The 72089-nt window shown below is 38.9% G+C and overlaps 3 protein-coding genes across 3 annotated transcripts; 1 reads left to right on the forward strand and 2 right to left on the reverse strand.

The window, feature by feature from the left end:
• The first annotated feature begins 14376 nt into the window (after positions 1–14376).
• Positions 14377–27179, forward strand: LOC104118412 (heptahelical transmembrane protein 2-like). Its single transcript, XM_009629641.4, has 7 exons — positions 14377–14640; positions 14748–14856; positions 14955–15107; positions 23850–24246; positions 24335–24427; positions 24512–24572; positions 26229–27179. Exons 1-7 carry the CDS (start codon positions 14377–14379, stop codon positions 26910–26912), a joined length of 1761 nt encoding a protein of 586 aa, XP_009627936.2. The 3' UTR covers positions 26913–27179.
• A 454-nt stretch (positions 27180–27633) lies between these two features.
• On the reverse strand, positions 27634–28059 carry LOC138893470 (probable E3 ubiquitin-protein ligase RHA4A). Its single transcript, XM_070178084.1, has one exon. The coding sequence runs from the start codon at positions 28057–28059 to the stop codon at positions 27634–27636; it is 426 nt and encodes a 141-aa protein (XP_070034185.1).
• A 12066-nt stretch (positions 28060–40125) lies between these two features.
• Positions 40126–42402, reverse strand: LOC104118411 (protein RGF1 INDUCIBLE TRANSCRIPTION FACTOR 1). The gene is made up of 4 exons (XM_009629640.2): positions 42261–42402; positions 41877–42122; positions 41256–41393; positions 40126–40565 (listed from the first exon to the last, which is right to left on the reverse strand). The coding sequence occupies exons 1-4, from the start codon at positions 42261–42263 to the stop codon at positions 40215–40217; spliced, it is 738 nt and encodes a 245-aa protein (XP_009627935.1). The 5' UTR covers positions 42264–42402; the 3' UTR covers positions 40126–40214.
• Between the last annotated feature and the right edge of the window lie 29687 nt (positions 42403–72089).

Here is a 72089-nt window from a genome sequence, read left to right on the forward strand (position 1 = left end):
TTGGGGGCGATTTTCACCATAAGTATTGGGGTAAGTATTCTCTACTCGGTTTTGGTTATATTTCATGAATCCATCTTCGTGTTTGGGATTTGATTGATGATTTCAAAGTGAAATTGAGGTAGTTAGGGTTTGAGTTTTGGGGAGTTTTAGGTAGGGATTTGAGGGACCAAACGGAGTCCGATTTTGATAAATTTTATATGGTTAGATTCGGGAGAGGACGTGGGTTTCAATTCTACCATTGTTGATTGGTTCCGAGATATGGGCCCGGGGGCCGGGTTTTGGCCGATTTCAGAGTTTTGGCATATTTATATAGTTTTTATTGTGAAATTCGATTCTTTAGACTATGTTGATAGTAGTATTCTGATTTTTGGTTAGTTTGGAGCTTTTGGAGACTGAGTCCATAGACGAGGGCATCCCGGAGTAGAATTTTACGCTGTTAAGATAAATAATAGTTTTAACTCTGGCTTTGAGGGTATAAACCCGGAGAATTTGATATCGTGTGACTGTTTGGAGGTGATACCCACGCTAGGTGATGGGCGTGTGGATGTATACCTCGAGGGATTGAGACTTGGTCCATCCCGTGAGGCCTCATGGCCATCATATGTGTTTACGTAGTTACTTGTTATTGAACTTGTCTACCTTCATGTTAGAGATCATGCTTAGGCTTTATTCATGCTCACATTATTTGTACTCAGTCATATAAATTATTGTACATGCTTACCTCAGTCTATAATATTTGCTAATATGTTGTGATACTTGATGTGGGTTGTGTTCCCTTATTTGTTAATGATGGTGAGGCTAGTGAGGTACATGATTGAGTGAGGCCGAGGGCCCGGTTGTTAGGATATTAATGCCATAGCGCGTGAGTTGTCCGCGTAGCACGTGAGTTGACCGTGCGAGTCCAGGTATTGATACCATAGTGCGTGAGATGTCCGCGTAGCACGTGAGTTGACCGTGCGGATCCAGGTATTGATATGATGGCACGTGAGTTGTCCGTGCTTAGCGCTTGGGATTTGGGAGCCCTTCTGGAGTCTGTACACACCCCCAGTAAGCGCAGAGTGTTGAGCGTTGAGTGCTGAATGAGTGACATTGTTGTGAGGTTGCATTTACTTTTGCTGTTGCTGCATTTACCTGTTAATTTTCCTTGTAGTCTTACTGATTTATGAAATTACCTGTCTACTCCTGTTTGTACTTAATTGTGAAAATAATAATTGGATTATTCTACTTAGCTCATCACTACTGCTTAGTTCCTTAGTTATTTCTGTTACTACTGAGTCGGCTGTACTCATGCTACACCCTGCACTTTATGTGCGGATCCAGGTGAGTTAGAAGACGGCGATCGTTGAGTTCAGGTCGACTATCTTTGGAGACTGCAAGGTAGATGTTTGCGTCCGCAGGACCTTGTTACTCCTCTTGTCATTTATTCTTTTGGACAGTTAGACAGCTTATATATCTTAGTTCATAGTCTTAGATGCTCATGACTTAGTGACACCCGATGTTTGGGGCTCGTTTCCGTATTTTCTATAATTATATTTAGAGTTGATTTAGTTTATGAAAAACAAATATTCAAATATTTTATTAAATTATTATAATCGATTTAGTAGTAACATTTTGGGAAATAGGCTTGCCTTGTAACACGATAGGCGCCACCATGGTTAGATTTTAGGTCGTGATATTTAAAAGGTTCTCACTGTTACTATATATGTTTTATTGTCACTTGAGATATGATTACCATTACCGGAATTTGAATTACATGATTTGATAAGAATTGAAATGTCCTGTACTATTTTGAAAATGCTTCCACGTGAATATTTACTATTTACAAAGAAAATTATAAATGAGAGGAGACTTTGAACGTTCTCGTAGCTAACGGCAGGTTCGTTAGACCTGGTGCACCTTGTATTTACCGATTACTGAGTATAGTTTTAGCTCTCGCTAGTAGAAAGGTAGAACTAGCATACATTTACAGTTTTTCCTCGAGTAGGGACCTACAATTATATTTGACTCCTTTTACGAAGGGGTCCACACAGTGATACAGATTACATGATCCTTTCTTGGAATCCTCCCAAACATAAAGATTTTCTATGAGAAAGTGTTTACTGAGTTTATTACCAATTTATTAAATTAATTTCTATTACAGGAAACACATGAAAAGACTGATTATATTTACCGTTTTAGAAAGGGCATTCTTATGATATTTTCTGTTTGATATACTAGCATGATTTCTGACTTGTCCTCAATTAAAAATAGTTGTTGTTAAGTATTATTACTCACTGAGCTAGCGACTTACTCCCCACTATTATTTTTACAGAGACAACAGTAGACGCAGACGAGGATTCCGTTAGTTAGAGTACACGAGTTGACAATTTCTGGTGAGCCCCGCATTTATTCGCGTGGGCAAAGATTGTTATTTATTTGTTATAGTCTCTTTCTTAAAACTCCTAGAGTCGCTCCATAGTCATTTTTATGAGTCATAAATATTCTTTTATTAATATAGACTTGTGACTTGTATTAGACTTTCCTATCGTATACTTGGAGATGAAGTTAGTATTATTGTGTTGGAAATACTTCGCGAATAAGGATTATAACTTGTTTGGTCGATATAGGTTGGTTGTGTTGTTGATTTCTGAGACAAGTTTATTTTTGGATAGTCCTAAAATAGGGAAAACTTTATCCGATTTTCTGTAAATTACCGATGAGACTTATTTGGGAGAACTTGCTCCTAAGCATTGGTCATGATCCTAAATTGGGTCATGACAAAGTTGGTATAAGAGCCTAGGTTATTCTTGTGACTAATGGAACACACGTCGGTAGTAGAATCTCAATTATGGTTATGTAGTCGGCCATTCCCATAATCGTGATTCTGCGAGGATGTGATAGGATTTGTCTTGTCTTGTTTCTTGTTCCTCCGTACGTGTGTGGTGATTAGGGTCAAATAACTGAACATCACCTTTTATCTTGTTTATGTATGACGCGGACTAGTCATTCAATAATAGAGTTTGACTAGAGGTTTAAGGACATTAAATTACTGCCACTGGATAACAATTATCTCCCACCAAAGGAAAGCAATAGAAAAGTAAGCAAGGCCAATGAAAATATTGTTGTGCCACAATGAGGGAATTTCATACCGCTAAAATATGTAATAATATCCACTCTTGAATTAAGCACTAGACCACAACCATGGCTAGGAGATTAGTATCATTGAGGTTCGTACCTCTATGTAGAGAATAATTAAGAGCTTGATAGATATAATTAGTAGACAAGACAATAAAGGGGTAATAATGAAAAGGGATATAAAAGCTTTAGGCATTCAGTACTAAGATCGTACGGAGCAGAGATGTATTCTTAATATAGTTACTAAAAAATTGGAACACAAAGTTTACCTTTTCTAACACTTTAATCATCTTTAAAGGTTTTGGCGAAACACTTAAAGCATTATGAGCTCTAAAATATTCCCGCGATAAGCCTGTGGAGCTAGCAACTTATCGCATGGAGTATATGACGAATATATGGAATGGAACCATATTATTAGGGATGCGGTTAGGAGTGACACAACTGACTTAGTAATAAGTTTAGTAAACTTTTTATGAATCGTTTCCTTCTTGATAGTCGAAAGTGCAAACCTGACAGGTACTTAAGAAATTAATTCAGATGATGGATATACTGACATGTGACACCAGATTTTATCAACTGGCTAGGTATGTGATGCCTTAGGATTAGAGGCTTTTCTAATGGTTGGTTAACCGTTTAAACAAAGCAATACTCTCACATACGAAGACTTGACTTATTCTGTGGAAGTTGAACTTGCTAGAAAAAAATATATTTAAGAACTGGATGTGATTGGCATGCAACTAAGAATTCATTTAAGAAGGTAGAGACTAGGAAATCTCACAATATGAATTTATTTTTCTTATATGGGACGGAGAGCTATATAAATAACATCTTGAGATATTATGATATCCTTTAATAGTTGCTACTTTTATGGAAGAATCTTGTACAATTAAAACTTTATATTAAGCTTATTAGATTCAAGTTGAGAGAGAGGATACCAAATCTAGCCAAATTGTACTTGACCTTGTTAATTTGACATGCTTATAGGTGTGACTGGTTATTATCTTATTACATCACCTTTTATTATCATGAGAAGGTAGTAAGATTGATATATCTAGCAAACCTATTTGTAAAAAAAAAAAAAAAAAAGAAGAAAGAATCATATCCTAGTGATAGTCGAGGTTATATCATTTAAGAAGGCTCTACAATTATTGAATAAGAGTGGTTGGTGTCTCGTAACTTTCGTAAAGAGATCCAAGAGATGTGAAACTTAGGTTGAAAAATAAAAGTATCATAGTGAGAGATTTTCCAGGACTACCTCGAATAGGAGAAATAGACTTCAGTATTGATTTGACACCTGACACGTAAACCATATCATATGGCACCAACGAATTGAGAGAGCTAATGAATAATTGCGAGACTTACTTGATACGGGTTTGATCGTATCGAGTGTTACGCCATGGGGTACACTAATATTGTTTGAAGAAAAAAGGGATAAGTCTTTAAGAATATGCACCAACTATAGATAATTAAATAAGATAACAATACACAACAAATATTCTGTGTCTTGTATAGATAACTTGTTTGATTAGTTACAAAGAGCCATTGATCTTTAGTCTGGTTATCATCAGCTTAGAAAAAGAAAGGAAGATATTTCGATGTTTGCCTCTAGTACTCGGTACAAACATATGAGATACTTGTGATGTCCTTTAGATTGGCCAATGCTCCAACTGCACTGATGTATATAATGACTATGGTGTTCAAAGTTATTTTTGAAAAAAAAAGAGTCATAGTTTTTACTTACTATATTTTGGTATATTCTCATACCCAGGAAGAGCACGAGAATTACTTGAAAAATATGTTAAAGACACAGCAGGGAAATTAACTTTTTACTAAGTTCTTCAATTAGCTAGACTCAGTGGTATTCATAGGACACATTGTATCTAAGAATGGAAAGATGGTAGCTTCAAAGAAGATAGAAGTAGTTCATAAATGGTCAAGACCCATTTCTCCTACGGAGATTGCTTTTGGCTTGACAGACTACTATAGGCATTTGTGTAGGATTTATCTAGAATTGCACCACCACTCACCAAGTTAACATAGAAAATCGCTAAATTTCAGTGGATGGAGGAATGTACAACGAGATTCCAGAAGCCCAAAGCATATTTGACAATCACACCAATGTTAGCCTATGCTTCAAAAAAATTGAAGAAGCTCAAGTTGTATTATGCCACTCATGATTTGGAGATGGTCATAGTGGTATTTTCTTTTAAGATTTAGAGACACTATTTATACGAAGAAACCTATAAGAATTATACATAGCACAAAAGCCTGAAGTACATTTAAAACCAATAAAGATATCAATTTTTAGCAATGTTGATGGAGGGAACTATTGAAGATATAATTGTATTGTTTTGTATTGTTCGGGAAAGATAAATATTATAGCTTATGAAAAAATATATATATGGGTGATTTGGCACATATAGCTTCTGTAAAGATATTTCTGGACAAAGATATGCATAGACTAGAGGGTACGCGTATTAGATTTAATGTGAAAAAAAAATTTAAAGACATTATTGGCTATTCGTCAAGCCTGATATAGAGTGCATAAAGGCTAGCAAATACGAGGATGAGCGATTGTTTAACTATCAAGATTAGTTTCTAGCTAGTAAAAGTAAAGATATGACTGTCAATAGTGAGGGTATTCTCCGACTAAATAATTAATTATGTGTAGCAAACATATATGGGTTGAGACAGACTATCCGTGATGGAGCTCACAACTCTAGATACACTGTACATCTCAGGTCTATAAGATGCACCATGATTATTAAAAAAATGTTTGGTTGGAAAAAGAAGGAAAAAAAAATCGTTAACTTTGTTTCTAACTATTTGACATGTCAGCATGTTAAGGCAAGCACTTGCGACTCACACGCCCAATACAACAACTCAAGATTCTGAAGTAAAAATACAATAGAATTACAATACATTATATGACTAAATTACTCAAACCATTAGAGTTATGATTATATGTGGGAAAGTTGTAAATTGGCTTACAAAGTAGGCACGTTTCTTGCTAGTCAAAGCCTCTTATAGTGAGGTAAAATATGCACAGATATACATGAACAGAATATTATCTGACTCAATAGAGCTCTATGGTTCATCATCTCTAATAGAGGATCACATTCACTTTACAATTTAAAAACCTTTTCGGTAACTTGCCTTACTCTCAAAATATACATATGACTTAAAAGAATGCGATTAAGGTATAAAACTATTTTCACGTGATCTCGACAAATCCAATTTGACAAATTGATAATCAAATATGAAACTCCGAGAATTGGGTATTCTATATTAGTTACAAATTAGCCTAAACAAGAAAGTTAATTCTAGAACAATATGATGTGATTATAGATTGATTGAAGGAAGGCGCACGGATTGTTCGAAGTGACGAGTTTGATATTTCGAAACGAGTACTGTGAGTAGTAATCTTACCGCAATTTATGTTTTTATAACCTGCATGGTTTATACTATATTTTGAAAATAAAAGGTGTTACCAAATGTTTGAAATTGCATATGGGACAAGTTCTTTACTTGATATGGTACTGAATAGTTTACTTGAGATGTTTACAGTTATTTAAAAGGTTCTCACTGTTACTAGATATATTTTACTGTCCCTTGAGATATGATTAGTGTTACCGAAATTTGAATTACATGATTTGATAAGAATTGAAATGCCATGTACTATTTTGAAAATGTTTCCACGTGAATATTTACTATTTACAAAGAAAAATATTAATGGGAGGAGACTTTGAAGGATCCCGTAGCTAACGACGGGTTCGTTAGACCTGATGCACCTTGTATTTACCGACTACCGAGTACATTTATAGCCCTCGCTAGTGGAAATGTAGAACTAGCATACAGTTACAGTTTTTTTTCGAGTAGGGACCTACAGTTATATTTGACTCCTTTTACGAATGGATCCACAAAGTGATACAGATTACATGATCCTTTCTTGGAAACCTCCCAAACATAAAGATCTGTTATGAGAAAGTGTTTACTGAGTTTATTACCAATTTGTTAAATTGATTTCTGTTACAGAAAATATATGAAAAGACCGATTATATTTACCGTTTTAGAAAAGGCATTCTTATGATATTTTCTGTTTGATATACTAGCATGTATTCTGACTTGTCCCCAATTTAAAATAGTTGTGGTTAAGTATTATTACTTATTGAGCTAGCGACTCACTCCCCACTATTATTTTTACAGAGACGACAGTAGACGCAGGCAAGGATTCTGTTAGTTAGAGTACACGAGTTGACAAATCCTGGTGAGCCCCGCATTTATTCGCGTGGGCAAAGATTGTTATTTATTTATTATAGTCTCTTTCTTAAAACTCTTAGAGTCTCTCCATAGTCATTTTTATGAGTCATAAATATTCTTTTATTGATATAGACTTGTGACTCGTATTAGACTTTCATATCGTATACTTGGAGATGAAGTTAGTATTATTGTGTTGGAAATACTTCGCGAATGAGGATTATAACTTGTTTGGTCGATATAAGTTGGTTGTGTTGTTGATTTCTGAGACAGTTTTATTTTTGGATAATCCTAAAATAGGGAAAACTCTGTCCGATTTTCTGTAAATTACCGATGAGGCTTACTTGGGAGCACTTGCTACTAAGCGCCGGTCATGATCCTAAATTGGGTCGTGACAGTTAGTCTCCTCCAATTTGAGGCTTTACAAATATAAAACTTAAAATCATTAGTTATCCATTGGTTATCCATTTTGTAAGTGGATAATATGGTTCTTATCCATATTTGACTCGTTTTAAAAAAGTTCATTAGTTAACCCATTTTGTAAAGGATAATATGGGTGGATAACTGTTTTCTTTTATCCATTTTGACACCATTAGTTATGTCGAAGCAAATTTAAAGCTTGTGTTGTTTTATGATTGGCTTTACTTTGATGAAAATAGTGATAATGTAATGAACATTTAACCTGCAATGATCGGATACTAGAAGACATACATTTCCCTTCATGTGTCTGATAATTCTTATACACAGTGCAGTCTGTTTTCCATTGTATCAGTTTTGCAATATCATTTGGAAAGCTCAATTGCTATATTTACATGGTTTTATAATTGATCATATTGTTGCTTCTGCTAGTCGTGTTTTCAGTACCCTTTTATTTGTAAGGCCAAAACTCTGGTCGATTTGTCACACTCATCAAAGCAATGCCTTAGTTTATGTTATTTTTTTCCTGCAAATTTTTATGACAATCTCTTGATGTGTTCTTGCTATTAGGAGTTAAGACTCTCTTATTCAACCCTTCCGGGACTCTTAGGGGTCGTTTGGTTGGAAACAAATTATCTAGAATTAATTATCCCACCTTCCCATAGAAATTTAAAACCACTACAATTTCGGGATAAAAGCTAGCTTAAAATCATCAGTTTCATGACTAATAGCTTGTTTGGCCAATTTTCTCTAAACAAAAGGTTATTTTTCCTTCAAAATTGAGGTGTTTGGCCAAGCTTTTAGAACGAAAAAAATATTTTTCAATAGAAGCATAAGCAGTTTTTGAGAAGCAGAAAAAAATATAGTTTCACCCCAAAAATACTTTTTGAAAAACGCTTTTGAGAAAAATACATTTAGAAACATTTTTTAAAAGTTTGGTCAAACACTAATCGCTGCTAAAAATTCAAATTGAATAGTCAAATACAAACTACTTCTCACTAAAATTATTTTTTAATTTTAAAAAAAGAGAGTAAACAAACCCCATAATTTTTGTTCCAATTCATTTTGATTGTGCTCTACTTTTTAATTCATGGAGTACTTTTTTGAGTCAGCACTTTTTGTACAAAGAAATGTTCCCCGTTTCATACTAAATATGATAATAGCAACTAGTTCATCAATTTCAATTTATATGACAGACGTATCAGTTTATGACATTTCAATGTGTTTGACATAATTTGAATTTATTAGGTTTTTAATTTTAAAACTTGAATTAGATATTTTTCTTAGGAAATTAATTTTCAGCCATTATATTGATATTTTACTTCCATTAAGAAGTGTCTACAATGCTTAATGAGAAGCCTTATGTATTTGATTGACTTACAAAACCAAGGACCTTGGTATTTGATAGGTTGGGCCCATTGAAGAAGGAACACAAGCGTCATGGAAGTAATAGATGGATCCAAACAATTCGCTAAAAGGGAGATTTTGACATCAGACTGCCCGAGTGTAATTCCTTCTACAATGAGGCGAGAGACAACTTGTAGTTTCATGCAGAAAGGTCGTCAAAACAAAGGCTCATACTATAGTCCATACTAATGAACGTGAGGAAGATGAAGAAAGTGTAAGGTCATCATATCATATCACAATTCATGACGAACAAAATCTTTCATCTCCTATGGAAGTCGAGGAAAAGTGGCTTGATATTCATTTATGACATGTAACACCCCGGAAAATTTTGAAGTACTTAAGCGCTATTAAGAAAGTTGATGTGCACTAATTATATTATTTTGTGTGAAGACGAGGTCTATTAATGGAATGGATATCAATTAGATATGATAATAAGTGTACGAGTCATATTATAAGTGATGTGGGGTCTAGGGAGAGCCCTCAATGCAAGTCAAGTTGAGAATTTCATGATAGACTAAAGTTGCAAATGAGTACGCACAAGACCAAACTTTGGACGAGCATATATATATATAAAGATTTATGTAGTGGATGACCTATCAAATTAAAGGTATTTGAGTATAGTTTCTAACTCTTCAAACCGTTTGTCATTTGGACATTCCTACAAGAAGTTATGACCAAATTACCAAAGGCTGGCGGAGGAGCCTGCGGATGCGAAGCATCCGAGGCCGCGTCCGAAAGAGAGGCTGGTAGTGAAGTGCTTCCATAGCGTCCAGGTCCGCATCCGACCTTCAAAGAGGAGTGAAGTGGGGATGCGAAGCATCCAGGGCCGCATCCGAAACCCAAAAATCTGGGCCTATAAATACAAGGTCGGGTAAAGAGGGTATTTTGTGTATTTGGGGGTTAGGGTTCTTGAAGTGAAGGGGCGATTTTGAGCTCAAGTCAAGTCCAATCAACCAAGGTAAGTTGTTAATGATGTTTTAGGTTGATTATCACTCAATATACATGAGTTCTAACATCATTTTTACATCCAAATATAAGATTTCATCATCAAATCCTCAAGAACACAAAAATCACCAAAGTTGTAATTTTTCAAGATTGATGTACTAGAGGTAATTCCAATGCTTCAAACTCATTTATTATGAGTAGTTAGAAGTATCTGAAGCATTTGTTACAAGTTTTAATGGTTGAAAGATTGGATTATAAAACTCTAGTTCATGGCATGAATAGTACTTTTGAGAAAATAAGAGAGAAGGTGAATAGTAATCTTGGCGATGAAATTTATGAATACAATGAACCTATGGGATTTGTTACTAATATTGGTCCCAATGGATATTGATATTGTAGATTGAATTTGCTTAGTATAGTAGATCGTTGTATTATCATTAAGGGGTGAATTTTAGTTCCGGATCATTGGCATTGAATTGAGGAGACAAGAGGGCATTCAGAGGTGGATACACACTGAGTGGAAATTTCCTGAGTATTGATTAGCTTGCTCGACGTTGGGTTCATCTTGTTAAGGTAAGTAACAGTTTTAACTCTGGCTTTGAGGGTATAAACCCGGAGATTTGACATCACGTGATTGCTTGGAAGTGATACCCACGCTAGGTGATGAGCGTGTGGGTGTGCACCGCGAGGGATTGAGACTTGGTCCGTCCCTTGAGGCATTGAGGCCTAATGGCTATTATCTGTGGTTATGTGTTTATTTATTGTTGAACTTGTTTGCCTTCATGTTAAAGATCATGCTTAGGCTTTATTCATGCTCACATTATTTGTACTCAGTCATAGAAATTATTGTACATGTTTACCTCAGTCTCTATTAATTGCTAATATGCGGTGATACTTGATATGGGTTGTGTTCCTTATTTGTTGGTGATGATGAGGCTAGTGAGGTACATGATTGAGTGAGGCCGAGGGCCTGGTTGTGAGGATATTAATACCATAGCGTGTGAGTTGTCCGCGTAGCACGTGAGTTGACCGTGTAGGTCCAGGTATTGATACCATAGCGCGTGAGTTATTCGCGTAGCACGTGAGTTGACCGTGCGAATCCAGGTATTAATATGATGGCACGTGAGTTATCCGTGCTTAGCGCTTGGGCTTTGGGAGCCCTTCCGGAGTCTGTACGCACCCCCAGTGAGCGCAGAGTGTTGAGTGTTTTAAGTATTGAGTGCTGAGTGCGAGTGATGAGTGATGAGTGATGGAGTGACACTGCGGTGAGGTTGTATTTATTTGTGTTGTTGCTGCATTTATCTATTAAACTTCTTTGTGGAATTTACAGAGTTATGGAATTTACCTATTTATTTCTATTTCTTTTTAAATTGTGAAAATAAATAATTGGACTGTTTTACTTGGCTCGTCGCTATTGCTCAGTTCCTTAGTTATTTCTATTACTTGTTGAGGTGGTTGTACTCATGCTACACCCTGCACTTTATGTGCAGATTCAGGTGAGTTAGAGCGCGGCGATCGTTGAGTTCAGGCCGGGTATCTGTGGAGATTGCAAGGTAGCTGCTAGCATCCGCAGGACCTTGTTACTCCTTTTATCATTTCTTCTTTTGGATTGTATTGACAGTTAGACATTTTCATTTCTTAGTTCATAGATTTAGACGCTCATGACTTAGTGACACCCCGATGTTTGAGGCTCGTTTACGTATTTTTTATATTATATTTAGAGTTGATTTAGTTTATGAAAAATTTAAATATTAAAATATTTTATTAAATTCTTATAATTGGTTTAGTAGAAATATTTTGGAAATTAGGCTTGCCTTGTAACACGATAGGCGCCATCACGACCACGGTTAGATTTTGGGTCGTGACATGACATCACATATCTTTCAATGATAGTGATCTTCAAGAGGATGAAGACGCTAAAGATGCACCACCTGAGCTTGAAGAAGGGGTAAAGACAACGGTTTATGCACTAAAAGAAGTCAATTCGGAGCTGTTGAAGATCCAAGGCCTACATAAGTAAGTGCCTCTCTAACTGATAATGAAGAGAGCAAATATATTGAGCTACTGAAGGAGTTCAAAGACGTATTTGTTTGGATGTTCATCATCTTACTGTCAAATGAGGTGCTCGTCCCGTGAAGCAAGTACAACGTCGCTTCAGACCCGAACTGGTTCCCTTGATTGAAACCAAAGTTAACAAGCTTATTGAGGCTGGTTTCGTTCGTGAAGTTAAGTATCCTACATGGATTTCAAGCATTGTCCCTATAAGAAAGAAAAATGGTCAAATTCGAGTTTGTGTTGACTTTAGGGACTTAAATAATGCTTGTCCAAAGGATGAATTTCCTTTTCCCATCTCGGAGCTCATGATTGATGCCACGACTGGGTATGAGGCGATGTCTTTCATGGATGGTTCATCTAGATATAATCAAATCCGCATGGCACCGAAGGATGAAGAACTTACTGTCTTTCGCACCCCTAAAGATATATACTACTACAAGGTAATGCCTTTTGGTTTGAAGAATGTTGGTTCTACATATCAACGTGCCATGTAAAATATTTTTGATGATATGCTTTATAAAACGTGGAGCGTTATATTGACGACTTGGTGGTAAAGTCAAGGAAAAGATATGATCACTTACAAGATTTGAGGATGGTATTTGAACGTCTTCATAGATACCAACTCATAATGAATCATTGAAGTGCACCTTTGGAGTTACTTCTGGAAGTTCCTCGATTTTATTGTTCGACATCGTGGTATCGAAATTTATCACGCTAAGGTGGATGCTATCTTGAAAATGCCCGAGCCTAAGGATATTCATGAATTAAAAATCATATAAGGTAAGTTGGCATATCTTAGAAGATTTATTTCGCATCTGGCTTGAAGACGCTAACCATTTAGTCGCCTTATGAAGAAAAGGGTTCCTTTTGAATGTGACTAAGCTTGCAGAAATGCTAGTGAAAACATTACGTCTTATCTGATGAAACCTAATGTACTGGGAGCTCCCATACGTGGAACCCCATTAATATAATACATTTCAACACAGGAAAGGTCAGTAGGAACGCTTCTGTCTCAAGGAAACAATGAAGGCAAAGAAAATATATTTTATTACTTGAGTAGGACGATGACGTCAAATGAGATCAAGTATTCATCTATTGAGAAGTTATGTTTGGCACTTGTCTTCTCTATTAAGAAGTTGAAGCATTACTTCCAAGCTCACGTTGTGCGACTCATCTCAAGAGCGAATCCTATCAAGTTTGTCATGTTTAAACCTGTCCTAAGTGATCGATTAGCGAGGTGGTACCTCCAATTTCAACAATTTGAAATTGTATGTTCCTCAAAAGGCAGTAAAAGGACAAGCATTAACAGACTTCCTAGCTGACCATCCGATTCCAGATCATTGGGAGTTGTCTAATGAATTGCCTGATGAAGATGCAATGGTCATAGAAATTCAACCTCCTTGAAAGATGTATTTTGATGGCGCTGCACATCGTGAAGGAGTTGGCGCTAGAATAGTGTTTATCCCTTCTCAAGGAGAAGTTTTGCCATATTCTTTCACTCTAACACAGTGATGCTCCAATAATGTTGTTGTATATCAAGCACTCATACTTGGACTTGAAATGGTTTTGGATATGAAACAATTGCAACTACAAGTTTTTGGAGACTCCAAGTTAGTGATCAATGAGTTTTTGGGTAGCTATGAGGTCAAGAAGCCAGAGTTGGTACCATATCATAAATATGCTCAGAGATTGGTAAGTTGGCTTGGAGAGGTAACTATCTAACACGTGCCGAGAAAGGAAAATAAGAGAGCTGATGCATTAGCAACCTTAGCTTATACATTATCTTTTCCTGACCAAACGCAAGTCGTTGTTTGCCAAAGATGGGTATTTCCTCCACCAAATGACTACGAAGAAGAAGAAGAAAGCAAAGTTGGGCATCGTGGTGTCGTTCTTGAGGTTGAAATTGAGGATTGGTGACAACAATTAATCAATTATCTTTGTTATGTGATATTTCAAGAAAATCCCCGAAAGAAGACATAAATTCAAAGGAGAGCCCCTCGCTTTCTTTATTACAAAAATACACTTTACAGACGATCATATGATGGAATACTCTTACGTTGTTTGGGGGATGAAGAATCCCTTCAAGCCCTATAAGAAGCACATTCTAGAGTATGTGGAGCGAATCAATCTCGGCCAAAACTTCATTTTCACATAAAAAGAATGGGGTATTATTGACCAACCATGGTGAAAGATTGCTTAGATTACGCTCGAAGGTGTAAAGCTTGCCAATTTCATGCTAACTTCATACATCACCCACCTGAATTATTACACCTAATTGTTGCTTCTTGGCCATTTGATGCTTGGGGTTTGGATGTTGTTGATCCATTGCCAAAGTCTTCTGGTGGACACCTATACATTTTGGCCGCAACGGATTACTTCTCGAAGTGGGTTGGAGTTGTTTCTCTTAAGGAAGTAAAGAAGGAAAATGTGGATAACTTCATCCGAGTCAATATTATCTATCGTTTTGGCATTCCTTGATATATATTAACGGACAATGGTAAGCCATTTGATAACAAGATGATGAATAAAATATGTGATCTTTTTGCTTCAAGCTACGCAATTCCTCCATGTATTATGCTGCTGCCAATGGACTTGCTGAAGCATTTAACAAGACGCTCTGCAACCTGTTAAAAAGGTTGTCTCTAAGTCTAAGAGAGATTGGCATGAGATAATGGAAGAAGCTCTTTAGGCTTAAAGGACTACATATCGCACACCAACGCAAGCGACTCCTTATTCACTTGTTTATGGAGTTGAAGCAGTCCTTCCACTTGAGCGTCAAATCCCATCGTTGTGGCTTGTCATTCAAGAATATCTCACTGATGAAGAAAATTCTCGCTTACGCCTTGAAGAATTAGAAGATCTTGATGAAAAGAGGCCAGAAGCTCAACAAAGCCTTGAATGTTATCAAGCTCGTTTGTCTCAATATTTCAACAAAAGGGTGCACCTTAGATCTTTCTAAGTGGGTGACCAAGTTCTTGTGGTAAAAAGGCTTATTATCACCTCTCGTCGATCTGGAGGTCAATTTTCTGCTAAGTGGGATGGGCCATAGGTTGTACAAGAGGTATACTCAAGTTGCGCTTACAAGATAGTTAACTCAGAAGGCTTGCACATTGGCCCCATCAATGGAAAATTCATAAAGAGATACTATCCTTGAAGAAAACAAATACACTCCTCGACGCACGAGTATAAAATGCATGTTACTCCTGGCCCGCAAGAGTATAAATTGTGCACGGCTAAAAAAAAAGGTCTGCTAGGTTGAAAACCTCAAAAGAGGCGGTCTAGGCAAAAGTTAGGACATTAAAAAAAATACTCACCCATTTCTAACTACGGTATGACTTGATCTTCTTCACCGAGGTATGTAGGCAGCTTAGAGTTTCATTTTAAGTTCAATCATATGAGTTAAAAAATGCATATCATCCCAGGCATTATTCGAATGAAATATGATGGAATATAATTCACTTGATTGGCACTTAAAATTAAGTGTACATGTATTCTTTCATTGAACTTTTTGTCTTATCATATATTGATGATTCAAATCTGATACATCATCAACTTGAAGTATTCAAGCCAGCTAGGCCTTTAAGTTGAATTCTTCATATTTTCTATATCATCGATTTGAAGTCTCTAGTTTGCTAAATCTTCAAGTTGAAGCCTTCAAGACTTCCATGTTTTCGAGTTGAATTCTTCCGATCTGCTAAATCTTTAAGTATCCAAGTCCGCCACGTCTTCAATTTGAATTCCTCAAGGTGGTTACATCTTCAAGTTTAACCTTCAAGTCAAATTCTTAAAATCCACCGTAAGTCTTCAAGTTGAAGTCTTCTAATCTGTCAAGTCTTCAAGTAGATGCCTTCAAGTCTACCATGTCTTCAATTGAAGTCTGCAAGTTAGACTATATAATGGTCTTCGCTGGTCTTCAACTCAGACAAAGTAAAAGTTTTGGCTTAGATGGTGTAATAGTCTTTGCCTAGATAAAATAATGTCAAATGTTTAAGCAAAATAGAGTCTTCGGCTTAGATAGTGTAATGATATTTGCTTCAAAAGTCTTTAGCTTATACGGTGTAATGGTCTTTGCTTCAGACAAAATATAATCTTTAGCTCAAACGGTGTAATCGTCTTCGCCTCAGATAAAGTAAAATCTTCGACTTAGACGGTGTACAATGGTCTTTGCCTTAGATAAAGTAAAGTCCAATCTTCAAACAAAATAAAGTCTTCAGCTTAGATGGTGTAATGATCTTTGCTTCGGACAAAATGAAGTCTTTAGCTTAGACGGTGTAATTGTCTTCGCTTCAAACAAAGTAAATTATTTTGTTCGAATGGAGTAAAGCCTTCGCCTCGAAGGGGATAAAGTAAAGTCTTTAGCTACGGAGTAATAAAGTTTGCATAAAATAGAGTAAAGTCTTAAAATCTTTGTAGAGTAAACTCTTGCTTGGAAGTCCAAAGCTAAAGAAACCAAACCAATTAAGTACTTCCATTATCTTCCAATGCCTTACGGATATTCTGTCTGTCAGAATACTACAACTATTATCGCAAAGCTAGACGTACATGTGGAATAAAAAGACTAAAGACTTGGCAAGCCTTTCCTCTTTCCTAGGTTTTCTAGCACGATCTTGTGTCTGTGGTGAAGCTTGCCTAGGAAGCTTACTTCAATTGTGTCGCCCATCTGATGTCTAGGCTCACTGCCTTGACTAACTATGGCATTTCTCATATGCTAGATCTCATCCATGCGCACACCCGGGGTTGGCTAAGGACATGTATGTCCTTCGCCTAGCACTGAGCATCGCTCTCGCGTGCATAGTCCAATCCTCAAGCTTGGCACTCGCCTCATGCATCCGCACCCAGCTTGTGCTTCGCCCAAGTAAGGCAACCCTTAGTCCTTGGCCTACGTCATGTGCGTCTTTCATAGCATGCCCATAGTTGTCTTATGGAATATCTAAACATAGACCTCACGACATACTTCCATCCCGCATAGTGCAGTGTCGCCCCTACAACTGCTTGTCTAGACTAATAGACCCTTGCTCGCATAGCTTAACCCAATCCATGCTCACAAGTCAACACATGAGGCCCCTAAGATAGGTGCTTCAAGTATCCAATCGGAACGGAGGTCTTCGTCCGCCATTTTGGTAGCCCGCAGGGCATACTCGTCCCTCACATCAAGCCTCCAGCACACGTTGGGTACCTAACGCTAGCCCTGAGGCGTCGCGCCATCTATAGAGTTTCATAAATCGTATGAATACCTAATACATTCCATTGAGTCATCTAGGCAGGATCTTGAGGTTCCCCCTCAAGGTGGTAGCACGCACGAGGGAGGCATGCTGAGCTTCAACACCTCTACCCCCTTATATATTCTTAAAATAAAAAGCCCAAGATTCCCCAGTAGACAATTCTTGGCCAGAGAATCAGAAAGACTCTTTCTCACCTAAATCGGAACCCCCAAAATGCAGGGTGTAACATCCTCCCACACTTAACCTGTCATCGCCCCTGATGACATAGCAATGCTTACTACAACCCGGAGTCTGCCCCCTCATGGATGTATATCGCGGCTCCTTTAATCCTGTGGGTCGGACTTCCTCAAAGTCCATCTTAAAATGGAGTCATTCCCCATGCACTTCTACCCCAAGTGTCTTCCAAGCATGCCTCTTCACTTCACCTCTCTTCGGTGTTCGCATGGAAATTGCCTCCGCACTTGCACCCTCTGGTGTCTAACTTTGTGGTGACACATACTAGTCAACCACACTATGACCCTCACGGTCTTGGTTTATGTCTGAAGCTTTTACCTCACTGGTAAGAACATCAGCATGCTCTTTGGCGCGGCTTCCACAATTCAATAACTCGTGTAGTCTTTCTCCCGTGGCTCAACAGCGCACCAAGCCCTTTCGCGCCCTCTGGCATAGCTCCCATAGCTCAATCGCTCACGTAGCCCTTTTCTCGCCCTCAGTACCTTGGAAGACTTGCTTGCTTCAAGACTCACAATATTTCCCCAATGCCTCTATATAGGCGTATCCTCCCACACTCAATGTGGATGATACTTCTCAACGCTCATGTCCCACTTGGCATACTAGCCCGGCCTCCGGAAACTCATGCTGCAACATGGAACCTTCGGCAACTCAACTGCTTCGTACCTTTTTGCACTCAGCAAGCTCTTGGGAGGTACTCTTGGTGAGTACTACATTCTCAAAGTGATAGCATCGCCACATTCACGAACAAAGATCTTTGTTTTCCAACTGTCACTTCCTCAGTAAGTACCCAATGCTCCCGATAGTACTTCTATACTCGCCTAATAGACAAGAACCCTCATGGTCCTGCTAGCACGACTTCCCGATTCGGTGTGCCTCGCACATGGCCCTAACTCCGTGGTCCCCGAACATCTGGCGTACCCCTTTCTAGAATGAAACCTTCCAACTTGGAAATCCGCTTAATTCTAAAGCTTGGTTATTTCCTTCAAACTTGTCTCCTCACCTTGGCAATTCAACACTAGGCCTCCCCATGAAATGGTTCGGCACCTCTTAACAAACATGGTGGTTGAATCCAACTCATTGTGACATTCACATACTCACGCTAAGAAGCCTACACTGAGATCCTTCTTCACAGTTGTTAAGGGACTCGCCTTCCATTCATTGCAACCCTTTAGATGGCTAAGCGATTGCTAGCATCTATCACAATGCCCAACTCTCTAGAGGGTCCCTTCTCAATGCCCTCAGGCAGTCCATAAGTCTATCCCGCATGAAGGACACTCAAATGATGCGCTGCTCGCATCATCGGCAATATCTCTACCCGATCATGCCGAATGTTTATAGTCCACGACTCACACTCTTTGCAATATGGTTGCTCGACCTGGCAAACATGGTCTTTTCCTGACCACCTGACTTATCGGCATATCATCACCTTCGATAGAAGCCCAGACTTTCGAAAGAAACTGGGGTTACCCATTTACTTCTTCAAAATGGCCAACAGCTCCAACCTGCTGCTTAATTTGAACAAAACGTCTCAACCTGACAAGATTCCAACGCTATCGAACCCTCTTGGTCCAAATGGTCATCAAACCATGCAAGGAACTCTCTCAGTCTTGCATATGACATTTTTTATGCCCATGCCCTGCTTAGCAAAGTTGGTAACCCACTACTAACAGAGTTTCTAACACACTGCCGAATCATTACAATCAAGGACAATTGAGTTTCTCCTAACCGTCTGTCCCTTCTTGTGGAACTATCCCAATAGCATCGCATAACGGCTCTCTTTGCAAGACAAATGTGCCTCAATAGAATCCCTCTGAAAACAACATCCGCTGCCCGGAATACATCCCTAACGATATCTCAATCAAACTAGGATGCCCCAAAATCAACTTCCAAAACACAGACGATGGCGAAAACAACGACTGTGAAGTGGTCTGATTTTAACGGTCGTAGTTCATGGCTGACAAAGCAATTCTGGCCATAACTCATGCAACCAATCCCTTTTCCGACCAATAATATCGGATTCTCGATCTCTGGTGGCATATAAACATCAATCTCTGCTTCGATATGATATTTGCACTGACATCCAAAATGCACTCGCCATCTCAACTTCTGCTTTGACATCATATGTCATGGCATAATATGGCCTTAAATAGCTCAGATACCACATGTCACGGGCCGACCTTTTTACGGACACTAGTGGCACCAATTAGCCCGTGCGGTGCCTGTAGTCACCCCTCACTACAGGCCAGCCTTTCCTCTTTCCCAAGTTTACTAGCACAGTCATGTGCCTGTGGTGAAGCTTGTGTAGGAGGCTTACTTCAACTGTGTCGCCCGTCTGATGTCTAGTCTCACTGTCTCGACTAACGGTGGCGCTTCTCATCTGCTGGATCTCATCCATGTGCACACCCGGGGTTGGCTAAGGACATGTTTGTTCCTCGCCTAGCACTAAGCATCGCTCTCGTGTGCACAATCCAATCTTCAAGCTTGGCACTCGCCTCATGCATCCGCACCCAGCTTGTGCTTCGCCCGAGTAAGGCAACCTTTAGTCCTTGGCCTACGTCATGTGCGTCTTTCATTGCATGCCCATGGTTGTCTTATGGCATGTCCAAACATAGCCCTCATGACATACTTCCATCCTGCATAGTGTAGTGTCACCCCACAACTGCACGTCTAGGCCAACGGACCCTTGTTCGCATAGCTGAGCCCAAGTCATGCTCGCAAGACGACACATGAGGCCCCTAAGATAGGTTCTTCAAGTATCCAATCGGCACAGAGGTATTCGTCTACCATTTCGGTAGCCCGCAGGGCATACTTGTCCCTCACATCAAGCCTCCAACACCCGTTGGGTGCCCAACGCTAGCCCTGAGGTATCGCACCGTCTGTAGAGTTTCCTAACTCGTATGGATACCTAAGACACTCCTTTGAGTCGTCCAGGCAGGCCCTTGAGGTTCTCCCTCAAGGTGGCTCATTTAATACGGCTTGGTAGCAGCACGCACGGGGGAGGCATGGTGAGCTTCAATACCTCTATCACCTTATATATGCTTTAAATAAAAAAAGCCCAAGATTCCCTAGTAGACAAGTCTTGGCCAAAGAATCAGATGGACTCTTTCTCATCTAAATCGGAACCCCCAAAATGCGGGGTGTAACACGTGTCTTATATAGATGTTGGAAAGAGCTCTCCTTGTCAATTTAGATGTGTATAAGCTTTGGTCTTCTAAAAAAAAAGATTTGACCATATCTCTAAGGATAGGAGGTGGCCAACCAATAGTTATCTATTCCGAATGGACGAGACTAGCCGTTAAGCAAGCTGAATTCAAAACTAGATCAATTTTTAATGCCAAGACTCCTTGTTGAGCAACATACTTGTCGAAACCACGAAGGACCAGGAAGCATCACAAATTCTTTACAAATTGATAAGAAGAGAATGACGTGATTCTGCATAGATTATGGTGTTCAAATACCATGTACAATTGATAGTGAGACTTGCTATTTCACAAGACTGATCTTCGAAGGCCAACTTGTGCAATTCTTGAAAGATGGGGCATTTGTAAGCATTTAAATTTTATTGGTTTAAATCCATAAAATAATTTGAACCATATTAAATTCAAGATATTAGTCCAAATAAATATTGTGGCTAGTAAATTAAGCTAATTATTTAAATTCAATATATGTGTTGGGATAGTCCATTTAATTAGACTACAAATTAAATGATAAGCCTACTTCAGTAGCTCAAGGTCCAAATGGCTATTAACCCATCTTAAAGTCCAGACTCATGCCACGTGTCAAGTGATGTGGCAAGCCAAGTCAAAAGAACGAGCCAATAAAATCATATGACATGGCAATCCAGGCCAAATAAATGAGCCAAATCATGCCAAGTGTCTAGATGGTATTGGTCAGTTCAAACGGACCTATCAAATTTCAGAGTCACACCACTCTCTATAACTATAAATAGAGGTATTCATAAAGCTAGAAGACACAAGAAGTGATAACAAGAAGCAAGCAGAGAGCTCGTGGATCAAACAACGCAGATTTCTCTACAAGCTACAAGTTCAAGCACTTAAGCACTCAAGCTACAAGTTCAAGCACTCAAGCTACAAGTTTAAGTTCAAGATTAAGAAGGAAGACAAATCAAATACCAAAAAGTTCAAGATCAAATTATTTGTTCGTGATCAAATTCAAATCCAAGTTCAAGAAAGAGATTCAAGACCAAGCTTTACAAGCCCTTGAATCAAATCAAAGTCAAGCTCATCAAGATAGTTTATATTCTTGAAGAATCAGAAGAATGCTATAGAGATTGTAATACTTTAATTTATTGAAATCAAATTCTACATTTGCTAAGTAATTTTTCAATCTTGATTATTTATTTTTCTAGAGGCGAAGATTTGTTGTTACAAGTACCATTCAAATCCCCACTAAAATCGGAACTCGAAACAAAAAGGAAAGAATGCATGCATTGGAAAAGTTTTAAGTTGATAAACCAATTATATTTGGTGAGATAACCAATAAGAACATCAAATTGGATAAGAACTATTACCAGCGTATAATCAACTTACTTATAAAATTAATTTCTAACACTTAAATGTATTTGTATTAAATGTATGTTAGCTATTCTCAATCAACTAACTCAAACGACCTCTAAACAACTTAAAAAAACATCAACGTATTATACTTGTTTGCATGTTCAACTTCTTTTATATATTTTTAAAAGTAAAAATTATTTAAAAAGATGAAACTATTACGCTTTAATCTCAAGTTAGTTGGAGGTAACTATATGAATTCCCTCTGTCCAAATTACTATATTTAAATGTGTTTCATAAAAGTATCAATAACTTCTGTTCTCCAGCACGGAAGATTCTCTATATTTTCTTTTCGATATATAAATTTTTAATATAATTAAAAAGACTATTAATGAACATTGGACTTAAGCTTACCGCCATTACTAACCTTTTATTCCAATTAATTAATATCGCCTATATTTTTTTCTTTTTCATTATGTTTGATTTTTGTCTGAATCTGAATGTCAGGAAATTGTTAGTCTTACAAAATACAATAAAAAAAATTCGTGTGATTTTTGTCATATTCAATAATCATGATTTTACATATATTCATATATCCAGAGGTTTAGATAAGACATGATCGAAACAATCAGAGGCGGATCTTTGATTTGATAGTTACGGGTACCACTGCTTTTAATGCAAACCGATCATAGTGAAGAGATTGAATATGAGTGTACATTTAGTCGGTTCAATCTATCTTTTATTAATTCGGTTCGGTTCATTTTTAATTATATTAATTCAATTTAAAAGAGTTTTTATACATAAATGAGTATGTGATCACAAAATCAAATAAATTCTGTCCAATTCGGTCTAATTCTCTGAATTCAAATTTGATTAATGTGATTAAAAATTATAAAGTAAAAATAAAATTTTATATTAGGAAATACACTTCAATCTACATATAGCTAGATAAAAATTATGTCTTTGATGCATCACTCTAAATTTTTCTAAAATTAATAAAATAACATTAGATGAATAAAAAGAGGAAATGATTAAAATCACATTCAAATAAATTTGAAGATCTAGAAAAAGAAAAAGGAAGCAAATATACAATTTAAATAAATAATAAAAATAAAATTGCACAAAAAGAGTGAATAACAAAGGTGAAGAAATTAAAAGAATTTAAGAGAAGGAGCATAAAGAAAAGAAAGGGAAGGAAAAATGATAACAAAAAAACAACTAGGACCACAACCTAGAGAGTCTGATCTAGGCCTTTTATTTGAATTTCAGTGTTTTATCGGTTACACTTGTTGTTATTTTGTGACTTGGGGCGCCATTAGTTAAATATATTTAATATTTTGAGAAAAATACCAGTACATACATAAGATTTTATCCGAACGAACGGATAGCGTACCACTACAATCCCCTACATAGATCCACCCCCGGAAACAATCACAATACATTTTATTTTATCATTATGGTGTGATATTTGCACCTTTTGCCGAATATTTTATATTTTAGAAAAGGTTAATAGCAAAAAATAAATCTATTTACAGTATTTAATAAAATCGCATTTTCATTATATGTATGTGATTTTTTTTCCTTTTTGATTTCTTGTATGTGATCTCAAGGCCTAAAAAGTAAATACATAGAGTTACTAGTAAGGAATCAACTTATTTTTACAACTGTCAGTTGATATAAGTAGAAAAGTTGTTGAGTGGAAGTCACGTCCCTCAAATTTCCAGCTCGTTGCTAACAGTTAGTTCGAAATCACAAGAAACAAGCAATCCACCTTTCTTGAGATCGCCGTCGATAAGAGATCAACTGCAATTTTCCGGCGAAACTTCGCCGGAATCTCATAATATGAAGAACAGAGGAACTAAGAAGAAGAGCTTGAAAATCGGAAACGTAGAGCATACTGAATCGGCCAAAATAAAGACGAACAATAAGAAGTTAAAAAGTAAATTGGTGAAGTACGAAGAATTACCGGCGTATCTCAAAGATAACGAGTTTATCAGAGACTATTACCGCTGTGGATGGCCTCTTAAGGATACCGCTCTCAGCCTCTTCTCTTTACACAATGAAACTCTCAATATTTGGACGTATGTAATTCAAAATTTTCACTTCATTTTCATTTGATTTTCATTCATTTTCGAGTTATATTAATCTTATTTTTATAAATTTTTATAGGCATTTGGGAGGATTTGTGATATTTGGGATTTTGACGGTATTGACCTTGACAGAGAAGACGACAATGGAGAATTTGCTTGCTGGTTTCTTCAGGTTCGTTTTCGTAATTTTGAACTTCTTTAGTCCTTTTTTGTCATTTGATACATTGGTAAAAAGACAGTACTCTATCCTAAACAGACCGGCGGGAGAGGGACGGTGGATGACAATGAAGAGAAATGGGTCAGCTGATTCTTTTCCGGTGAGTTTCTGCCGCTACTTTTTTTATTATTATTAAATCACATTTTTTAGTTTAAAAGACAGTGAAAAGACTTGAGATGACAACACTTAGCGAAAAGGTCGGTTTTGTGGTGGGTCCCTACTTTTACAAATTTTAGGAAATATAGCTGGGATACGCAATAAAATTTTATTCGACACCTGGGCCCGTTTAAACAATCTTCTTCATTTGTTTGGGAAAAAGTTTGTTATAAATCGCATTCGAATATTTATTATCGTATTTAAGCTTTTAATATGGTGAATTTAGGAATTTAGCTGTATCTCAACTATGCGATTTTTATTTTTTCGCTTATCTCTTTCTTGGAGTTTTTCAGATTTAGTCTTCAAACGAGGAAAGAAGGCTATAATTCTTTTTAGTTTAATTTTGTATTTTGTATTGCTCTTAAATAGGAGTAAAACATGGGTCAAAATTTTGGAATTTTTAATCCTCAATTAAATTGAACAATATCTTACTTTAATCTTTTAATCTAATACTGACACTGCGACAATCAAGGACTGATTGAGGGTCCATATAGTTTGACTAAAGAGTTAGTAAAATCAGGTCATAGGAAATGGTGACAAGGTAGAAACATATAGTACTAGTACCTTAACACCATTTCCAAAGCCCATGTTTTTTTACCTGATTGATAGGTAAAATATTGGTGGAGTGACTTGATTTGGTTTGTCAACTAGAAGTAGTATGGTTGGTGAGTTCTCCAAACTATCCTCTAAATTAAATTCTAAACGGAGAAAGATAATTAAAAAAAAGCTAAGGAATGATTGAGAGGCATCCCGATGCACGAAACATTCCGCGTTCAAGTGGGATCCGGGAAGGGCCGCACACCAAGGGGTGTGATGTAGGCAATATACCCTCATGGATATCAGTGTTGATTCCAGGAGTCGAACTCGTGACCTATAGGTTACACGGAGACAACTTTATTGTTGCTCCAAAGCTCCCCTTCGAATGATTGAGAGGCGTTTCCTTAATTTTGGTTCTGCCATATTAGATCTTTGATTTCAACTAGGCTGGTTAGTTGTGTTGTTGCACCAACTTAAGTTCTTATATCAGTGTTGAATGCCAGATCAAATGAAGTCTCATATTAACTTACTTTGGATTCTTGATGTGATAGGTAGTTACAAAAAAGTGTCTCAATTTATGTTAAGAGAGTCCTGAGGAGTCAGATAACATTCATTCCTAAAAACATGGACATGAATCTGACCATTGTCAAAAAGATTTTGTTTCTAAAAAATTTGATTCAATGTAGAAAGTTTCATGAACTTGAATGAACTGTTAACTTTCTTAGCTAGCTGCTTTATGAATCCGATATGCTAGACTAGTAAACAGAGTTGTTTTGTTCAATATTAATGGTGAGATCATAAAGGAGACTCTTTTTCTGGGACACTAAACATGGTTCGGGCACGAAATAATGTAGTTTGTTGCCAAACCTACTAATACTGCATATGTTCTAACATTTTGCTATAAAAGCAGAATGTCCAATATAACAGTATTGAGGGGAAAGAAGTGATGCATCTTGACCTTTATCAGATTTTGGGAAAATTCTTTTTGTGTTTATGCAAATGTTAAGCTGCAAATAAGATACTAAGCATCATCTCCTTATCAAATTTGGTTTCTGATTTACAGGATACTTACACCAGGCAGATCTCAGCCCCATCATTTCTAGGTGCATATGGAGATGGTTATGAAGTTGCCATATGGCCTTGGTTTGTATTCCTAGGAGGGGCTATGGTTTGTTTGGTCTTCAGCTCTGTCTCTCACCTATTTGCTTGCCACTCGCATAAATTCACCCTCTTCTTCTGGCGTCTCGATTACTCTGGGATTTCTATCATGATCATCTGCTCTTTCTTTGCTCCCATATATTACACTTTCTGCTGTCAACCATATTGGCGTTTCTTTTACCTAACCTCCATTACTATAGTCGGTATCCTAGTCATTATCACCCTTTTCGCCCCGGCTGTCACCTCTGGTCATTTCAGATCATTCAGGGCTGGTCTGTTCCTTGCTATGGGTTTCTCAGGTGTGATTCCAGCCGCACATGCTGTTTCCCTCTACTTTCATCATCCACAAGTACTCGTGGCTCTGGTCTACGAGATAGCTATGGGCCTTTTGTATGCTGCTGGAGCAGTGTTCTACGTTACGAGGTTTCCAGAGAGATGGAAACCAGGTGCATTTGACCTTGTTGGACACAGCCATCAAATATTCCATGTACTCGTCGTTGCAGCAGCCCTTGCACATAGCATAGCAACTCTGGTTATCATGGACTGGCGTCGAGGATTGCCACCGTGCAATGCAGGTATTCTTGGATAGACAATACATCTGCAAATGGCATAATTCCCAACTCAGAAACTCTATTACTCTAGCTTCTAACAGGATCAGGAAGATATCATTATATTGAGTTTCAGCTAGATGCTTTACCATTTCTATTAATTAGAAGCAGTTTAGGTACATCAATAACATTGATAGCTCTCATACTGTTATCTTCGTATCTTACAGAAACATATATGTCCGTTGTGCCATGGATTCTTATTGAGTGATCCATATATACGTGATATTTGATGCCTAGCTATTTTGGAAGACCTTGTTTGCCTAGCTAATGAGTACCTAAACTACCTCTAGTGCTAGAGAATTTAGCCTCAAATTATAGAGTATTCGAATGAAATGGTTGGTATTAAATGAAGGGAAATAGCTAGACGTTGAAGATTTCCAACTACCTTGGAATTAAGAGACAATGGTTGACTACCTTGGAATAAATTTGCGGAGCTCAAACATTTTCTTTTCAAGTATGGTTGGTGAGATTTGCAGACTATCCTCCGATCCTAAAAGAGAGAGCATAAAAAAGCAACCTTGATTTTATCATAATCTATTGTATTGTTTCTTTACATAATTATGATGACATTAAAAATTTCTTTCTCTGATATTCAACAAAGTAGTAGTAATAGAATACAAATCGGGATAAGAGCAGTACTTTTAGGTTTTCCTTTCCCTTCGTTGGTAGTTATTCACTTGCTCGTTGCATTGCTACTACAATTCATATATAGTAATTGTTAGTCTTGATTAAATCTTCAAGCCGACCATTTGTGACGAGAGCAGTAACACAAGTACGGCAAAAGGGACATGTCTCGTTTTCTGGTACTAATAACCAAGGAATAATACAAGCAGCATGAAACCTATGACAGCAAGCAACAAGTATAACTTCGCTCATATCATCATCTTCTTGTTCATCAAATTCTCCTAAGCAGATACAACAGTCACTGTTTGTGCCTTTAATTTCATCAGGAATATCAATCACTACTTCAACACCTGGGCATGGGGTAGTTGCTCCAGCTCTTTCTGCTCCGGCTGATAATTCGCTTTGTTGTGTTACTCCACCCGAATAGGTTTTCAACTCGCAAAAATATAACAAAACAACCAAAATGATGAGCGGCACCAAGAAGACAGCGATGAGAATTGGCATTTTTTGTAGGGTGATGATTTGAATGCTAGGTCAAATTGCCAGTGAGATTATTATAGAAGAAAGATGGCAATCAAGGGGTTATATATATATATATATATATATATACATATATATATATATATATATATACATATATATATTATAAGTTGATTTTGAAACCTTATAGGAATCGGAGTAATTTTATAAATATCCTAAATCCTAATGTGCATGGGTTTAGATTTTGCAAACCTTTTAGGAGTAGGAGAAAACAATTAAGGAAATGATACGTGTCCCAAATCCCAAATCCTTAATTGCGTTTTTCACTAAGATTATGATATTATTTTCTTGAGTTTAAATTATGTATACGGTAAAAATCGGTTAGTCTTTCGTACGAACTGGTCGAAATGGTAATGCATTGGATCGGAGAAGCGTCTTCATAATATCAGGTTGAGGTCCGAAGTCAGATCACCAAGCTTCGAGCCCTAGGGACCGATCAATGTCGAGCTCGATATCATTATTGAGCTTGAATCCAAATCGAACTATGATGCAAAGTGAAATTATCGAGCTTATAAGGCAGATACCGACCAACACTGACCCCGAATCAATACAAGGATCCGAGTCAGAATCGAGCTCGAGTCAAGATCGAGAGCTCGAATCGAGATCGAGAGCTCGAGTCGAGATCGAGAGCTCGAGTCGATACCGAGCTCATAGACAAGAGCCGTTGCAATCCCACTAGAGGAGAGAATCCTGGCAGGAATTATGAAAAATCTGATTTGTCATGGGTCTCCCACTATGTATTTTTAATTATATCTAAAGTAGGATCCCTCCACTATAAAATGGATGATTATTATTTCTGTAAGCACCAAGTTTTTGCATACATTGTAACTGAGATATCATACACTCCTATATTGAAGAGTTATCATTTTTTAGCTTTATAAATTGATTCATCTTGCTTAATCTATAAATCATCTTCTTCCCAACTTTGCTTATTTTTCATTCTCTACAGTCAACACTTGATATTTCTATTCATTCTTACAATTTATGTCAAGTTATACCACATACCCTTAGAACTACGTACAAATTTAACTCAATCCGTTTTTTGAGTAAACAGTTTGGCGCCCACCGTGGGGCTAAGGATAACAGTGGTTATTTAGTACGAATCTGCTAAAAGCACCATCTTACACTTGTTGTTGAAAGTATCTTTGATTTCGAATTAGTAACAACGAACTCTCAATTAATGGCCTTACCTATCGACAACGAAGCTGGCCTTCAAGGAAAAAATAACAACTTGACAACCAGGGCCGAAAGGCTGCTTGTCAATGCCGTTGGGGCCCGAATCGAAGTAGCATTAGACGTTAATCCGCACGTGGCTATTGAGGAAAACCAACGTTCTAAGCCTGAAAATAGCATTCATGGTGGTACTCGATCTGCACCTCGAGACACCCATAACGTTGAGGAAAACGGAATCAGCTTGCGTATGATTTTTGAAATGTTGCAAACTCAACATATAGCGATAGCTCAGTTGCAGAGTCAAACACAAGTACCGAGCAGATCGAAGCCCAGTCTATCCCGGGAAATCACCCACATAACGGAGCCAGCTGTAGTAAGGTCAAATGAGCAAGAATCGGGGACCAATCCCGAAATTGCTAAGATGTTCGAAGAACTCAATAAATGAATAGAATCAGGAGAAAAGAGGATCGAAGAAAATAACAAAAAGGTGAAAACGTACAACTCCGGGGTTGATCAGATCCCGGGGGCACCCCCGATATTGAAAGGCTTAAATTCCAAAAAATTCATACAGAAGCCTTTCCCCCACAGCGCGGCCCCTAAACCAATCCCAAAGAAGTTTCGCCTGCCCGAAATTCTTAAGTATAATGGGACGACCGACCTCAACGAATATGTCACCTCTTACACATGTGCCATTAAAGAAAACGATCTAGAAGATGATGAGATTGAATATGTATTATTGAAAATATTTGGTGAAACCCTCTTGAAGGGGGCAATGATATGGTATCATAATTTACCATCTAACTCTATTGATTCTTTTGCTATGCTTGCAGATTATTTCGTAAAAGCACTTGCCGGGGCCATAAAAGTTGAGACCCGAAAGTCGGACCTATTCAAGGTAAGACAAAAAGGATAACGAGATGCTAAGAGAATTTGTATCTCGTATCCAAATGGAACGAATGGATCTACCACCAGTCAAAGACGATTGGGCTATTCAAGCTTTCACTCAAGGTCTGAATGAATGAAGCTCGATGGCTTCACGGCGGCTGAAACATAACCTAATCGAATACCCAACTATTACTTGGGCCGATGTGCACAATCGATATCAATCTAAAATAAGGGTCGAAGACGATCAGTTGGGTTTCGGGTCCGATTTTAAAAGGGATAGCGATCGAGAACCAAGGTCAAGCAAGGATCGATACCGGTCGTACAACGGAGATCGTCGGGTTAGCAAACTTTCACATAACCCCGTACGAGGCAAAAAGAGAAATGATCAAAGCCAAGGTTCTCGGGTACTGATGAACAGAAATGGGTTCGATAGGCATACCGGACCTAAGGAAGCACCACGACTATCAGAGTATTACTTCAACATCGATGCATCCGCCATCGTGTCGGCTATCGGACGCATCAAGGAAATTAAATGTCCTCGACCCATGCAGATCGATCTTGCCCAGAGGAACCCCAATCAAATGTGTGAATATCATGGCACCCATAGGCACAGAACGAAAGATTGCAGGCAACTAAGAGAGGAAGTAGCCCGGTTATTCAATAAAGGGCACCTTCGAGAATTTTTAAGCGATAGAGCCAAAAACCAATTCAAAAACAGGGATTTCGGTAAACAAAACGAACAACAAGAACCACAACACATCATCCACTTGATCATCGGTGCCGTCGATACCCCTCAGTGGCTGGTACTTAAACACACTAAGACATCGGTTATGAGAGAAAAGCGATCTCGAACTTGGTATTACGCACCCCTAGGAACATTGTCCTTTAATGATGAAGATGCAGAAGGAGTCATGCAACCTCACAATGATGTACTGGTAATATCTGTACTTATGAATAAAACTAATGTTAAGCGTGTGTTAATTGATCCAGGTAGCTCGGCCAACATTATTAGATCGAAGGTTATAGAATAGCTCGGTCTACAGGACCAGGTCGTACCCGCAACCGTGGTTCTAAATGGATTCAATATGGCATGTGAAACTACCAAAGGCGAGATAAATCTGCCGATAAACGTGGCCGAAACTATCCATGAAATGAAGTTCCATGTAATAGAAGGCGATATGAGATACCACGCCCTTTTTGGAAGGTCGTGGATCCACAATATGAGAGCTGTACCTTTCGACCTTCCACCAGGTTCTTAAATACTCAACATCGGAGGGAATCAAAACAGTGTACGGGGAACAACCGGCCGCAAGGGAAATGTATGCCGTCGAAGAAGCAATTCTGATATCCTCGCCTTCATCGACAAAGGGTTCGGGCTCGAAGGGGGAACGTGATGCCAAATAGCAATCACAAACGTCAGCTTTGAACCAACTAGAAGATCAGAAGATTGACGAAGATGATGAACAAGGGATCCCAAGATTCTTCGTGGTTCCCGATGATTCCGATGCAGCCCAATCAACGGTCGAAGAACTAGAGCAAGTCGTACTAATCGAATATCTGCCCGAACGAAAGGTATACCAGGGAACGGGATTAACCCCCGAACTTAGAAAAAAGCTTATTCGATTTCTTATTGATAATATAGATTGTTTTTCTTGGTCCCATTTAGACATAATAGGGATCCCACCTGATATAACGACGCATCATCTAAGCCTGGACCCTAGGTTCAAACTGATAAAGCAAAAGAGAAGACCCTAGTCCAAGGTAAAACACGCATTCATAAAGAACAAGGTAACTAAACTTCTCAAAATAGGATCCATTCGGGAAGTAAAATATCCTGAATGGTTAGCCAATGTGGTTGTAGTCCCTAAAAAAGGGAACAAACTTAGAATGTATGTAAATTACAAGGATTTAAACAAGGCATGCCCCAATAATTCTTTTCCACTACCTAACATCGATCGCATGATCGATGCCACGGCCGGCCACGAGATCCTTACTTTTCTCGATGCCTATTCCGGGTACAATCAAATCCAAATGAACCCGGAGGACCGAGAAAAGACTTCATTTATCACCAAGTATGGAACCTATTGTTATAATGTTAATGCCCTTCGGGCTAAAAAATGCAGGAGCTACTTACCAACGCCTAGTAAATAAAATGTTCGATGAACAAATAGGTAAATCAATGGAAGTTTATATTGATGACATGCTAGTTATGTCCCTACGCGCAGAGGACCATTTGGCTCATTTGCAGGAAACATTCGAGATTTTAAAGAAATACAACATGAAGCTTAACCTCGAGAAATGTGCTTTCGGGGTTAGATCAGGAAAGTTTCTTGGCTTCATGGTATCGAATCGAGGGATCGAGATCAACCCCGATAAAATCAAGTCCATCGAAGGCATCACCATCGTGGATAGTGTAAAAGTCGTGCAGAGGCTAACGGGGCGGATCGCTGCCTTAGGCCGATTCATTTCAAGGTCGTCAGATCAAAGTCACATATTTTTTTCTCTGCTCAGAAAGAAGAACAATTTCACCTGGACCCCGGAATGCCAACATGCATTAGAGGAATTGAAACAATACCCAGCGAGCCCACCACTGTTGCACACTCCAATGACAGATGAGAAACTTTGCTTGTATTTGGCAGTTTCAAAAATTGCGGTAAGCGGTGTCCTAGTTCGAGAAGATCAAGGTACACAATTTTCTATTTATTATGTAAGTTGAACCTTAGGGGAAGAAGAAACTAGATATCCACACTTAGAGAAATTAGCACTGGCGCTGATAAGCACCTCTAGAAAGTTAAAACCATACTTTCAATGTCACCCCATATGCGTATTAACCACTTAACCACTTTGTAATATTTTACACAAGCCCGAACTATAAAGTCGATTGGACAAATGGGCAGTCGAAATCAGTGGGTACAATATAGAATATCAACCCAGGACGTCCATCAATTCTCGAATTTTAGCAAATTTCATGGCCCATTTCATGCCAATCCTCGTACCCAAAATCGAAAAAGAACTCTTGTTGAAATCGGGTACGTCATCGAGAGTATGGACCCTTTTCACAGACTGGGCTTCAAACCTGAAAGGGTCCGGGCTAGGCATCGTTTTAAAGCGGCCTACGGGTAGCACTATTAGGCAATCTATCAAAACTACTAGGTTGACTAACAACGAGGCCGAGTATGAGGCCATAATTGCAGGTCTCGAGTTAGCTAAAAGCTTTGGAGTAGTGGTCGTTCAAGCTAAGTGTGACTCTTTACTGATGGTAAATCAAGTAAACAAAACCTTCTAAGTTCGAGAGGATATAACGCAAAGGTATTTGGACAAACTACATGTGACTTTGCACCGTTTGAAAGAATGGACTTTACAGCATATACCTCGAGAACAAAACAGTGAGGCCAATGCACTTGCAAATTTGGGATCATCTGTCGAGGAAGATAAGATCAGCTGGGGGACTGTCGTTCAACTCTCGAGGTCCGTGATCGAAGAAGGTCATGCCGAGATAAATTCTATAAGCTTAACCTAGGATTGGAAGAATACGTATATTTAATACTTGGAGAACGGAAAACTCACATCGGACCCTAAAAGTTTGAGGGTCCTGCGAACCAAAGTTGCTCGATTCACATTGAATGCAGATGGAACATTATACCGAAGGACATTCGATGGACCATTGGCAGTATGTTTAGGTCCAGGAGACACCGGCTACATCCTACGTGAGATTCACGAGGGAACTTGTAGAAATCATTCCGGTGCCGAATCCTTAGTCCGAAAAATAATCAGAGCAGGATATTATTGGATCGATATGGACAAAGATGCAAAGGAGTTTGTTCGAAAATGTGACAAATGTCAAAAGTTTGCACCGATGATCCATCAGCCCGGAGAACAACTTCACTCAGTTCTATCTCTATGGCCATTCATGAAATGGTGAATGGACATCGTCGGCCCTCTACCATCGGCCCCAGGTAAAGTTAAGTTCATTTTATTTATGACTGACTATTTCTCTAAATGGGTTGAAGCACAGGCGTTCGAGAAAGTGAGAGAGAAAGAGGTTATAACTTCATCTGGGATCATATCAGATGTCAATTTGGGATACCCGCCGAAATAGTGTGTGACAATGGGAAATAATTTATCGGCAGCAAAGTGACGAAATTCCTCGAAGACCACAAAATAAAAAGGATATTATCAACACTGTATCACCCTAGTGGGAACGTACAGGCTGAATCGACAAACAGTACTATCATTCAAAACCTAAAGAAAAGGTTGAACGACGCTAAGGAAAAATGGAGAGAGATCCTGCCCGAAGTTCTTTGAGCATATCGAACAACATCAAAATCCACTACGAGGGCAACTCCGTTCTCCTTAGTATATGGCTCTGAAGCCTTGATTTCAGTCGAAGTCGGGGAACCCAGTGCCAGGTATCGATATACAACAGAAGAATCAAATCACGAGGCTATGAATACTAGCCTCAAATTATTGGACGAAAAACGAGAACCGCTTTCGTCTAATTTCCACCCAAAAGCAGTGGATCGAAAGATACTATAATCGAAGAACCAATCTTCGCCACTTTAATATTGGGGACTTAGTGCTAAGGAAAGTCACCCTCAGCACCAGAAATCCAAACGAAGGAAAACAGGGTCCAAACTAGGAAGGACCGTATCATGTACTTGAAAATATCGGTAAAGGATTCTACAAACTCGGTATTATAAACGGCGAACAACTACCAAGTAATTGGAATGTGTCACACCTAAAACGATACTATTGCTAAGGTACGACCCTCCCATATTCGTTTATATTTCGAAACTAACACTAGCAGGAGTTCAATCAAAGAACAAGTATGGTTCATTCAACATGAAGCCTTAGGTCTGAAAGCACGTGTTGCACTCTTTTTTCCTTAGACCGGTTTTATCCCAAATGGGGTTTTTGGCAAGGTTTTTAATGAGGCAACCATTGATCGTGCTAACTTAGAACGATTTAACAGTATCCGGGGCCTCTTTACAATCAACCTCAAATACTGGTGGGGCATTACCCTCAAATATATCAAGTTCGATGCAAGAATATTACTTCATAACAACAGGGTTCCGATAGGAAAATTTGTAATAGCTAAATGGTCAAAACGAACCATGCTCATGTAGATTGCTCGATCCCTGGTATAAAATATAAACACATGTATAACAACATGAAAAGAAACTTCTTTGCCCATATCTCGTGATGTCCTCTATTTCATGATCTATTGCGCAAACAGGCTCAAGGATGGACGACTAATAAGCCTACGGGCTACATCATCTCGAGTTTGAGCAATCACTTACTCGACTAATAAGCCTACGGGCTATATCATCTCGAGTTTGAGCAAACACTCACTCGACCATTAAGCCTACGGGCTACATTACTTCGAGTTCGAATCAATCATTAGACTAAAAAGCCTACGGGCTATATCATCTCGAGTTTGAGCAAACACTCACTCGACCATTAAGCATACGGGCTACATTACTTCGAGTTAGAATCACTCACTCGACCATTAAGCCTACGGTCTACATTACTTCGAGTTCAAATCACTCACTCGACTAAAACGCCTACGGGCTACATTACTTCGAGTTCGAATCACTCACTTGACTAAAAAGACTACGGGCTACATCATCTCGAGTTTGAGCAAACACTCACTCGACTAATAAGCCTACGGGCTACATCATCTCGAGTTTGAACAAACACTCACTCGACCATTAAGCCTACGGGCTACATTACTTCGAGTTAGAATCACTCACTCGACCATTAAGCGTACGGGCTACATTACTTCGAGTTCAAATCACTCACTCGACTAAAAAGCCTACGGGCTACATCATCTCGAATTTGAGCAAACACTCACTCGACTATTAAGCCTACGGGCTACATCATCTTGAGTTTGAGCAAACACTCACTCGACCATTAAGCCTACGGGCTACATTACTTCGAGTTCGAATCATTCACTCGACCATTAAGCCTACGGGCTACATTACTTCGAGTTCGAATCACTCACTTGACTAAAAAGCCTACGGGCTACATCATCTCGAGTTTGAGCAAACACTCACTCGACTAATAAGCCTACGGGCTACATCATCTCGAGTTTGAGCAAACACTCACTCGACCATTAAGCCTACGGGCTACATTACTTCGAGTTTGAATCACTCACTCGACCATCAAGCCTACGAGCTACATTACTTCAGGTTCAAGCAATCACTCAACTCAACTACTAAGCCTATGTGCTACCTTATTTCGAGTTCGAATCATTCACTCGACCATTAAGACTACGGGCTACATTACTTCGAGTTCGAATCACTCACTCGACTAAAAAGCCTACGGGCTACATCATCTCGAGTTTGAGCAAACACTCACTCGACTAATAAGCCTACGGGCTACATCATCTCGAGTTTGAGCAAACACTTACTCGACCATTAAGCCTACGGGCTACATTACTTCGAGTTCAAATCACTCACTCGACTAATAAGCATATGGGCTACATCATCTCGAGTTTGAGCAAACACTCAAGCATACGGGCTACAATACTTCGAGTTCGAATATCTCACTCGACTAATAAGCCTACGGGCTATATCATCCCGAGACCGGCATTTAGCAAGTTCAGCAACCCAATGTGCTCGAGTGTTGGCGATCTCGGTTGCCTCACTTTCTTGTACCTGAGCAGCTTCAACATCTGCCTGATAGACGGCCATTAATGCATCTGCATAGGACTTTGCTTTCTCTGCATCAGATTTGGCCTTGGCAAGTTCAGAGGCCAACTGAGCCTCGAGTTCCTCTATTCTTCTCTCTTGAACCGAGCTCTTCTCCTTCATGTCTTGAAGTTGGCTTGAAGTCGATGACAACTGAGCCCGAACAGTTTCCTTTTCTGCAGCAACATAGTCCATGCCAGTTTTCCATCCAATGGTCTCGGCCCTTATTATATCAATTTCCTCACGAAGTTGCCCGATCGTCTCGAGTTTCTGCTGCAGCTGTGAGATCGAAATATTAGCCTTCAATCCTGAATCAAGCCCATGAGTTCTTAATATAATCATTACCTGCTCGGTCAGGTCGGTCTGGTCTTGATGAGCCCTGGCTAACTCAGCTTGAAGGGTTTTGGTTTCTTCTTTTCTTTGACCGAAAAGGAGTTTGGGGGCGTTCCTCTCCTCCGTAACTCGTTGGAGGTCGGCCTCGAATCGATGCAGCTCAGCTCGAGACCGAGAATGTGCTTCTCGATGAACCGCCACGGCCAGCAAAGAAAGAAGAAAAAAAGTTAGAAAAGAATAGCAAACATAAAAGTAATATTAACGAAGAGAGTTAAAGCTTACCCGATTTAGAGCTTGATGCACTTCGCAAAAAAGGCCTGACACATCACTTGGGCCAGCAGCGTCTTCGACCCTATTAAACAAATCACTGAAGGGGTCCTCCCCTTCATGAGACCGGCTCATCTCGAGGGCCCCCAAAGCTTGGGTTTCCCGAATCACCCCTTCGGAAAAGGCAGGGAGAGTGGGCGAGTCTACGATTACTATAGCCCCAAGCGACTCGCTTGGGGCGTTCTCCTCAGTTCGGAGAGCTTCAGGACCGGTCGACCCCTTTCGATATACCCACCGTTTGTTGACTTCGGTGGGAAGCATCCTAGATCTCTAATGATTTGGGGACTCTAACCGAACCTTCCTTCGATATCTCCTCAGTCTGAGGCGAAGCTTTATAAATCACCATCGATTCAGCTGCCTTTGGGGCATCGATGGATTTCTTCATTCGGGCCACCAGCACGGACCCGTCATTCTTTTCTTCGTCGTCGTTTTCATCCCTTAGATGTAGAACTGATTCAACGGTCAAAGGAATGGTATTCTTCCTCAGCTTTCGAGCTATCCTCATCTTCGATTTTGGATCTTCAGAGGCGGAGGCCCTTTTTCTCTTATTATCTTTCACCGACTTTGGATCATAGGCTGAAGCCTCTTCCTCGACGGATGAGGGTCTCAAAATCGCATCTTTGCCCACACCTACATTCAAGAAAATTGATTTAAATGTATGGAAAGCATCTCCTTCGAACTACCAAAGATACGAGAAAAAGGCTCACCATGATTTTTGGCCTCCCATCGTCCCTTTGACAAATCACGCCACAAGCGCTCGGCGTATGTGCAGGTCGAAGCTAGATCCCGTACCCAGTTCTTGAGATCGGGGACTGCACCAGGCATCCAAGGAACCGCTGCATCACAAAAAAGGGGATATCGGTGAGAAAAGGAATGAAGAGGCAAAATAGTAGAAGATAACAGCAGAATTACACTTACGCTTCATGTTCCACTCCTCGGGAAAAAGCATCTTTTCAGTCGGAATCAGGTCCGAAGTCTTTACTCGAACGAATTGAGTTAAATTTATACGTAATTCTAAGGGTATGTGGTATAACTTGACACAAATCGTAAGAATGAATAGAAATATCAAGTATTGACTGTAGAGAATGAAAAATAAACAAAGTTGGGAAAAAGATGATTTATATATTAAGCAAGATGAACCAATTTATGAAGCTAAAAAAAAGATAACTCTTCAATATAGGAGTGTATGATATATATATACACTAATGGTAAAACAATTACTAATATACTGCCACATATTAATTAATTATACTAATAGTGTAAAAAAATTACTCTTCTTATGAGCCCATATATACATGATATTTTGATGCCTAGCTATTTTGGAAGACCTTGTTTGCCCAGCTAATGACTATCTAAACTACCTCTAGTGCTAGAGAATTTAACCTCAACTTATCGATTATTTGAATAAAAGTCTGTATGAATGAAAGGAAATAGCTACTGAAAAGTTATGTAGTTGATGTCAAATACCTAGGGATTAAGAGATAGTAGTTGTATTAATGACCGTCTAATTAAACTAAGTACATGACTGGGTTAAAATTGCTAGTTCAAAGATATAAGACATTAAAAAGACATTAAAAAGGACGAAGTAATTTCATATATAAAGATATGTGTTGCTGGATTTAGATTGAAATTACATAAGTTCGCCAAATTAAGTTCATGAGTAGACTGAAATGCCACATTGCCACAGTATTCACTTACAAAGATGGTAAATAAAAACAACTCCACCAAGTCGTCTAAGGAGGACATTAACTCTACAATGGAGTTCAAGAGTTTAAGTAGGAAATTAACTAGAAAAAAAAAGAGTAAAAGAAAACACAAGAACCTCAAATTACAGTAAGAATATTCCTTGATATCCATAGACAAAGACATTATTATGGAGAAATGTCGCATGTCATACTTCGGCATTTGTATTCAATTATTTGAAGAGGAAATGTCTTCCGAGTTACAATATAAATAGAAAACAATAATCATATATAAAGATTTTATGTATTTTATCGCCCTTATGTGTTCTATTTTTACCGATCTCCGAAGAGAGGAGTCATATAATTAGAAAAAATATTTTTAGTCAATTATAAAACCGATTTTCTTATTTATGACTTGCGCTGGCCATTAAAGCTAGACTCTTCTTACAAAACAGTTCGAGTGATTTTGAAATTTGCACGCATAGAAATCGTTCGATATAAAACAATACAAGATTCTGAATTGACAATTCCAACTATTATTATATGATGTTGGAAATTTAAAATCACCAAACAAGAAAAAAAAAAAAAAATAGGAAGAGGGAATCACGTGGTGCAATTAAGACAAAACACCCTAACCAAGTAATTAATTAACATCAAAATTTAATTGACTGTGGGTATGTATCTGAGAGAAAGGAAGAGGGGGGGGGGGGGGGGGTAGCATGATCATCGAGTCAAGAAAAAATAAATCCGATCAATAATGAGGTACAAAAAAGAATTAAGTATAAAGAATGTTATTGTTAGATCAAGTGCTTATTACCATGTCAAAAGTTATACTTAGTAGCTAATAACATGGGTACGATGGTTGTCTAAATTATCTCTTCTTAAACGTTTTTTGACTAATATTTCACTTATTCAAATAATAAGGAGATTCGAAAAGAAACTTCTAAAACGTCAAATATTATTTTAAAACAAATTTAGGTTGACAAAACAACTAATATTTGAAACCGAGTTAATATACTACTAAATCCTAACACAATGGAGATCTTTGAGGAATGCCTTTTCTTCTACTCATACTAGTAGCCATGTCCTCCTCTATAATGTCCTTATAGTTATTAGCTGTTCTTCCACATACATGCATTCCACTTCTCTTCTTCCTTACAAACTCAGTGCAGGGAAAGCTCATGTTTTCCGATCCCGAGCCGGACGACGACGAGCCGCATGGCTCGTCGTTGTCCACGACCGTTGAATGAGCTGTCTCGTTCGCCATGTCATCATCGGCCATGTCTTGAGGGATAAAGAAGTCTGGACTAAGTTGTAGAGTTGTGCATTTTCTTAGAAATGGAGAAAGGTCCTTGTTGTGCATTAGCACAAACTCTACCTGATCATAACAAACAAAGTTGTTATCAACCACCAATTAATTAATAATATGTTGTTACGATAATTTAACTTCAATCCTTTTAGTCTATAACATCTCAGTCTTAAGTTAACGGAAATTTTGCTCTTTTACTCTTTGAATTATTGATAAATTCTATTTTTCGTCTTTTGATGTCTGGTTCAGCACATTTAACCTTTTAATTAAATGGAATATGTACTTTCGATCCTTTTGCTCGTGAATCTTCACAAATTATTGAATTACTAACTACTAATCCATTCAATTACCCATGTGTATGTTAAAATATGTGATGCTACTCTATAGTTGAGGGTAATATAGCACATTTCTTATGTAAAGGGACCAAACACACATTTTTCAGATAATTCAAGGTTAATTATGCTTAGTGGAATATCACAAGGACCAAAATCCAATTACAAATATTAGAGGGGTAAAAAGTGAAATTATCTCAATCTTTCTTTAATTCTTAGAGGCTGTCATTTAGTTCAACTAAGTGAAGAACCTTAGATGCGGTCATTAAGTTCAACTAAGTAAAGAACCTTAACCTAATTGCACGTATAACATGTATTTAAGTATTTTTGTTAGGAAATCAATTATGATAAGAATTTGATTAAATAGATATGAGTACCTATGGTTGAGACTCGAGAACATAAAATTCTTAAGATTAGAAAAAATTACCTTGCACCCTAGAGAGCAATGGATGTATGGTTCTTGAAGACTCCTATCACAAGAAGTGCAATAATTTCCTCCTTTGAATTGCCTGTTTTGAGGCCTTTTCTTGATAAAAACCACCTTAGCATTGTTTATTGTATATGCCTAGTACAATTATAAACTAAACTATCAGAAAATCCAATAATCAAGGACATTGTTAACAAAAGTTAGTAGAATAAAGCTTCATAAAGCATGCAAAAATATTAGGTGATTCTCTCATTTATCCAAATTTTAATGGACAGAGACTCAGAACCGGAGCTAGAATTTCAAAAAATATGGATTGTGAATTTGAGAACGAATATTTAAAGTACTACTAATATAAATGGATTCTAAACTTAATATTTATATATATTTAATGAATTTTTAATACAAGTACATTGTTTGAGCAAAATCTATTGGGTTCAGCTGAACCGTAACCAGGCTTCTAGCTCCGCACTTGAACAGAGTCACCCGATACTTACACTGGTAAGGAGGTAGAAGGTACCCCATAAAATTAGTCGAGGTACGCATAAGTTGGCTCGGACACCATAATTATCAAATAATAAATTAAAAAATAAAAATAAAGCAAGTTTCTTGCAGAATAACTACCTGAATATTGGAGCAATCTATAAGGTTCTCTAAATCTTCAAGTCGAACAACTTCATGATATACATAACGTCTAATTTGAAGTAATCTGTGGAAACGATGAGATGTCACACAATGAGGACAAATACTTATGCAACAATCCAAACAACAAACATTCTTCTCATTCTTCTTTGCACTCTCATGAATTGAACATGGAACAAAGAATTTCTCCATGTAAAGAGCTTCCAACCAAGATGGCTTCTGAATTCCCTAAAAAACATTATGTATCTTAATTAATAAGTAGATCTTGATAAATAAACTTAATTAAGGAACTAAGAGAAGTTGTATGTAAAGGAATAATTCAATTTTACATATATAGAAGGTGAAGAATTGGAACAAAATGCTTACCATAATAATCACATAAAAAGGTATTCTCTTAAGTCTCACCACTTGAGCAATGAACAATAGCTTGTTGATTGGAGAAAGAGAGAAACTATGTTATGGATATTAGTGTATTTAAGGAGAATCACAAGAGAAGAAATTAAATATATTATTAAGAATCACTAGAGAGGAAATGAAATATATTATTCCTTGGGTACATACACAACATTTTGTCTATAGGTTCAATTGTAGTTTATATATGGTTCAACTTTTATGCATGGATAGTGTACAAATTTGTATAATACCAAGTCACTTTAAAGGTATTTGGAGTTACCTATTCGTGAAATTAGTTACATGGATGATGATGAATCATAAGGCAAATAACTTGTATATCGCAAGTTTAATTGCATTGATTCTATAAAATTTTAACTATACTGTCAGTGAATATAAATTAGATTTAATTATATTAGGATTTAAGTTATACATGATGACAGTATATTTATACTTACAATAAATTTTAACTTATGATAGCAGATAAATTATCATATTTACTAGATGATCAATTAATATTTATTAAAATATTTACCTAATAAATATGTTTCATAAAATGTTTTTTATACATCAAATTTAAACTCCTTATAATCCTGAGAACGTGGGCGCTGTTCCCGTGTCTTCATAAACAAAAATTTGTCAATCTCCTGGTGTTGAGAGCTTAAACCCTAAATTAATGGAACTCTTCTTGAATGAGCTGCCTTACATGTTATTTATTTTGCTTTTTTTAGCACTTCACTTTGTCCTTTGATTCTCGTATCTTGGTAAATTAGGTCTGAACAACCCAGTAGGCGTTTGGACATAAGAATTGTAAAATTCGATAAAATGGTGAAAGTATTTGAAATTTAGAGTTATATTTGGACATAAATTTCAGTTTAGCTTGTTTTTGAAGTTTTGTGAGTGATTTGAGTGAAAATTTTGAAAAGTAACCTTTTGAAGTTTTTCAAATTTTCGAAAATTTTCAAAATGCATATTCAAGTGAAAATTAAAAATTTTATGAACAAACACTGATTTCAAAAAAATATGAAATTTTTTTGAAAAAAACTTCCATCAAATTTTATGTCCAAAGGGGCTCCTAGTATCTTGTCTTCGCTAGGCAAGTCAAGAAATATGTTTCTGTCAACTACCCAGCCGTTTAAATTAAAAATAGACAGTGAAGGTATCATATATATAATGTATAAAATATTATGCATAATTAGTGTATCATATTTGTATAAAGACTATGAAAAGTAAACAATAATCCATCCGACTATTTGTATATAAAGAGGGGACGGACCTAGCTTATATGTTATGAAGTCATGTGTCTTCATTAACTTTTGTTCGATTTCTATATTCGTATTAAACTTTTTATTAAATATTTATAAATATTTAATTATAAATACAGTTATTATCGTATATTAACCATGAGATTGCTATAAAAATTCTATAAATTTTAAATTCTAAAAACTTATTAATTAAACATAGGAGAGGTGCGATGAAATAGTTGAAATTTCTTCGACCTTAAATTACTGTTTGGTAGAAAGTACTTTACCTCCTTTGTGAACATAACCATAATCCCAATGAAAGGCCAAAAGTTAGCCGTCCATTGGCTGAATAATCGCATGGATTTTTATTCGTGCAGATCAAAATGATGCAATTGTGGAAGAATTGTAGCCACTGAAGAGATCTTTAGCATTAGTTTTCTTATCTTCTCCTGCTTTGGAAATTGAGTTAACTATTTGTTAAGCTTTTCTGAAAGATTCAAAGTTGACAGTCCACGGTTAAGTTGGGGTAATAGTAAAATTGACTTGCCTCTGAACTTTTAAACTTTTTTAGGCAACCATATATTTCTTTGTGAAATTTGGAGTTAATGAATTTAAGAAGAATGAACTTAATGGCTCCCGAAAATAAAACCGAAAAATAAAATTGGGCTAAAAGAGAAAAAAAAGTCGGACTAAAAAGAAATCTCACTTTTGATGATTAAATTTGACTTTTATATCCAAACTAAAATGGGATTTCATATGAGGAACAACTTTTTGGTGTTCTCGTACTTGTCTTCTTTCTCACTTTAATTCGTCTTAAGACAGAATGGAATAAAGGTCGGTCGCATTGCCAACTTTCAAAAACATTTAAGTAGCTACTTAGAGTATCTTTTTATTCATATAATGAATTGGACTTATTTTGGTAGTATTAATTAGGTTTAATTAGACAGACAAACACAACTCATGAAGCACCAGTTAGACAAACTAATGACCTGATTAATTAATGCGTACTCTTTTTTGCTAATTTTAAGAAACACCCTTGTTTCTTGCACCCTTTTATGCTTTAACCGAGAGGTTATCTTGGGGTTTGAAATTTTACAGCAAAGTAACACAAAAAAGCCCTTATAATAGTAACTTTTGTATTACTCCACTTTGACAATTTTTCTTTTTTTCCTTAAGCTATTCATGATTTGTCACGACCCGAAATTTTGATATTCAGGACCGTAATGACGTCTAATATTTCACTCGCTAGGCAAACCAATATTAGAATAATTCTTTTATCAATTTTTAAACACTTCAAACAATTTAACCAATTAAACAGAAATGAAGCTAAAACAAATACGAAATAGCATACAATAACAACAACCCAGTATAATCCCACTAGTGGGGTCTGGGGAGGGTAGTGTGTACGCAGACCTTACCTCTACCATGGGGTAGAGAGACTGTTTTCGATAGACCATCGGCTCCCTCTCTCCAAGAACTCCCCACCTTGCTTTTGTGGTGACTCAAACTAACAACCTCTTGGTTGGAAGTGGAAGGTGCTACCACTAGAGCAACTCAGTCTTGTCAAATACGAAATAGCATAATAACATCATTATCTAAGTACAACCCGAATATGGAGTCACAAGTACATGACCTTCTAAAAGTTCTACAAATAGACTCTGAAATAAGTACAACTATCTCAAATGAAATGAACAATAATTAAGGAAAGAGGATGGGGATTTCAAGGTCTGCGGACGCCAGCAGATCTACCTCGAGTCTTCAAATAAGCTAATCTGAGCTGATGCACCTCACGGACAACTGGGACCAGTAACAAATTTTGCACAAGAAGTGCAGAGTGTAGTATGAGTACAACCGACCCAATGTACTCCGTAAGTGTCGAGTCTAACATCGACGAGATAGTGATGAGGCTACAACAAGATACCCATGTGATTAAACCTATGCAAACGATAATACACGTACAACATAATAACAATAAAGATTAAACATGTACTATTGGGAGGGGCATGCCAAGGGGAACAGGATACGATAGCTATAGTAGAAATAACAACATAAAATCATCAAGTAAATCACCAACCAATGGAAATGGATAACATAATGAATAAAGACTGCACGGCATCACTCATCGTGCTTTAACTCTCAACCTCATCATGGAACAACAATAATGGTACGGCATCACCCTTCATGCTTTTACTCGCAATCTCTCCATAAAATAATAAATACTGCACGACATCACCCTTCGTGCTTTTACTCTCAATTTCTTCATGAAACAATAACGTCATGGCATCACCCTTCGTGCTTTAACTCTCTTCCTCACTATGTATTAATCAATAATGAAACAATAATCAGCACGACATCACCCTTCGTACTTTAACAGTCTCCCTTATCATGTAGCAATGAATATATGGCATTTGGGGAGATAGAATAAGCAAGAATAAACCTTACGTCAACAACGGTTCAACAATACTAAATTGCAACTTCCAAAAATACTCAATTATCACATATAGTTCATAAATACGGAAAGAACGATCAATTAAATAATCAACTAGTCTAAGCATGGATACCATAACCAACGAAGGATGTAAATTACAAGAAACAAGTCCCACCCGTATGCTTTAACCCATCAACAACATATAAGTATTCGTCTTCTCACATATACGTAGTACCCAAACATTTAATCACATATCAAATAGGCAAACAAGTCCTAATCCCTCAAGTTAAGGTTAACCACGACACTTACCTCGCTCCAAAATCGACTCAAAGCTCAACCATGGCTTTGCCTTTCGAACAAGCCTCTGAACCAACCAAATCAAGCAATTTATTGACCAAACAATTCAAAATAAGCCTCAGGGACTGCCCAAGAATGAAAGAGGCTCAATTTAGGTCATTATTAAAAAAGTCAACTACCGACCTCGCTTGGTCCAAACCCAAAATTCGACCAAAAACCGGTTACCCGTTCATTTATGAGCTCGGTTATATAATTTATTTTGAAATTCGACCTCAATTTGAGGTCTAAATTCCAATTTTACAAAAATCCATAATTCTACCTAAATTCTCAATTTCTACCATGAAAATCCTAGATTTAAGATTGAAATATTATGAAATGTAATGGGTAATTGAAAGAAAGTAGGTTAAAGTCACTTACCAATGAATTGGGGAAGAAGAGTTCTTGAGAAAATCGCATCTAAGGATTTTATGGTTGAAAATTTGAAACAATGAGAAAAATCCCGTCTAACTCAGTTGTTACCCAGCTGCAGATGTCGCAATTGCGACCTGGGGTTCGAAATTGCGAATCCCGCAAATGCGAAGTCTTAACATTTCTGCTACTATCGCATTTGCGATGAATTGTTAGCAAATGCGAACTGGGCCTTATTGCAAATGCGAACAAGCTTCCCCTAGTCCTCATCACAAATGCGAACTATTTGTTCGCAAATGCGGACCTGCCTTTTTCACAATTGCGGCGGAGTACTCTCAAATGTGAGAAACCAACCCCCCAGCCCATGCTCGCAAATACGAAGATCTCTTGGTAAATGCGAGATCTGCAATAGAACCCAGAAGCAACAGGCATCAGTTATGATCCTATGTCAAACAATCACTATAAAGCCAATCGGGAACTCACCCGAGCCCTCGGGGTTCCAAACCAAATAGGCACACACAAGTCCAAAAATTCATACGAGCTCGCTCGCGCGATTGAAATACCAAAATAACACCTAGAACTACGAATCAGACACCAAATCAAATAAAATTTTTAATGAAACTTAAGAATTTCTATTTTAACAACCGGACGACTGAATCACTTCAATTCAACTCCTTTTTGCACCAAAGTTTGCAGACAAATTATTAAATGTAGTAATGAATCTATACCAAGCTCTCGAACCAAAATCCGGACCCGGTTGCAACAAACTCAAACTTTGTCAAATCTTGAAATTCTTTAAACCTTTAAACTTCAAAGTTTTGACAAAATACGATAACTCGAGCTAGGGACCTCCGAATTCGATTTCGGGCATACTCCCAAGTCCCAAATCACGATGCGGACCCCACCGTTGTAATGATCCGGCAGTCATTTTGAATATTATAACCTCGTTCCCCCATTTACTGCTTAATTTATGTCTTACAATTGATTTATGACTTATCGAGTTAATTGGTTCGGGTCCGGAAGGAATTCGGAGTGAAATGAGACACTTAGTCTCATAATTAAAAAATTTAAGTTAGAAAAGTTGTCTGACTATGGATTTATGTGTAAATGACCTCTGATTTAAATTTTGATGATTCCAATAGCTCCTTATGGTGATTTTGGACTTAGGAGCGTGTTCGAAAAATTATCTGGATGTCCGTAGTGGAATTTGGCTTGAAAAGTGAATTTTTGGAAGTTTAACCGGGGGTTGACTTTTTGATATCGGGGTCGGAATTCGATTCTGATAATTGGAATACCTCTGTTATTCATTTATGACTTGTGTGCAAAATTTGAGGTCAATCGAACGTAATTTGATAGGTTTCATAGTCGTTTGTAGAATTTAGAAATTTCAGACTTCATTAGGCTTGAATTGGGGTATAATTCATGGTTTTAGCGTTGTTTGAGGTGATTTGAAGGTTCGACTAAGTTCGTATGATATTTTATGACTTGTTGGTATATTTGGTTAAGGTCCCGGGGGCCTCAGGTGAGTTTCGGATGGTTAACGGATCAAATTCGGACTTAGAAGAGAAAGTTGAAGTTTCTGCCATCTGATGCAATCGCACCTGCGAAAATTCCATCGCAGGTGCGAGCTCGTACAAGCGAGCCCTCTCAAGCACAGATGAGGGCAGAGGGCTGTGAGACAGTGGTAGCATTTGCGAGGGAAATTCCACACCTGCGATGAGTGCAGATGCGGTCCCTTGATCGCAGAAGTGGAGGCAGGCTTAAGAGATGTTTCCGCATAAGCGGAGCTTTGATCGCAGATGCGGCTCCGTAGATGCGGAAAAGGAGCCGCAGGTGCGAAACGCCTGTGCAGAATGTTAAAAACAGAGGAGTCCAAGATTTTGTCATTTTTAACATTTCCAAAAGCGGGTGAGGCGATGTTTGAGCGAGAAATCACGGGAAAATTTGAGGTAAGTCCCTTGTGATCCTTTCTATTCCAAAATATTGAATTATCATCGAATAATCCGACTAGATTACTTGTTTTTGAGGTGTAAATTAGGGATTTGAACTTAAGATTTGAAGATTTGGAGGTTGAGTTGAGATCAAATTTTGGTAAAATTAGTATGATTAGACTCGTGGTTGAATGAGTTTTCGGATTTTGTAACTTTTATCAGGTTCCTAGACGTGGTCCCCAAGGGTGATGTTTTGAGATAAATTTTGGATTTTTGTGGAAAATTAGTATTTTCTTATGGAATTAATTTCAATAAATTTTATTGACTGAAACAAATTATTGTGACTAGATTCGAGGCATTCAGAGGTTATGCCCACTAGGCATTGGGCTGATCTTTGTAATTTTCGAGACCCCGAGAGACTAGAGAGGTTGAGGACTGAGTAAGGCCTAGGGCCTATCGGTGAGGTAAGGATATTATGACATGTGAGTTGTCCGTGCAGGATATTATAGCACGTGATTTATCCGTGTAACACGTGAGTTATCTGTGCGGATTGTGGCGCTTGGGCTGTAGGAGCCCCTCCGAATTCTGTACACCCCTAGTGGGCATGGGTACCCATTGAGTGTGAGTGCTGAGGGCTGAGAGCCGAGTGGTTAAGCTGTTGTGACGAGTTAAGTGATTGTTGCCTTGAGAGGCTGTACTTACTTTTCATTTGTTGTTGTATTTATTTGTTATCTGTCATTATTGTGAAATTCTCTGAAAGATTCCATATCCATATTACATGAACATGAACTGTATAAAATTGATTTGACTTAAACTGCTGGATTTGAAAGCATGCCTATTCTTTGCTAAAATTATTGAAAGTGAACTATAAGTATGTATCTCATCATTATCTTCAGTTCCTTAGTTATTATTGTTACTTGCTAGGTTGGTTGTGCTCATACTACACCTTATACTTCGTGTGTAGATCCAGGTGCTTCTGGACATAGTGGGTGTCGATTCTCTCGTACAGTTGATTTTCTGGATATTTAGAGGTAGCTGTCGTGTTTCGTAAACCTTGTCTCTCTTTCCCTATCTCCTTGTTTACTGTATTTGGTCTTAGCCTATTATAGACAGTATTTTCCAAACTTGTATTCACATTATATGCTCATGTACTTAGTGGCACCAAGTTTTGGGGAATGTTCGTATCAGTATTTTGTGGGATTTTGCATTGTATTTAAATATTATATTTTCAAAATTAAAAGAAATTGTGGTTTATTGAGATTATCGACTTTCCTAGTATCGAGATAGGCGCCATCTCGACAGGTTGGGATTTTGGTTCGTGCCAAGTTGGTATGAGAGCCTAGGTTAGATAGGTCTCACGAGTCATGAGCAGGTTTCGTAGAGTCTTGCGTATCGGTACGGAGACGTCTATACTTATCTTTGAGAGGCTGCAGAACCCTTAGGAAAATTTCACTTTCTTGTATTCTGTCGCGCGAATTCGTTGATTCCGGAAACTAAATTTCTATTGTTCTATTCTCTCACAGATGGCGAGGACACGTACTACCGGATCAGACGGTCAGCCACCAGTTAGGGCCGCGAGAGGCCGAGGCCATGGTAGAGGCCATGGCCGAGGTATGGCTCATGCAGCGGTTGGAGCAGCACCTTTAGTACTGCCAGTTGCTCCAGCTCAGGCACCAGTTATGCCCTTTGAGATTCCAGGCCTTCAGGAGACTTTGGTCAAGATAATGGAAGATTGCACTGGTCTTGCTCATGTGGTTTCGGCTTAGGCCGCACCTTCCACTTCTCAGGCCGGGGGAGGTACTCATACCCCTGTTGCCCGTAATCCAGACCAGGTAGTACAGGGAATTCAAATACTAGGGGAACTACTAGCTCAGCCGGTTGCAGCTGCTCAGGCCCCGTTAGTTCATGTTATGGCGGATGATGAGCAGAGGAGATTTGAGAGGCTTCGACCTCCACCATTTAGCGATGTTGAGTCATAAGATACTTAGAATTTTCTGGATAAGTGTCAGCGGATGCTTCAGACAACGGGTATTCTGGAGACCAGTGGGGTCTCGTTCACTACTTTTCAGTTTTCTGGGGACACCTTCAGATGGTGGGAGGCCTACGAGAGGTGTAGGCTGGTCGGCGCAGCACCCCTTACCTGGCAGCAATTCTCTGGTCTATTCCTGGAGAAGTTCGTGCCTCAGTCCTGTAGAGAGGAGTTACGCAAGAAGTTCTAGCAGCTTCGCCAGGGTGATATGTCTGTGACACAGTATGAGATGAGATTTTTAGAGTTGGCCCGACATGTTATCTGGCTGATTCCCACAGATAGTGAAATGGTCAGGAGACTCATAGATGGCCTCACTTTTCAGTTGTGATTACTCATGACTAGAGAGAGAGAGTCTGGTGCTACTTTTGACGAGGTAGTCGACATTGCTCGTAAGATTGAGATGGTTCGCAGTCAGGAACGAGTTGAGAAGGGGGCAAAGAGGCCTTGTGGTTCAGGTGATTTCAGCGGTGTTCCTTCAGGGGGTCAGTTTTACCGCAGTAGGGGTCATTTTTACAGACATGCTCAGACGGGTCGTCCCATTCATCGTGGTGCATAAGCTAGCCACGGTTCTTACAGTGCTCACTCAGGACAGTCTTCATTCAATGCACTACTAGCATAGAGTTCTCATCATGCCTCGTCCTCTCAGGCTTCTACAGGTAATTCCTCGGGTTATCAGGAGCAGCAATTCCGTTAGAGGAGGGGTTGTTTCGAGTGCGAATAATTGGGTCATTTCAAGAGAGATTGTCCTAGGTTATTGAGTATGGCTCTACAGTAGAGTTCTCGACCAACGACACCAGCACCAGCAGTTACACCACCCGCCCAGCCAGCTCGGGGTGGGGGTGAGGCAACTAGGGGTCGCCCAAGAGAGGGAGGCCGATTAGGTGGCGGTCAGGACCGATTCTATGCTTTTCCTGCCAGTCCAAATATTGTTGCTTCAGATGTAGTGATTACAAGTATTGTTTTAGTATGCCACATGGAGGCTTCTATATTATTTGACCCTGGTTCCACTTATTCATATATATCATCGTATTTTGCTCATTATCTGGATATGCCTCGTGACTCCTTATTTTCACCTGTCTTTGTATCTACACCGGTGGGCGATATTATTATTGTGGACCATGTGTATCGGTCATGTGTGGTAACTATTGGGGAACTAGAGATTAGAGTTGACCTCTTATTACTCGGCACGGTTGATTTCGATGTAATCCTGGGTATGGATTAGTTGTCTCTATGTTATGCTATTCTTGACTATCACGCAAAAACTGTAACATTGACAATGCTGGGGTTGCCAAAGGTTGAATGGAGAGGTTCTCTAGATTTTCTTCCTAGCAAGATAATTTCTTATTTGAAGGCCCAACTTATGGTTGGAAAGGGATGTTTGTCATATCTGGCCTTTGTGAGAGATGTGGATGCAGATACTCCTATTATTGATTCAGTAACTGTTGTGCGAGACTTTCTGGATGTATTTCCTGCAGACCTGCCGGGTATGCCACCCGACAGGGATATTGACTTTGGTATTGACTTGGTGCAGGGCACTCAACCCATTTCTATTCCTCTGTATCGTATGGCACCAACTGAGTTAAAATTAAAAGAGCAACTTCAGGAACTCCTTGAAAAGGGGTTTATTAGGCCTAGTGTGTTACCTTGGGGTGCACCGGTTCTGTTTGTGAAAAACAAATATGGTACTATACGGATGTGCATCGATTATAGGCAGTTGAACAAAGTTACAATCAAGAATAAATATCCCTTGTCGTGTATTGATGACTTATTTGACCAGCTTCAGGGAGCGAGGGTGTTCTCCAAAATTGTTTTGAGATCTAGGTATCACTAGTTGAAAATTCATAATTCGAATATTCTAAAGACGACATTCAGAACTCGTTATGGCCACTATGAATTTCTTATGATGTCTTTTGGGCTAACCAATGCCCTAGCAGCATTTATGCATTTGATGAATAGTGTATTCTAGCCATATCTTGATTTATTTGTCGTAGTATTTATTGATGATATCCTGGTGTACTCACGTAGCCAGGAGGAGCATGCACAACACTTGGGTATTGTATTACAAAGATTGAGAGAGAAGAGACTTTATGCTAAATTCTCTAAGTGTGAGTTCTGGCTTAGTTCGGTGGTATTCTTGGGACATATAGTGTCCTGTGAAGGAATTAATATGGATTCGAAGAAGATAGAGGCAGCTTAGAGTTGGCCTAGGCCATCTTCAGCTACTGAGATTCGGAGTTTTCTCAGCTTGGCTGGTTATTATTGTCGCTTCGTGGAGGGATTCTCGTCTATTGCATCGCCTATGACTAAATTGACCCAGAAAGGTGCTCCGTTCAGGTGGTCGGATGAGTGTGAAGAGAGCTTTCAAAAGCTCAAGACAGTTTTGACTACAACTCCAGTATTGGTGTTGCCTACAGGTTCAGAGTCTTATACTGTGTATAATGACGCATCGCATATTGGTCTCGGCGCCGTGCTTATTCAAGATGGTAGGGTGATTGCCCATGTGTCCAGGCAGTTAAAGGTACATGAAAAAAAAATATCTGGTCCACGATCTTGAGTTAGCAGCTATTGTTCATGCCTTAAAATTTTGGCGGCATTACTTGTACGGTGTCCAGTGTGAGGTATATACCGATCATCGTAGTCTACAACATCTGTTCAAACAGAAAGATCTTAATTTGCGGTAGCGGAGGTGGTTAGAGTTGCTTAAGGATTATGATATCATCATTATTTATCATCCCAGAAAGGCCAATGTGGTGGCTGATGCCTTGAGTCGTAAGGCGGAGAGTTTGGGCAGCTTAGCATACTTACCGGTAGCAGAGAGGCCTTTAGCCTTAGATGTTCAAGCCTTGGCCAACCAGTTTGTTAGACTGGATATTTCCGAGCCGAATCGAGTTTTGGCTTGCGTGGTTTCTCGGTCTTCTTTATATGATCGCATCAGAGAGCACCAATATGATGATCCATATTTGTTTGTCATTAACCACATGGTGATGCCAAGAAAGTCACTATTGGAGATGACAGTATATTACAAATGTAGGGCAGGCTATGTGTGCCTAATGTAGATGATTTGAGTGAGTTGATTCTTTAGAAAGCTCACAGTTCGCGATACTCCATTCATCCAGGTGCCGTGAACATGTATTAGGATTTGAGGCAACACTATTGGTGGAGGCGAATGAAGAAAGATATAGTTGGGTTTGTAGCTCGGTGTTTAAATTGTCAACATGTGAAATATGAACATCAAAGGCCGGGAGGATTGCTTCAGAGACTTGAAATTCTGGAGTGAAAATGGGAGCGTATTACCATGGATTTCGTTGTTAGGATTCCACGTACTTTGAGAAAGTTTGATGTTGTTTGGGTGATAGTAGATCGTTTGACCAAATCTGCGCATTTTATTCCAGTTGGTACTAATTATTCTTCAGAACGGTTGGCTGGAATTTATATTCAAGAGATTGTTCGCCTACATGGTATGCCAGTGTCCATCATTTCAGATCGGGGTACGCAGTTTACATCACAGTTTTGGAGAGTAGTGCAGCGAGAATTGGGCACTCAGGTTCAGTTGAGTACAACATTTCACCCTCAGACGGACGGACAGTCCGAGCGCACTATTCAGATATTAGAGGATATGCTACGCCCTTGTGTCATTGATTGTGGGGTTTCTTGGGATCAATTTCTGCCACTCGAGGAGTTTTCTTACAATAACAACTACTAGTAGAGTATTCATATGGCTCCGTATGAGGCTTTGTATGGAAGACGGTGCCGGTCCCCGGTGGGTTGGTTTGAGCCGGGTGAGGCTAGACTATTGGGTATTGACTTAGTTCAGGATGCTTTAGAGAAGCTCAAAGAGATTCAGGAACGACTTCGCACGTCACAATCTAGACAGAAGAGTTATGCCGACACGAAGGTTCGTGATGTTGTTCACATGGTTGGGGAGAAGGTTCTGCTCAAGATTTCACCCATAAAGGGTGTGTTGAGGTTCGGGAAAAAGGCAAGTTGAGCCCTCGGTATATTGGGCCTTCTGAGATACTTAAGAAAATTGGAGGGATGGCTTATGAACTTGACTTACCACCTAGTATATCAGGTCTCCATCCAGTATTCCATGTATCCATGCTCTGAAAGTATGTCGGGGATCCGTCTCATATTCTGGATTTCAGTACAGTATAACTGAATGGTAATTTGACTTATGGTGTGGAGTCAGTGGCTATTTTAGACCGGCAGGTTCGAAAGCTGAGGTCAAAGAATATAGCATCAGTGAAGGTACAGTGGAGGGGTCAGCCAGTCGAAGAAGCTACTTGGGAAATTGAGCAACTGATGCGGAGCAAATATCCACACATATTTAAGACTCTAGGTATGATTCTAAACCCGTTCGAGGACGGACGTTTGTTTAAGAGGGGGAGAATGTAATGACCCGACAGTCATTTTGAATATTATAATCCCGTTCTCCCATTTACTGATCAATTTATGCCTTACAATTGATTTATGACTTATCGGGTTAGTTGGTTCGGGTCCGGAAGGAATTCAGAGTGAAATGAGACACTTGGTCTCATAATTAAAATTTTCAAGTTAGAAAAGTTGACCGGATATGAATTTATGTGTAAACGACCTCGGATTTTAATTTTGATGATTCCAATAGCTCCGTATGGTGATTTTGGACTTAGGAGCGTATTCAGAAAATTATTTGGAGGTCCATAGTGGAATTTAGCTTGAAATGCCAAAAGTTAAATTTTGGAAAGTTTAATCGTGTATTGACTTTTTGATATCAGGGTTCGAATTCGATTCTGAAAAGTGAAATACCTCCATTATGTCATTTATGACTTGTGTGCAAAATTGGAGATCAATCAGACGTGATTTGATAGGTTCCGGAGTCATTGGTAGAAATTAGAAATTTCAAAGTTCATTAGGCTTGAATTGGGGTATGATTCATGGTTTTAGCGTTGTTTGAGGTGATTTGAAGGTTCGACTAAGTTCGTATGATATTTTGAGACTTGTTGGTATATTTGGTTTAGGTTCCGGGGGCCTCGGGTGAGTTTCGGATGGTAAACGGATCAAATTCGGACTTAGAAGAGAAAGCTAAAGTTTGTGCCATCTGATTCAATCGCACCTGCGAAAATTCCATCGCAGGTGCGAGCTTGCAGAAGCGAGCCTAGAAAGCGTAGATGCAGGCAGAGGACTGTGAGGTAGTGGTCGCAGGTGTGAGGGAAATTTCGTTCCTGCGATGAGCGCAGATGCGGTCCCTTGATCGCAGAAGCGGAGGTAGGCTGAAGTGATTTTTCAGCATAAGCGCAGCTTTGAGTGCAGATGCGGAAATGGAGCCGCACGTGCAAAACTCCTGGTCATAATGTTAAAAACCGAGGAGTCCGATATTTTGTTATTTTTGACATTTCCCAAAGCGGGTGAGGCTATTTTTGAGCGAGAAATCACGGGAAATTTTGAGGTAAGTCCCTTGTGATCCTTTCTATTCCATAATATTGAATTATCATCGAATAATCCAACTAGATTACTTGTTTTTGAGGTGTAAATTAGGGATTTGAACTTAAGATTTAAAGATTTGGAGGTCGAGTTGAGATCAAATTTTGGTAAAATTAGTATGGTTAGACTCGTGGTTGAATGAGTTTTCGAATTTTGTAACTTTTATCGGGTTCCTAAACGTGGTCCCCACGGGTGATTGTTTGAGCTAAATTTTGGATTTTTATGAAAAATTAGTATTTTCTTATGGAATTAATTTCAATAAATTTTATTGACTGAAACAAATTATTGTGACTAGATTCGAGGCATTCGGAGGCCGATTTACGAGGCAAAGGCATAGCAGAGTAAAGAATTTCACGTTTTGAGGTAAGTAACAGTTATAAATCTGGTCCTGAGGGTATGAAACCCTGAATTTTCTGTCATGTGATTATTTTGAAGGTGACACACATGCTAGGTGACGGGCTTGTAGGCGTGCACCGAGGGGATTGAATTATTTTCTGTCATGTGATTATTGTGAAGGTGACGCACATGCTAGGTGATTTTCTGTCACGTACTTGTTGAATTATTTGCTAATTGCTATCTTGTGCTCAGTCATGAGTTTACTTGCGTATCATACCTCAGTCTTTCTTGATATTTTTTGATACACTATGTTATCTTTGTTTGGGCTGATCTTTGTGATTTTCGAGACCCCGAGAGACTATAGAGGTTGAGGACTGAGTAAGGCCTAGGGCCTATCGGTGAGGTAAGGATATTATGGCACGTGAGTTGTCCGTGCAGGATATTATAGCACGTGAGTTGTTCGTGCAACGCGTGAGTTGTCCGTACGGATTGTGGCGCTTGGGCTGTAGGAGCCCCTCCGGAGTCTGTACACCCCTAGTGAGCGCAGGTACCTATTGAGTGTGAGTGCTGAGGACTGAGAGTCGAGTGGTTGAGCCATTGTGACAAGTTGAGTGAATGTTGCCCTCAGAAGTTATACTTACTTTTCATTTGTTATTGTATTTAGTTGTTATCTGTTATTGTTGTGAAATTCTCTAAAAGATTCTATATCCGGATTACATGAACATGAACTGTATAAAATTGATTTGACTTAAACTGATGGATTTGAAAGCATACCTATTCTTTGCTGGAATTATTGAAAGTGAACTATAACTGTGTAGCTCGTCACCATCTTTAGTTCCTTAGTTATTATTGTTACTTGCTGAGTTGGATGTACTCATACTACACCTTGCACTTCGTGTGCATATCCAGGTGCTTCTGGACATAGCGCGTGTTGATTCTCTCGTACAGTTGATTTTCCGGAGATTCAGAGGTAGCTACCGTATTTCGCAAACCTCGTCTCTCCTTCCCTATCTCCTTGTTTACTGTATTTGGTCTTAGCCTATTATAGACCATATTTTCCAGACTTGTATTCACATTAGATGCTCATGTACTCTGTGGCACCAAGTTTTGGGGATTGTTCGTATTAGTATTTGTGGGATTTTACATTGTATTTAAATATTATATTTTCAAACTTAAAAGAAATTGTGTATTATTGAGATTATCGGCTTGCCTAGTATCGAGATAGGTGTCATCACGACAGGTTGGGATTTTGGGTCGTGACATTAGGACTGTCAAAATACGGATCCGGATCTGTTTGCTCAAAACGTTGACCGAAATCAACTTAAATAGATTTTTAAGGCACACATTCACATTTTAATCAATTTTTCACATAAACGCTTTCTGAAAAAGGCACGGACTGTGCACACAATTCGAGGAAGACTAAAAGAGCTATTTGAGTTTTCGGAACATAGAATTAAAATTTAAAACTCTAGATGACCTATCGCATCATCATATGATCATATCCAATTAACTAAACCAACGATTAATGAAGCCTTATCACATGTAAGACTACCAGAATATAAGAGCTTAAATCGTAGATCTAAGTGTGCATCTAACACAATGGTCGTTTGGTTCAAGGGATTAGGTGAGTTATTCCGATATAAATTTTGAGATTCTTATATTTGATTGGAGGTATTAGCTAAAACCGATATTTCTTTTATACAAAAAATTTGGTATAACTTATCATACAAAGAAGGTGGGATAAGTTATCAAGACCCAAGTTATAGTTCCGATTTTAATCCCCAAATTATAATCCTGAATATTCTGATTTTTGCAAAGCTTCCCCCGATTATATTGTCAGCACTAAATCTATTAGTTGAGTTACATATACTTAGAAGGGGTAACTATGGGGTCAACTAGCCCGAAGATATATGGTGCAATATAGTCCGTATTGGACCAAGTCCGTATAATTTATCTCCAAAAAGTTTTAAACTATTAAAAAATCGCTACATCTTATATTTAGTTTCTCAACATTACCATGATCCACGGGTTATTTCCAAAATTCATTTTGTGCCACCCACATTGTTAGAATATTTATGACAACCCAAGCCTACAACTAGTTTCTTTTTGTGTGCGCTTCTCCAATCTCTTAAGGGTTAATCAAATAGAGCCCGCACCATCACTCTACCATCGGCATACTCATCCCCGCTTAACTTGGTCTATGATACTAGTTCTTGGGATAAAACCAGCTCGAAGACACTCTTAACATAGTGAGAAAATATTCGCTTTGTGTCAAACCCGTATAGTTTTCCTCAAAAGGACTTACACCATTAAAATATTGTTATACCTTATATTTAGTCTCTCAATACTTTTGGCAATCAATGTCGGACTTTATCCGCACCCGTAACAATTACTAAATAAAAGAATGAGAAAAGTATAAATATACCATTCATGTCCTTTGTAAATTGTTCGTTTCAAAATGACCTTGTCATTAGTGAATAGTACTACATATGCTATACACCTTATTTTTCAAACTCAACAAACGATATTCATGTGGCTACCTTGCCACAAGTATCTCTATCTTAATAGAAGTTAAATGGGGTTTATCCATGAAATTGTAAAAGAAATAAGGAAGGGTGGTTACCCTCACACTTTGGCAAAAGGTTTCTGATAAGGGCTTTCTTTAAAAAAATATATTAATAATAATCATTTGTATTCATGAATTTCACATGCAAAGGATCCAATGAACTGACTGTCACACATACGAAATCCAAATTGCTCCATTTGCCTAATTGCCTCGGACTCTTCAATTATTCCTCAAAGCCTCTCACAATTGTTTGATCTGGTGGTCTTATGGTATGAATTTTAAATTTGTTATATAACTCACAATTTTTCTTAATTATTGAGAACGTAATTAAATATTTATATATTTTTAATAAATATTTTAATACAACTACAACATTTAAGTAAAAGTGTTTGGGTTCAGCCGAACCCGCAGTTAAGACTAACTCCGTCTCCGGTGGTCACAACACAAATACGCACACAAAGAAGCTATAGTGCGACAGAGGCCATGCTAGGTTCTGACCAGAGAAAAGAACAATGAAACAATATGTACGGTCTTTATTTTTTGTCCAGGAATTTGTTCACCCTAGTGTGGTTGATTTTCAATTATAAAACAGTAAAAAGAATTAACAAAATGCTGAAGGTACTAGACCGAGACCTCAGCAAGAGATAAGATTTGAGGGGAAAAGGGGGCATTATGTTATAAAACTTGTTTATGAGAATTAAAGTTTCTTGCTAGTAGTTCTTAGTATAATTCAAAAATGCATGTTTGTTTCTTATTCTTAATATGGTACGAAATATATCATGTCTGCCCGACTTCCTTTTCCATGATATTATTAAGAATATATATATATATATATATATATATATATATATATATAGTTAATATGCATCATTGATGTGCTATACAGTGGGGAGCCAGAAATTTCATAAGGGCGTCAAAATATAAAAAATTAGATATATCGAAAAGTTAAGGGAAGTCAACGTATAGTAAATATACATAAAATAAAAAAATTATCTAGCAATATAGTATAATTTTTCGGTGAAGGAGTGTCGCTTAACACCCCTTGGTTCAATGTGGCTCCGCCACTAGTGCTATAGTTAGCACTATATTCAAACAACTATTAACATAACTATATATTGTCTAAACTACTTGTTTACCCTAAAATTCGAGTAACAATTAAACTTATTTAGTGTTTTAAGGATACGTAATTTAATCCAATACCAATTGATAAACAAGGAATTGAATAGATAATCTGAATAGTAAAATAAATCAAACCAGTGTTCTAGCAATGCTTTCGACCTCGATTCGAGATGGTCTCGAGGTTGGGTAACAATAACAGTAAAGAATAGAAAATAAATAATGATGAACAGTAATGGATAGTAAGTGAAATAGAAAGCAGTATTTGAGTATATTTTTATCCGTCAAAAATCTCATTTACAAATGAATGAGGTCCCTCTTTATATAGTAGAGGAATCCTAAATAAGGTAAAATTCTAATAACGGAAACAAATCTCACGATTGGTGTCAATAACCACGTGATTCGATCTGTTCCGGGATTTTCGCCGAGATCTTCGGTCGGTTGCTAATATCTCGCCATTCCATTATTATGCTCGGTCTCGATCTTCAGCGAGCACTTCGATCTTCATGCTCCATACTCTGCCATTGAGCTAGAGCCTGGTCTATTACGAGCTTACTCTCGAGGCAGCTCCGTGTGCCTATGAAATAGGACATGTCCGATTTCGACCGTATAGAGATAGTCCCCGCGTTTCTTGGAATAAAATGATAAGAAACGGTTTGAGCCTCGATTTTCTAAAACCTCGATCATGACGTCGTCCTCATGACGTAAGTGACGGATGTGACCGAAACGTTACCTAATCGTTGCTGTGAGTCTACAAATACCCGCTCCTTCATTGAATCAAACTTCACTTTTGCTTTAATCAAACCTCTAAGTCTTCTCACTCTTTTCGTCTCCTCTTTTTCGCCGTTTGTAGAGCCACCTTCGTTAGCACCGAAAACACCAGTTTTTCATCTTCTTTCACCCTTCTATACTTATACCAATGGAAAAAACCTCAAAGACCATACCGCAGAAGGAGAAAGCTTCTTGCTCCTCTTCCCGGCCGTCCGGCGACAAGGCGCCAGTGGAGCCGCTTCCCCACGAGTATGTTCCCGGCCCGTGTACTCTAAAATCCGAATTCAAGGTCGAAAATCCTTCATCGATCCCGGGCCGATACGAGCATGTGTCGATGTACATGCGCTCGATAACGAAGAGCCACCTCGAGGCCATGAAAAGGGACTGAAACTGGATCCCAAGGTTGTGGTGCAAATTCCTGCTCTCGAAGAGAGCATCACCACTTATGTGTAGGGGTTCCTAAGTGTTTACACTTACCCCTTCACATTGGGTCCCCTCGACCCAATGATTATTGATCTCTGTAAAAGATATGAGGTCACCCTTGGCCAAATCCACCCTTCTCTATGGCGCATAATAATCATGTTGCGCTTATTTTCTAGCAAGGTCGAGGGGCTGGAGTTTACTTTAAATCACCTCATGCGGTTGTACCGACCTCGAATCTATCGAGGACTAATCAGGCTCCAACGCCGGGTAACGAAGGCCTTGTTCTCGATCATCGACGATGATAAGGATCGTGGTTGGATGAGACGTTTTATACGGGTGAGGAGCCGCGACATTATCCCGGAGGAGAAGATGTCGTTCCCTGAGGAGTGGAACTTTGACCGTAAGTGATATTTTAAACTTTGTTCTTTGTACCTTCTTCGACTTTGCCTAACATCCCCTTTCGCCATGCAGCTATTCCTTGGATGCCTCAAGCAGTGCATGACCTTGAAGATTAGGTTCGAAAGTTAGCCTCAAGTTCCACTTATGCCAAACGCGCATGGCATGATCTGGCAAGGGGCAGATGGGAGGCCAAGAACCACGGTAATGATATCTTTTTTCATGTTCTGAAACACTTTTTGTACTTCATTTATCACTAATTTTCTTTCATGCAGGTCTGATCAAGGATGCCATTTTGAGGACCTCGAGTGGCGAGGAAGAAACTAAGTCCACGGTTCCGAAGCTAGGGAAAGACAAAAAGCGGAAGAGTGCCTCGCAGTCCGAGGACCCCAAGCCCAAACCTCGAAGGGTGAGGAGGAAAATAATCGCTCTCAAAATGGACTCGGTCCAAAAACTGAGAGACGAAGAAGAGGAAGAAAAGGAAAATGCCTCGACACTAGCGGTCCGACCTAGGAAAGCCGTCGAGATCACCAAACCTTCTGATCCAACGACGACTGCTAAAATCAAGCCTCGTGTCGAGGAGGCTTCCAAAAAGAAATCGGGTGAGGATACCGAATCATTAGAGGTCAAGATCATTTCTCGGCCATTTGCAACAACACCGGGCGGGGCCGGTTCTAAGACCCTGAAGATCGATCAGAGCATCCCGAGCGACTTGCTCGGGACCATGACAGTAGGTCACTTGCCTTCTCTTCCGTCTTTTTCTGAGGTGGCACTAAGGGAGGCTCGAGAGTTGAAGACCCCTGATATAGGTGGAGGCTCTAGTGTAGGGGATCCCTTTCGGGATTGCTTTACTGGAGTCGATGATGCCTCTGATATCAGTGATGCTCCTATTCTTTTAGAAGAGGCCCAGCGCCTCTTATCTCGGGTAAGAATCAGTTAATGCACTTCTTTTCTTTACTTTTTTCCCCTCTAAATCTGACTTGTGTTTTTCTTATTTTTGTACAGGCCTTCGCCAAGTTTCGAGCTGACCTTAGCCAGTGTGAAACCGAGCTCTAAAAGGTCTCGAAGGAGAGGAACGCTCTGAAGCTTCTTTGTGGCCAAAAGGACGAAACTATAAAGGACCTTCAAGCGGATTTGGCCAAGGCTCGTGAGGAAGAGGCCGAGCTAGATAAGAATGTAACCATCCTTTTGATAGAGTATGGACTCGACCCAATTGTGGATGCTAATACTTCACTATCTTAGTTGCAGCAAAAGGTCGAAAAGATCGAGCTGCTTCGGAGAGAAATCGATCAAGTCAAGGTTGATTGTGATCGGTGGAAGGAGAATATGGACCGCCTGGTTGTGAAAAAAGAAACTACCTTGGCCTAACTGTCATCGGTCGGGGTTCAACTTTGGGTCATCAAAGAGAACAATTCGGCCTAAGCCAAAAGGATCGAGGAGCTTCAAACCGGGCTTGCTGAGGCCAAGGCGGAGATCGAGAAGACCAAGTTCATGGTGGACAAGTCCATTGCCATGTACCGGGCCGATGCTGAGGTTGCTCAAATGCAGCTAAGGGAGGCTTCTGACCAAGAACGATGGATCATTGACTCGGCAAAGTGTCAATCTCGGAGGGAAACCCTCGAGGAAATCCATGCTCGAGGTTTTGACCTCTCCGAGGAGATAGCCTGAGCCAAGGTTCTTGAAGCAGAAGCCATGCAGCTTGCCTCCTTCGATGATGAAGACGATGATGAAGAAGGCGGTCGAGGTGGATCTGATATAGGGCCTAAATGAGAAGTTGCTCCCGGAGAAGAGGTCAAAATCGGCCGTAGTTAGGACTTAGTTTCTCTTTTTGTAAGACCTTTATCGGTCTCTTGTACATAACCTTTTTTATCAATATATAATAGAAAAACTTCTTTTGAATGTCTTATTAGTTTTATGTTCAAACATGTTTTGTGCTTTTACCTTGTGAAAATTTAGTTGTTGCAACCTCTGTAATCGAGTGAACACTAGCTCGAAATTAAAACAAACCCTTAGGTTTTTTAGACACGCAAGGGCGAAGTCCCCGAGCTCAATAATATGTTCGAGATTTCGGATGGCTTGATCGATGCCATGATTGCACTATTTTTTTAACTAAGTTCGAGTAAGTTTCGAACTTAGAATAGAACAAACCCTTAGGGTTTTTATCAAATAATGGGTAATTTTCGAACTTACAGTAACATATCCCTTAAGGTTTTATGGCGGATCTTTGAGCTAAATTCAAGTCAACTTTATTTGAACTCGGAATAGTGGAACCCTTAGGTCCGAGTTGAGTGAGAACAAGGTCTCTAACTCTAAATGTATTGGCCCTTAAGCCCTTTTAGGTTGGACACATATGGCCTCTAAAAGATGGCTATTATTTCCCCCTTTCGGCTTAAAAGACTTAGTAAAATTATTTTTATGCCTTAGCATGTATTTTTTACCCATTGGATTTTTTTAGGGTCCGATGTCAGTTGAAACCCTTTTGTTTTGTGTGCTTTAGCACGTTTGTGTAAAGATAATTTGATACCTCTTAAGGTTTTTCGAGGACTGTTTATATCGATGCCCTTTTGATTATTTCTCGAGGGTAGCCTTTTTTCACTGTTTTTTCAAAGAATTTGAAGACCTATCATTATTTCAGAATTCAGACGTCTCCGAGCCGCGTTATTTAGGCCGTAGCCTTTAGTTTGGCCGTAGCCTTCGGGTATGCCTCTTGGGCTTATTTCCCAATAACATTTAGAATTTGTTTGAAATGTCAGTCCCCGAGAATGGTGGCCTTGGCCTATAGATCGAGGGCCTATTTGAGGTCTTATGAATTTAAGTTTAGATAACTCGAATATTCCTATCATCGATGGCAATCCCCGAGTGTATATTTGCATTTTGGCACTTGAGTCGTTTCTCACAATATCATAAGCATGAGGATTGTATAGTATAGAATTTTCTTCGAGACACAAAATGTTTAATGACGAGAGAATGTTTCATTGAATAATTTATACATGCACACATGTTTTGCCATCGGGGCTCGATTAATCTATATGGATACGATTTACTTGATTGTTTGGCCCATTACAAAGCTTCCCTATCGAGCCCCTTTGATATGAAATACTATTCTCAAGAATACAACATCCGAGGGTGATGCCTTCTAGTATTCGAGGTTGATTTCAAAGAATCCTTGGATACTATTGAATTATCCCCATGTAGCACATAATTGTTGCCTCATTAAAAACCTCGCCGAAAGAACCCAGTTGAAAAAATAAACCGATTTAAGGGAAAAAGAGTGCAACGTGTACTTTAAAACCTGAGGTCTCGATGTCTTTTGGTCGAACTCTTGCAATGAGTTAGCGTCGAATATATATAAATGAAAGAAAGAAGAAAGTCATACCTTAACAGTAGTATCGTTTGAGAAGTGATATGTTCCAGTTGTTTTGCAGTGGTTCGTCGTCCATCATTCTGAGTTTATAAGACCATTTTTGACTATATCGAGGACTTGATAGGGTCCTTCCTAATTCGGGCCAAGCTTTCCTTCATTAGGATCTCGAGTGTTGATGGTGACCTTCCTTAGGACTAAGTCCCCGATCCTGAAGTGGAGAAGGTTGGTTCGTTATTGTAGTACCTTTCGATTCTTTGCTTTTGTGCAGCCATTCGAATGAGTGCCGCTTCTCGTTTTTCATCTAATAATTCGAGGCTAGTATTCATAGCCTTGTGGTTCGATTCTTCCAATGCATGTCGAAACCTTGCACTAGGTTCTCCGACTTCGATTAGAATTAAGGCTTCGGAGCCATACACTAAGGAAAACAGAGTTGCCCATGTACTGGACTTCGATGTTGTTCGATATGCCCATAGGACTTCGGGCAGAATTTCTCTCCATTTCCCTTTAGCTTCGTTCAACCTTTTCTTCAGGTTTTGGATGATAGTCTTGTTCGTCGATTCGGCTTATCCGTTCTCACTAAGGTGATACAGTGTTGACAATATCCTTTTTATTTTATGGTCTTCGAGAGCTTTCATCACTTTACTATCGATAAATTATTTACCATTGTCGCATATTATTTCTGCGGGTATCCCAAATCGACACACGATGTGATCCCAGATGAAGTCTATAACCTTATTTTCTCTCACTTTCTCAAACGCCTGTGCTTCAACCCATTTAGAGAAATAGTCAGTCCTAAATAAAATAAACTTAGCTTTACATGGGGCCGATTGAAGAGGGCCGACGATATCCATCCCCCATTTCATGAATAGCCATGAGGATAGGACTGAATGAAGTTGTTCTTCGGGCTCATGGATCATCGGTGCAAACCTTTGACATTTATCACATTTTCGAACAAACTCCTTAGTGTCTATTTCCACGCTATCCCAGTAGTATCCTGCTCTAATGATTTTGTGAATCAGTGATTTGGCACCGGAGTGGTTCCCACAAGTACCTTCATGGACCTCTCGTAAAACATAATCGGTGCCTCCTGGTCCTAAGCACACTGCCAATGGTCCATCGAATGTTCTTCTGTATAATGTTCCATCTTCAGCCAATGTGAATCGAGATGCTTTGGTTCGTAGGGTCTTCGACTCTTTTGGGTTCGATGGGAGCTTTCTATTCTTCAAGTATTCAATATATTTATTCCTCCAATCCTAGGTTTAGCTTATAGAGTTTATATCGGCATGACCTTCCTCAATCACAGATCTCGAGAGTTGAACGACAGTCCCCGAACAGATCTCATCTTCCTCGACCGATGACCCTAAGTTCGCAAGTGCATCGGCCTCACTGTTTTGTTCTCGAGGTACATGCTATAAAGTCCATTCCTTGAAACAGTGCAAAGTTACCTGCAGCTTGTCCAAATACCTTTGCATTCTATCCTCTCGAACTTTGAAGGTTTTGTTTACTTGGTTCACCACCAGTAAAGAGTCACACTTGGATTCAATAACTTCTGCCCCCAAGCTTTTAGCTAGCTCGAGACCTGCAATCATGGCCTCGTACTCAGCCTCGTTGTTAGTCAACCTAGAAGTATTGATATATTGCCTAATAGTGCTACCCGTGGGTGGCTTCAAAACGATGCCTACCCCGGACCCTATCACATTTGAAGCACCGTCGGTGAAAAAGGTCCATACCCCTATGACGTACCCGATTTTAACAAGAGTTCCTTTTCAACTTCGGGTACGAGGGTTGGCATGAAATCGGCCACGAAGTCTGCTAAAACTTTAGACTTGATGGTCATCCAGGGTTGATATTCCATGTCGTACCCACTGAGTTTGACGGCCCATTTGACCAATCGGCCTGACAGTTCGGGCTTGTGAAAAATATAATGAAGTGGGTAAGTGGTTAATACGCATATGGGGTGACATTGAAAGTATGGTCTTAACTTTCTAGAGGCGTTTATCAGTGCAAGTGCCAAATTTTCTATGTGTGGATATCTAGTTTCTGCTTTTCCTAATGTTCGACTTACATAATAAATAGGAAATTGCGTACCTTGCTCTTCTCGAACTAGGACACCACTTACCGCGATTTCCGATACTGCCAAGTACTAGTAAAGTTTCTCATCTGCCTTTAGAGTGTGAAGTAGTGGTGGGCTCGATAGGTATTGCTTCAACTCTTCCAATGCCTGTTGGCCTTCCCAGGTCCAAGAGAAATCGTTCTTCTTTTTGAGTCAAGAGAAAAGTCTCTGGCTTCGATCCGATGACCTCGAAATGAATAGGCCTAAGACAGATATTCGTCCAGTTAGCCTCTATACGACTTTTACACTATCCACGGCGGCGTTGTCTTCGATGGCCTTGATTTTATCGGGGTTGGTCTCGATCCCCCGATTCGATACCATAAAGCCAAGGAACTTTCCCGAACCAACCTCGAAAGCACATTTCTCGAGGTTGAGCTTCATGTTGTATTTCCTTAAAATATCAAATGTTTCCTGTAAATAAGCCAAATGGTCCTCTCCGCGTAGGTACTTAACTAGCATGTCATCAATATAAACCTCCATTGATTTAACTATTTGTTCTTCGAACATTTTATTTACTAGGCATTGGTAAGTAGCTCGTGCATTTTTTTTTATCCCGAAGGGCATTACATTATAACAATATGTTCCATACTTGGTGATAAATGAAGTCTTATCTTGGTCTTCCGGGTTTATTTGGATTTGATTGTACCCGAAATAGGCATCGAGAAAAGTATGGATCTCGTGGCCAGTCGTGGCATCGATCATGCGATCGATGTTAGGCAGTGGAAAAGAATCTTTGGGGCACGCCTTGTTAAAATCCTTATAATCTACACATTCTAAGTTTATCCCATTTTTAGGGACTACAACTACATTGGCTAACCATTCGGGATATTTCACCTCCCGAATGGATCATATTTTGAGAAGTTTAGTTACCTCGTCCTTTATGAATGCGCTCTTTACTTCGGACTGGAGTCTTCTCTTTTGCTTCACCGATTTGAATCTAGGGTCCAGGCTTAGCCAATGTGTCGTTACCTCTGGTGGAATCCATGTCATGTCTAAATGGGACCAAGCAAAATAATATATGTTATCAACAAGAAATTGAATAAGTTTATTCCTGAGTTCGGGGGTTAATCCCGTTCCCAGGTATACCTTTTGCTCGGGAAAGTACTCGATCAATATAACATGTTCTAGCTCTTCGACCGTTGATTTGGTGGCGTCAGTATCTTCGGTAACAACAAAAGTTTGAGGGGTCAGAAAATCCTCATCTTCTTCTTCTATCTCCCGCTTCCCCGATTCGGTCGAGGCTGGTGGCTGTGATTGCTATTTGACTTCCTGTTTATCTTTGATGCTCGACCTTTCCGAGGTTGATAATGTCGATATTTGTGTTACCTCATCGACCGCAAATATTTCCTTTGCAGCATACTGCTCCCCGTACACTATTTTTACACTGTCTGATGTCAGAAATTTTATCATTTGGTGGAGAGTCAAAGGGACTGCTCTCATATTGTGGATCCAAGGCCTTCCGAGTAGGGCATTGTACCTCATGTCGCCCTTGATCATGTGGAACTTAGTATCTTTAATGGTTCCAGCCACGTTCACTGGTAGAATAATCTCCCATTTAGTTGTTTCACTAGCCATATTGAAGCCGTTTTAGGACCCGAGCTACGGGCATGATTTGATTTTGTAGGCCGAGTTGCTCCACGACCCTCGATCGGATGATATTCGCTGAGCTACCTGGATCTACTAAAACATGCTTAACTTGAACTTTATTTAATAAGATAGAAATTACCAGAGCGTCATTGTGGGGCTGAGAAACGCCTTCTGCTTCTTCGTCGTTAAATGATAAAGTACTTTCGGGCACATAATCTCGGGTTCGTCTTTCCCTACTGATTGATACCTTAGTGCGTTTGAATATGGGTCCTAGTGGAATGTCGACCCCACCGACAATCATATGAATGCCATGTTGGGGTTCCTCCTGTTCATTTTTCCTGTTGGCGTCTCTTTCTCTTAAATGATTCTTGGCTCGATTGCTGAGGAACTCTCGAAGGTGGCTCTCATTGAATAGACGGGTTACCTCCTCCCTTAATTGCCTGCAATCCTTGATTTTGTGACCATGCGTGCCATCATACTTGCATATCAAATTTTGGTTTCTTTGAGAAAGATCAGTTTTTATGGGTCTGGGCCATCTGGTATCTTTGATCCTTCCGATTGCAGATACAATGCATGATGCATCAATGCGAAAGTTATATTCCGATAATCGAGGTGATTCTATGGGATCAGTGTACTTTTCAAAACCACTCTAGCTCATAAGTACCCGAGAATTTTGTCCTCGATCACTTCTCCGATCGTTCCGGGAGGAATTGCTCCCTGAACCATTATACTTATTGTTCCTTCGATCTGCGGAATATGGTTGATATCGGTCTCTGTTCGACCTTGTCTCCCTGTCGACGTCCCTCTTGTCTTTAACTGCCGACTTGTTTGGATGTGTTGAACCGGTAGAGGCTCCCAATTGATCATCCTCGACCCTGATCTTCGATTTGGTATCGATTGTGCACATCTTCCCAAGTTACAGTTGGATATTCGATCAAATTTTGTTTCAACGGATGTGATGCTATCAAGCTCCGCTTGTTCAACCCTTGGGAGAAAGCTTGAACAGGTCAATCATCTGTGACCGGTGGTAACTCCATGCGTTCTATTTGAAATCGGGACATGAAATCCCTCAACATTTCATTATCCCTTTGTCTTACCTTGAAAAGGTCCGATTTCCTTGTTACGACCTTTATGGCCCCGACGTGTGCCTTTACGAAAGAATCTGCTAACATAGCAAATGAGTCGATGGAATTTGGTGGCAGGTTGTGATACCAAATCATTTCTCCCTTCGAAAGGGTCTCTCCGAATTTTTCAACAGCACAGATTCGATTTCATCATCCTCTAAATCGTTACCCTTGATGGTGCATGTATATGAAGTAACATGCTCGTTGGGATCAGTCGTACCATTAGATTTGGGTATGTTTGGCATATGAAACTTCTTTGGAATAGGCTTCGGAGTCGCACTTGGAGGAAAGGGCTTTTGTACAAATGTTTTTGAATCCATCCCTTTCAAGATTGGCGGTGCCCCCGGTATCTGATCAACTCGAGAGTTGTATGTCTCCATTTTTTTTATCGTTGACTTCGATTCTTTTCTCCCCTGATTCAATTCTTTGGTGAGCTCCTCGAGCATTTTAATTATTGTAGGATCAGTCCCTGATTCGTTACCATTCGGCCTCTTCGGTACTGGCTCGGTACGACGAGTAATTTCCGGCTCGATCCTATTCGAAGCTCTATGTTGATTTTGTAACTGAGCAATAGCGGTTTGCTGAGCCTGAAGCATCTCGAATATTACTTGGAGACTGACTCCCTCGTCTCATTTGCCTTGTGTTCCTTGGCTACTAGATCAGCCTTCTCTGCGTACACTCCCATCGAGATCTGCACCTAGGTCCGCATTTAGCGCAACGTGCGAACTGACATCAACGGGGTTGGAAACCGGTGCTCCCTCGTGATTAGCATGTGTCACTTCGATTCCTTAAGCAATCACATTTTCGTTTTCACCATGGAATCCGAGGCTATTGTCACCATGCGCGGATGCGTTTTGTGAGTTTGACATTTTTTAACCTGAAAGCAAAGATACTTGACAAGAACAAACGTAAAACAGTGTGTTTCACCAGAATCAGTACTGAAAAATCACTATTATCCTTAGCCCCACGGTGGGCGCCAAACTGTTTACCCTAAAATTCGAGTAACAATTAAACTTATTTAGTAGTTTTAAGGATACGTGATTTAATCCAATACCAATTGATAAACAAGGAATTGAATAGATAATCTAAATAGTAAAATAAATCAAACCAGTGTTCTAGCAGTGCTTTCGACCTCAATTCGAGATGGTCTCGAGGTTGGGTAACAACAACAGTAAAGAACAGAAATTAAACAATGATGAACAGTAATTGATAGTAAGTGAAATAGAGAGCAGCATTTGTGTATATTCTTATCTGCCAAAAATCCCCCTTTACAAATGAATGGGGTCCCTCTTTATATAGTAGAGGAGTTTTAAATAATGTATAATTCTAATAATGAAAATAAATCCCATGATTGGTGTCAATAATCACTTGATTCGATCTGTTCTGGAATTTCCGCCGAGATCTTCGGTCGATTGCTAATATCTCGCCATTCTGTTATTATGCTCGGTCTCAATCTTCAGCGAACACTTCGATCTCCATGCTCCATACTTTGTCATTGAGCTCGAGCCTGGTCTATTACGGACTTACTCTCAAGGCAGCTCCTCGTGCCTATGAAATCGGACACGCCCGATTTCGACCGTATACACTACCAACATCGGATATTTCTCTTTCAAAAAAAGTTCCTAGCTAGTGTTTTTGCGCGGGCATGTGGTTTGACTATATGATCAATTTAATTTAATTGTGTATAATAAATTTGTATTACTTTATCTGTAAATTATCATACCGTTTATTCACGCCTATTGTTATGGATCAATTTAACTTAATGATATATATTAATAATTTTATTTATTTTTAATTCACAAAATTTAAAACGCTAAAAATCTTATAAACGAGCTCATTTTACGACCTTAAAAGGCCTCATCATATCATATTCTAGCAAATGAATTTAAAAATATATATACAGCAAATTTTTAGCTGGTCAAAGGTCCAAGATTCATATATAAGGAACAAAAAGGATGAATCAGCATTTGAGGCACACGAGGGGAGATCTCTGAAAATAATGTTCGGTTCGAAAATAAACATTGCCTTCTCCACATGACTGAAGCTCTAATTTCTATTTTTAACTTTTTTCTTCCCAATATAGAATCCTCATGCCGGTGCAACTCGAAACGAAAGAATATACTATTCCCCACTAGTATATTAAAAATAAATTTTTATTTTTTATTTTACGTATATCAATAAAAGATAATTTTTCCCATATTTTACCTTAATT

Source organism: Nicotiana tomentosiformis, chromosome 6 (genome assembly GCF_000390325.3).
Source record: "Nicotiana tomentosiformis chromosome 6, ASM39032v3, whole genome shotgun sequence".
Lineage (NCBI taxonomy): Eukaryota > Viridiplantae > Streptophyta > Magnoliopsida > Solanales > Solanaceae > Nicotiana > Nicotiana tomentosiformis.

Coding starts and splice junctions, on each gene's coding strand:
- LOC104118412 (XM_009629641.4), top strand. CDS start 14,377: ATGGTGAAAGATTGCTTAGATTACGCTCGAAGGTGTAAAGCTTGCCAA. Junction 15,108..23,849: donor CCTTGAATGTTATCAAGCTC/GTTTGTCTCAAT, acceptor TGATATAAGTAG/AAAAGTTGTTGAGTGGAAGT. Junction 24,428..24,511: donor TTGCTTGCTGGTTTCTTCAG/GTTCGTTTTCGT, acceptor TATCCTAAACAG/ACCGGCGGGAGAGGGACGGT.
- LOC138893470 (XM_070178084.1), bottom strand. CDS start 28,059: ATGCCAATTCTCATCGCTGTCTTCTTGGTGCCGCTCATCATTTTGGTT.
- LOC104118411 (XM_009629640.2), bottom strand. Junction 41,394..41,876: donor TAGATTGCTCCAATATTCAG/GTAGTTATTCTG, acceptor TAATTGTACTAG/GCATATACAATAAACAATGC. Junction 40,566..41,255: donor ATTGCTCTCTAGGGTGCAAG/GTAATTTTTTCT, acceptor TGTTATGATCAG/GTAGAGTTTGTGCTAATGCA.